A 72,089-nucleotide genomic window follows, 5' to 3' on the forward strand; every position below is an offset into this window, starting at 1 on the left:
TGGTATTTGAGAGCTGTCCTGAGACTGACTTCATTTTCGAGTAGTTTGGACTGGGGAGCCTGTGGTGAAGTACTTACTGTACTGACATAGTGACTCCAAATGTCTCGGATTACTCATTTGCTGAGGGCACACTCATTCGTTTTTGGTTTACCAGTCTCGACGTTTGGTATCCTTGTGCGCCCTGTCAAATAAGTAAGTCAAAGTGGTCCTTGGTATGACCAGCGAATGGGTGTCTCACACACTGAAATCTACCGTGATATGAGGGCTCTTGCAGAGACTAATTGCGATCTGTCTGTCTGATCGCTAGACCGTGAGATTTTGGCATTTCTTTCGTGGCCGCGATCGATTCACAGGTGCTGCCCCCACGTCTCACCTCAGCTGCACACATGTCACAGCTACAAGTTACTTTGCAGCATGAAGCAAACAGCTGCAGCATTGTCATGGCATCCAGTTCTCAATCACCACTTGCTCTCACCTGCAACTATGTAGAGAAACTTCAGTAGGTTAGATCAGTCAAGGTCTCTTCTGCGCCAGATCAATGCCGATTGCGTTATCCACATTTTTAGGGCCGGAGTACTTGACTCACTCCACTAGTTAAGCTGTCTGTGCCACTCAGGGTCTCTGTCCAGTGTAGTCTTAATCACCTTCTGCCTTTAAAAGATTATTGTAACATATTTTAAAATTTTGAAATTTAATTGTGGCCCTCAGCCATTTGTATTGCACTTTGCATATGTTTGCTGTTTTTTTAATTATTTTATTGCTGCCTCAATTGGATTTTTATCTTGTTGATTTGTTAAGATTTCTGGTTTGGCTGCCTTCAGCAGTGAAAGAGTTGCATTCGGTAAAGGTCCGGCTATGTGCTGCTTTAGTTCTAAAGGTTATTAAATTACAGTATTTAGAATATATTGCCTAGACTTTTAAAGGCCGAAGGCCAGAATGTTTAACAACAAGAAATCGTAAAAACCAACAAGATTAAAATGCGATTAAAGAGGCAAATAAAATAAAATAAAAAACGTATCAACGGCTACGTGGAGAGCCTTAAGGCTAAGCAGATAGAACAAACATATGCAAGGTGAAATACCAATGTGTGAAGACCACAATTAAGTTTCAAAATTTTATAATATATTATAATAATCTTTTAAAGGCAGTAGGCCCCAACGTTTAAGCTTGGAAGATAAATTAAAAATTAATTTTGTAAAATTTTTCAGAAAATAAAAACAAAAAACCATGAGACTTAAATTAAAAGTAGCTGACAACAGATAATTAAATGCTGGTGGCAGAGGTGTCGTGTCTGTTTCATGCACACAGTTTCAATCTGCCAGGAAGTTTCCGTTTTAATAATTGTTTACTACGAAACTGGATTACCTACAGTAATAGATCTGCTAGCACCAGCAAGAGTACTGGGACAATTTATTGCCGAACATATTTAGTCCTTAATAGTAGGAAAAATGATTTACTATATCGGTGGAAAATTCACAAAACATTCAAATGTTATCGTTCACATAACAGCCCTCTTCTTCGCCAGTCCTTCCCCCACGAGTTAAATTTAATTTTGACTGTAAACAATCTTTAAAAGTTATTTATTAGACTCTATTCCTGTTCGTTTTCTGCTATGTCTACATACACTCCTGGAAATGGAAAAAAGAACACATTGACACCGGTGTGTCAGACCCACCATACTTGCTCCGGACACTGCGAGAGGGCTGTACAAGCAATGATCACACGCACGGCACAGCGGACACACCAGGAACCGCGGTGTTGGCCGTCGAATGGCGCTAGCTGCGCAGCATTTGTGCACCGCCGCCGTCAGTGTCAGCCAGTTTGCCGTGGCATACGGAGCTCCATCGCAGTCTTTAACACTGGTAGCATGCCGCGACAGCGTGGACGTGAACCGTATGTGCAGTTGACGGACTTTGAGCGAGGGCGTATAGTGGGCATGCGGGAGGCCGGGTGGACGTACCGCCGAATTGCTCAACACGTGGGGCGTGAGGTCTCCACAGTACATCGATGTTGTCGCCAGTGGTCGGCGGAAGGTGCACGTGCCCGTCGACCTGGGACCGGACCGCAGCGACGCACGGATGCACGCCAAGACCGTAGGATCCTACGCAGTGCCGTAGGGGACCGCACCACCACTTCCCAGCAAATTAGGGACACTGTTGCTCCTGGGGTATCGGCGAGGACCATTCGCAACCGTCTCCATGAAGCTGGGCTACGGTCCCGCACACCGTTAGGCCGTCTTCCGCTCACGCCCCAACATCGTGCAGCCCGCCTCCAGTGGTGTCGCGACAGGCGTGAATGGAGGGACGAATGGAGACGTGTCGTCTTCAGCGATGAGAGTCGCTTCTGCCTTGGTGACAATGATGGTCGTATGCGTGTTTGGCGCCGTGCAGGTGAGCGCCACAATCAGGACTGCATACGACCGAGGCACACAGGGCCAACACCCGGCATCATGGTGTGGGGAGCGATCTCCTACACTGGCCGTACACCACTGGTGATCGTCGAGGGGACACTGAAAAGTGCACGGTACTTCCAAACCGTCATCGAACCCATCGTTCTACCATTCCTAGACCGGCAAGGGAACTTGCTGTTCCAACAGGACAATGCACGTCCGCATGTATCCTGTGCCACCCAACGTGCTCTAGAAGGTGTAAGTCAACTACCCTGGCCAGCAAGATCTCCGGATCTGTCCCCCATTGAGCATGTTTGGGACTGGATGAAGCGTCGTCTCACGCGGTCTGCACGTCCAGCACGAACGCTGGTCCAACTGAGGCGCCAGGTGGAAATGGCATGGCAAGCCGTTCCACAGGACTACATCCAGCATCTCTACGATCGTCTCCATGGGAGAATAGCAGCCTGCATTGCTGCGAAAGGTGGATATATACTGTACTAGTGCCGACATTGCGCATGCTCTGTTGCCTGTGTCTATGTGTCTGTGGTTCTGTCAGTGTGATCATGTGATGTATCTGACCCCAGGAATGTGTCAATAAAGTTTCCCCTTCCTGGGACAATGAATTCACGGTGTTCTTATTTCAATTTCCAGGAGTGTATTATACCTTCATATTCACATCACAACCGTACTGTAGTTAAGAGACCCCCTTCATGTATTTTTAAATTTATTCTGTTAATAAAATTTCAATCAAGTTTCGTAAACGAGTCATTGAATTAGCGCGTTATATCAATTTAACAGATTGATGTCCCATAAAACCATGTGACTACAACCACGCTGAGCTTTATCTCCTGTAATTATAGACAACTATATCGTCACCCGCTTGCAAATCTGAGTTGATGTACTTATTATTAAGGATACCACTTGGTATGAATACCCTTTAACACTCCGTTACTCTCGAGAAAACTCGTGACATTGTCATTCGCGTGGGTGACAGGTGTCATTCACAAAGCAAGCGGTGTATTTGTATACTTTGAACGGTCTTTATGATTGATTTTATGATTTTTTATTAAATATAAATATAATACATTTAATATTCGTACACAGTATAATACATTCTAAGGTTTGAAACAGTTCAACCATTCGAAAAACAATACCTTAAGCTGAATTACTGGCATTACATGGTCCCTCTGGTTGCTTACCGACGTATGGTTCTAAATATAAAGTGTGAGCTGTTTTTACATCAACCAAGGCATACATTTTTAACCCATAGTTTGCTGGTTAGCTAGGGATATATTGCTTGAACGGAATGGGCAGTTTCCTCTAAATGCCAAAAGCTGTTCGTCAACAGTAAGATATTCACTAGGTGAAAAATATTTTTGGCAATTTTTCGTGAAAGGTTCCAGTAGCTCTCTGATAGGAGCCAACTTGTCAGTCTCTCTACGAACACCTCTATCACGGATATTATCAAACCTAAGACATCTCAACAGAAAACTGAGTCGCTTTTCACTTACGCATAAATAACATGATTCAAGTCCTTTTCGCCTTATCCTACAATTCGGATATCTCTTCCCATAACATCTCAAAGATCCACACAGATATAACAAACCAATGAAAGCTCTGATACCTATCCCATCTGTTTATTTAGCATCCCTTTTCCTAGAGAAGTTACCATGAAATTTACTGATTGATATATTAGTGCATGTTGCGATAGTTCTTGTTGTGTTTTCATTCAAGAACAAATTAAGAATTTCCATTTCTGTGTTTTTTATACGAGCTTGATTTTTGGTCCAAGCAAATGCGTAATAATATTACAAGAACTGCTTCTGACAATGGTAGGATATTTAATTTTCCTCCGTTTAGTTATTCTAACTTTCCCTAAAAGAAATGCATCCTCTTCAGTAACTTCTTCCTGTGACTCATATTCATCATTCTCTGGCACTTCTTGTTGTGTTCCTGAATCATGACCACTTTCATGAACACAGTCCTCAGTCTCTGAGTCAGCGCTATCACTGTGAGCATCTTTATCACTCAGCTCATTAAACCATTCCAACTATACACTAGGATCTCTACTAAACTCTGTCCGAGGATTTTTTGCTTTTGATATTTCTACCACAATCTAAAAATACGGAGAATACTAGGTAGGACGGAAGATAGCTGCAGTCAGTTTCAATAAGTCCAAATTTACGCACATGAAAGGTCGATTGAATCTAGGAAAGACATAAAGTAATACAGAATAATTTTTGTTTCAGATTGAGGCAGCATAGCTCGCGTGGATGACTGGTGATCTCCAGACTATAATAATATTTCATAAACAATGTATCTTCCGTAACTGAAAGCCAAAAATGATTGGAGATAACTGCTGGAGAGTTAACAGAAAGGTACTGAAAATGGTGCGATCTCAATCCTGCCTCGTCAGACAAAATTGAGTGGGAAAGTCGTGTGGATGACGAGTGTCATCCGCGCGAGCGACAGAGAGTTAAGTACCTTCTCTTCAGTATTTCGAGTGTGTAGGCAACTATAGCGAATTGTATGGTTACTGTCAAAGCTTGGCTGGAAGATTTTAGGAATTGCCTTCCATGCTTCGGTTTGTTTACGCTTAAGTGTTTTGATTTATTTCGGAGTCGTTAAGCACCTAGAAGTTCAGTTAACTATAATGAATGTTGGCTATAAACCGGTTGCAAAGTGAATATTTATAAAAGTAAACACCGGACCATCAAGTACGTCGAATTAAATCAGCGCTTCTTCAATTAACATATAAGAAACAGAAAGTAGTAAATGTGTGTTGCTATTTGAGAAGGAAGGGAGAGCCAAGTGTGGGTGGGTGGAGGGGGAAGGGGAGGTAAGATCTTTAGACGGGAAAGTGCAGTGCTGTTATTAGACAGCGCTGAAGGGACTTGTGGAAGGAGGACTAGCATAAATATCTGGATCAAGCCAATATTTGGATCTGTTTCCTCAGCCACTAGTGTCAGTGGTAAGCCTTATTAGGGGAAGACGGGGCAAGATGGGGAAGCTAACTTTAAACCCTTACAAAAGGGTCAAAAATAAACCAATTCAAGTAGGTTTGATATTCATTTGTTTACTTAACCATTAAATTACAATAGCATGCAAAGAAACCTGCAAACTTGTTACATTTAGTTAGAAATGTCTCGATTTGAAACATAAACTACCAATTCCCCGTCTTGCCCCATATGCGGGGTAAGATAGGTAACTAGCGTGAATTCATCTCTAAAGCTTAAATAAGGACTGGAATAACGATATCACGTGACGATAAGGTTTTGAAACATGGTTCTGCGAGTTGTAGTATAAGGTATTACGTCCGCATCTCGTGGTCGTGCGGTAGCGTTCTCGCTTCCCACGCCCGGGTTCCCGAGTTCGATTCCCGGCGGGGTCAGGGATTTTCTCTGCCTCGTGATGACTATGTGTTGTGTGCTGTCCTTAGGTTAGTTAGGTTTAAGTAGTTCTAAGTTCTAGGGGACTCTTGACCATAGATGTTAAGTCCCATAGTGCTCAGAGCCATTTGAACCATTTGAAGGTATTACGTTTTATTTAGGCCTCTTACTTTCACATAGTACACAAGTGTGGACAGCCTCGTCATCATCACTTTCTATCCCTGCACAAGTGTCGTGGGCCCAGCGTCCGCAGCTAATACACCGTATCCAGCCTCCTTCAGAGAAATCATACCAATATAAATATTCTTCACTCTCTTCCTCCTTGTCATTCGACCTCAGTTTATTATCCCTTGAGCATGAAGGGGTGGTTAAGACGTCAGTAACGTTCGTCACTTTTTCGTTGTCATTATGTCCTTTTGGTGGTATACCAGGTTTATTAAACGTCTTTGACAAGAGTTTTCGTTTTACATGCAGCACGTTTGGGGACTCCTTTTCGTTTAATTTCTTCAGATAGTTCACTCCTATAAGGAGATTCGGTTAAAACAATGGGTTTTTCACGTCTGTTAGATTGTTTCCTTTTAGTTTCTTTTATCCACCTTTGGAATAGCTATCACCGTTTCAGGGCTGGTAACCTGAAAGATAGACGAAACAGAGGCTTGATCGTCAGTTGTTAATTGTTCATGTGTTTTACGTCTTGACAACATCTCTGGTATTTGGTCTTCCGTTTCTGTAACTTCAGATGTGTGAGCTTGATGAATGTCTGTGGTTGAGCAGGGAAGGTAATCACCTCCCTGAAACACATTTCTGTTTAGAGGCCAAATGCCTGTTTTCCGAAATCCGTTCACTACTGTGAATGTTGTAGCTGAATGAGTGAAGGCTTTGCCGGATAAACTTCAACGTACAATGTACGTGTTCAAAACCCGCAGCGAGGTAAACTCATGAGACGATAAGAACCTAATGGTGGGACAAATAGTAGGGTCAAGGCGGGGAAGCTACCCATCTTGCCCCCTACCATGCTGTCAGGTTATGTTACGCCTACATGAACACTATTTAGTGAACATTGACTACTGACACAGCGGTTTACTGTTAATAAGACGTACTATTCAGTGCTATATATAGAGTCTGGACAAATGTTCACGAAACACATGTTTTAGGACCTCGAAAGGTGTAAAACATTGCAAATCAGTATAACAATTGTACGTACCTTGCAAAGCTCACAGAAACCGCCGCGAAACTAAGGTTCAGCAATGTCAACACACTGAGACTTGTGTATTAATGATGTTGACGTAGCTATCCACAGATGGCAGCACTCTAACTGCAGCTTATAGCCCTTCCCCGTCTTACCCCACCTCCCCGTCTTGCCACGCCTTCCCCTACTAGAGTGGAAACGTAAAATTACTCTGATAGTTCTGACTTTATCCGTAGCCTAGAGGGCTATATCACTCAGTAAATGCGCGAGGAATATTAGGGTATCAGTTTCTTTATATTACATGTTTCCGATTTTTCTCACAAATTACACATCTTGAAACATGTGAGCAGTGTGACTATGCAGTATGAACAGTGCATATAATCCAGTTTTATCAGGAAGCTGGAATGCTGGAAGGCTACTGGCAGCATCCCAGGCGCTGCTGGTAGCCGGCCATTCAGCGCCCTCCCTCCGCCTTGTAGCTGCGCGCAGTGCCGCCCTGACAGATTTGTCTCGCTGTTGGGCCCCCGCCGTTGCGACCTTCGTCCTGACCTAGCTCCCGTAACGAGATTGGCCCTGGCTGGCGGCGCCGCTTTCGATATATCTCCCCTTCCTTCCCCTCGTAAACCCTTCCTCCTTCCCCCACCCTGTCCGCCCACGAGCCCTGTACCACTCTAGTCGTTGTCCCGTTTCATTTCTCTTCCGCTGAATCACGACGGCCCGAAGCTATTACGAGACAGCGCAGTGTCGACATGCTGTCTCTCCTCCAGGAGATCAACGCACTACATAAAGTAGTATCTACAAGGCTATCAGACTATATATAATTCATGAATGTCCGATCCTATTATGTGTGTGTGTGTGTGTGTGTGTGTGTGTGTGCGTGTGTGCAATCGCGCTCGAGTGTCCGAATGTCAGCATGCCTTCTCTAATCTCAAGAAATTCCAACAAAGTTCGTGTGGTGCTATAGCACAAGCTTAATTCTTCAACCCAACCTTACGATCCGTAAAAAGCCAATGTACGTGCAAATACGTAGGTTGCAACTTAAACAGTGGCTACACTGCTGTAGAGACACTATGCAATGGAACCTACTATTGTCGTTGATAGCGCAGTTTTTGACATACCTACCTTACCTCAGAGCAAATGGACTCGCCCGTCCCACGTCACCGGCGTGCGCACAATCGAGGGAAACACAGTCACTTTTGAGCGAGTGGTCTAACGTAACGGTTTCACTACGTTTTCGAAACAGGAACAACGGAGATGGATCTAGATTGAATGTGCCAGGGGTCGTAAAGCACGACAGTGTCATCAAGGCCTTCAAGAGGCGTGCAGAAAATCGGCATCGCCGTACGGAACAGGGGCACTTTGGGTAGAAGCCTCCAACGAAGGCCGGGAAACTGTGGCAGACATGCATCGGGTAGGTCATCCCAGCGTCTCTGAAGAAAACGTGCACGCTGTTGCAGCGTTATTGGAAAGTGGGCTCGCCCACGAAACCGTATTAGCGCATACGACTGTGTTTCGGATCCTGAAGGAACGCCTGGGCATGCGAAAAATTGCTTCACGATTGTTTCCACATGCTTTAAAGGAAATGCAGAAATGGATGCGTTACGACGCTGCTCAGGCGCACTTGGAGCGCAATGAGTGCGAAGTAGAGGCTTTCTTACACCGTATCCTACCACTGAATAAGACATGGGCCACATCGTACGAGGAAAAACTGAAACCCCAATCCAACGAATGGCGTCATTATGGGTCGCCGCGAAAGTCGAAAGTGCGTCGGAGCTACAGAATGGTGAAAGTTATGGTGATTCTCATGTACGACTGTGATGCTGTTATCCTAACGCATTACGTTCCTCCACGGCAGACCATCAATGCACAGTATTACTGTTCGTTTTTGGAGAAACACCTGCGACCAGCTTTGCGAAAGAAGAAGGGACACTTTCTGCGCAACCCACCCATCATTTTGCACGACAATACGCGGTCGCATACAGCGCAAGCTGTGGCTGCTCTTTCGGTCGATGGGAATGGGAAGTACTGTACAATCCACCATACTGCCCGGACGTAAGACCTTGTGACATTGATTTGATTCTGGGGATAAAGGAACCACTTCGTGGCATTCACTTCAGAACTGTTTCAGGGATTCGACAGTCAGCAGACCGCTCCATTCGCGCCATCAACAGAACAGGCTCTGCTAACGGTATACTACACCTTCCATATTGCAACGGTTTCTACATAACGCTGCTGACTACTTTGAAGGGTAGTAACAGGTGCAGACAAGCAACACTTTTGTATCGGTTGTGCTCAAATGTGTGTGAAATCTTATGGGACTTAACTGCTAAGGTCATCAGTCCCCACGCTTACACACTACTTAACCTAAATTCTCCTAAGTACCAAAGCACACACCCATGCCCGAGGGAAGACCCGGATCACCGCCGGGACCAGCCGCACAGTCCATGACTGCAGTGCCTTAGACCGCTCGGCTAATGCCGTACGGCTTTCGGTTGTGAATAAATAGTTTCCACTATTTAGGTTTCAACCCTCGTACATGGAACGAACACATCATACACTACCATGTTTAATAAAGCGTGGGCAAGCATTGGCACTAAAAACAGCATTTTAAAACGGCTTCCACTCGTCTCGGAGTCGATAAATACAGGTCCTCTATTGTTTTCAAGGGACCATTCTTCTTGCAAAACATGGCAAGTTGAGGCAATGATGGTGGAGGTGGAGAGCGATCAGACACCCTTCTTTCGAGACAGACCAAGAACGGCTCTGAAGACTGTGGCACTCAGGTGGGATAAAACTCTTCATCCTCACACTGCAAAAACCAGCCCTTGGAACACAGCATCATTGCTGGCGAACAAACGTTGTACCACGGGATGGAATGACGAGTCACGTAATTCATGGCAGTAATCTAAACAGATACTGCGCAAGACATCGTACCATGCATGGCAGAGGAAACCCTATGCCACTTGTGATGAGTCTACTGTAAGACCTTCAGTACACACACCATCAGATTATTTGACTTGTCGCTCTAACGAAGTAGGCGAGTGTCACCAATATGTCTCGTGGTCTTATCGTGGCGTGTTTATCTTCCGCCGTTAGGTCAGACGATAGTAATGACACTTGCACGCTTAGAGTAGCAGATTGACGGTGACCAACTTTAAACAGAACTTGATTAATTTTCACACACATTTTTAAAATAATAACAAGCATAAAAATTGCTTAACTTGCTTCTGGAGCCGGCCGCGGTGGTCTAGCGGTTCTAGGCGCTCAGTCCAGAACCGCGCGACTGCTACGGTCACAGGTTCGAATCCTGCCTCGGGCATGGATGTGTGTGATGTCCTTAGGTTAGTTAGGTTTAAGTAGTTCTAGGTTCTAGGGGACTGATGACCTCAGATGTTAAGTCCCATAGTGCTCAGAGCCATTTGGTTCTGGATGCTATTTACAATTGACAATCCGAAGTTCCTTTGGTAGTGGTACGTTAATGTTATTCTCACATATATCTCTGATACTTGGCAAAAGTGTCTATAAATTTATCTTCATGGCTAAGTACAGGTTTATGGTAATCTTATTAGGCGCAGACTGAAGCTTGACTATAGACGCACAGACAAATGTAGAACTCATACAGACTGGTACAAACAAATGCAGACTGACTTATCTGAGGCCTGTACGCTCGTAATAATACCTCACATGTTCATGTATCACTGCACGAGTGTGATCTGTGAGGAGAAATGGTTCTACGTTAGCAGCAATCTCATCGGCTAAGTTACATATTAATACGCAGATCGGCGGAAGCAGAATTTGGTCCGTCTCTATGGCAGCGCCATCTCGTAGTGCGGAGATGGACGAGCGCTGCGCCTGCGCTTTTGTGCTTCGTGGGGCGCGCTCTAGTGGGAAGTTGTGTGCATGCTGACTACGTGGAACTATGTACATAACACCACTACTTGTCATAATAGAGCGAGGGAAAGACAACGATCTATATACCTCCATATGGGTCCTAATTTCTAGTTATCTTATCTTTGTGGTCCTTATAGGCAATGTGTGTTGGCAGCAGTAGGATCATTCGACAGTCTCCTTGAAACGCCAGTTCCCTAAATTTCTCAATTTTCTTTCTCTAAAAGAACGCCGCTTTCCCTCCAGGGATTCCCATTTCACTTCCCGAGCATCTCCGTAACTCTCACATGTTGTTCATGCCTACCAGTAACAAATTTAGCAGCCTGAATCTGAATTGCTTCGATGGCTCCTCCACACCGACCTGGTATGGATCCCAAACACTTGAGCAGTACCAGCATCCTTTGCAGGTAAACCACTCTTTCCTAAAAAGTAATGAGATCTTTCTCCCAGAATAAGGGAATAATGCGAGAAATGCATGCCTAAATATAAATGCAGATGCTAGCCTAAGCTGTAGTTGCGCTACTGTAACTGACCACGAGCGGCAACTGAGTGATGTCCTCTTTACGTTCTACCTGCTGGCTTTGGCACCACGTTTTCCTGTTACCAGGATTTGCATTGCTGACGAGTAGCTTACGAGGACCAGTTGGTCCTCCAGTTCCCTGCCGTTGGAGCTCCCTTCTGCTGTTTCGGTGCTGACATGGTTCGCCAGTGTGAGATTCAGTTCTACAGTGACCTTTGCATCTATCGTCCTCCACAATCGTCTTCAATGAGCGTCCGTCATCATCCCTCACACACACTTTCGTGCGTGTTTTTAGTTGGCCGAAGATGTTCTTTCGCTTTATCTCTATGCGGTAGAAACATTCTATACGGTGCCTCTTGAAACTCCAAACACCGCGTCCACCTTGGTTAAGGAACGAGCGCGGTAAGAGCACTACGAGTTTGCCCGCGTTAAAATTCAATTAGCTCCGACAAGACGTACTCGTGTACGACAGAACGCTGTTCTGATTACGAACAACTGGTACAACGTAAAGAGGGCAATTCTCAGGTGCCGCTCGTGGTCAATTACAAGAGCGCTACTACAGGCTTGCCTAGCCTCTGCATTAATGTTTAGGCATGCATTTCTCTCATTATTCCCACATTCTGTTCAAATCCTGCATATTATACATACTCCTGGAAATGGAAAAAAGATCACATTGACACCGGTGTGTCAGACCCACCATACTTGCTCCGGACACTGCGAGAGGGCTGTACAAACAATGATCACACGCACGGCACAGCGGACACACCAGGAACCGCGGTGTTGGCCGTCGAATGGCGCTAGCTGCGCAGCATTTGTGCACCGCCGCCGTCAGTGTCAGCCAGTTTGCCGTGGCATACGGAGCTCCATCGCAATCTTTAACACTGGTACCATGCCGCGACAGCGTGGACGTGAACCGTATGTGCAGATGACGGACTTTGAGCGAGGGCATATAGTGGGCATGTGGGAGGCCAGGTGGACGTACCGCCGAATTGCTCAACACGTGGGGCATGAGGTCTCCACAGTACATCGATGTTGTCACCAGTGGTCGGCGAAAGTGCACGTGCCCGTCGACCTGGGACCGGATTGCAGCGACGCACGGATGCACGCCAAGACCGTAGGATCCTACGCAGTGCCGTAGGGGACCGCACCGCCACTTCCCAGCAAATTAGGGACACTGTTGCTCCTGGGGTATCGGCGAGGACCATTCGCAACCGTCTCCATGAAGCTGGGATACGGTCCCGCACACCGTTAGGCCGTCTTCCGCTCACGCCCCAACATCGTGCAGCCCGCCTCCAGTGGTATCGCGACAGGCGTGAATGGAGGGACGAATGGAGACGTGTCTTCTTCAGCGATGAGAGTCGCTTCTGCCTTGGTGCCAATGATGGTCGTATGCGTGTTTGGCGCCGTGCAGGTGAGCGCCACAATCAGGACTGCATACGACCGAGGCACACAGGGCCAACACCCGGCATCATGGTGTGGGGAGCGATCTCCTACACTGGCTGTACACCACTGGTGATCGTCGAGGGGACACTGAATAGTGCAGGGTACATCCAAACCGTCATCGAACCCATCGTTCTACCATTCCTAGACCAGCAAGGAAACTTGCTGTCCCAACAGGACAATGCACGTCCGCATGTATCCCGTGCCACCCAACGTGCTCTAGAAGGTGTAAGTCAACTACCCTGGCCAGCAAGATCTCCGGATCTGTCCCCCATTGAGGATGTTTGGGACTGGATGAAGCGTCGTCTCACGCGGTCTGCGTCCAGCACGAACGCTGGTCCAACTGAGGCGCCAGGTGGAAATGGCATGGCAAGCCGTTCCACAGGACTACATCCAGCATCTCTACGATCGTCTCCATGGGAGAATAGCAGCCTGCATTGCTGCGAAAGGTGGATATACACTGTACTAGTGCCGACATTGTGCATGCTCTGTTGCCTCTGTCTATGTGCCTGTGGTTCTGTCAGTGTGATCATGTGATGTATCTGACCCCAGGAATGTGTCAATAAAGTTTCCCCTTCCTGGGACAATGAATTCACGGTGTTCTTATTTCAATTTCCAGGAGTGTAGAAGAAAGAAAACCCCATCACATGTCTGGTTACCGTTGTCGATACCGTTACTAACATTCGATATTAGCAACTCATTTCCGTCGGCTGCCATATCACTGACATTCTAAATGATTCTGGACGTTAGAGTTCTCGCACCATCTGTAAGGGGCTCCCATGTAGACAGCAGCCACTTTGAATCGATTGAGTGTGATCTGTCGTTGCGGATGAAGTAATCTGGAAAAAAAAAACTTTGTGTGGGCCTGTATAAATATTGCATGTTGTCGAAGACGTCCCTCGGCTGCATTCCAGTAAGTTGTCTGAATACATAAGATTAATTTTACGAATAGTTGGTACTAGACTGAGATTCACTGGAGGTAACACAAGAAAATACAACGAGTTCAGGCAATATGTGATTTGAAAAATGCCCACTAGACCAGTTTTTGAGGGTTTCTGTCTGTCTAGGAATTGATTAACTAATGACATAAAAAAGATACAAGTAAGTGCGACTAGGTTCTGTACTGATTCATCGAGTAAGAGAGTCAGCGTTATTGACACTTTCATAAGACTCCAGTGGCAGGCACTACAAGAGATGTCTTCCGCATTTCTGAAAGATTTGCAGACAAAATGTCTAAAAACAATCACACAAAATATTACTCCACCCCACGAACATTTCACGATGTGACCCCGACAGCTATATACGACAAACTACACCTCATTCAAATACTTAACGATTGTTGTTGTTCACGTACAACATTCATGAATGAAAAGGAAAGTTGGTGGCGATAAATAGTGATAGTATCACAACTAGTCTCCTCTGTATTCTGTCAAGTAGGACGTAGGTTTTAGATATTACTGCAGATGTACGTCTGACTTCGAACGTTGCCCTGCTTCATACAGAGACAGCGAATTGTCGCTTGGTTGGCTTGCACGCCTTAATGTTACGGAAGCCGTAAACTCAGTAAAAACACACTGGAGAGGTAGTTTTCATGAAGAGGGGCAACTGTCGGACAGTCTTTTCATAAATTGTCGAGATAACGGTCTGGATGATTTGTTGATCCGACGTTTTAACATCGGCAGACATGAATTTCATATTTTGGCACTTCATTTGCCTTAAACCAACGGCAAAATAGGGCCATCACATACACATGAAAAAAAGTTTTGCAACACCTCGCTTCCGAGAGTTCCGGAACCTGTAGACAAATGGAACAGAGATCAACATAAACATCATATCTGCGATTTTTATTGCTCAGGAAAACACGCATTGCATGTTGTACAATCATACAGTGAGACCTTCAGAGATGGTGGTCCAGATTTTAGTAGACATCGGTACCTCCAATACCCACTAGCAAGTCCTCTTGCATTGAGGCATGTCTATATTCGTCATTGCATACTATCCACAAGTTCATCAAGGCACTGTTGGTCCACATTGTCCCACTCCTCAACGGCAATGCGGTGTAGATCCCTCAGTATGGTTGGTGGACCACTTTTATTTTATTTATTTATTTACACGTCAAGTTCAGTAGGACCTAATTGAGGAGCGAATCTCTAAGATCATGGAACGTGTCAGTACATGAAATTACAACACAAAAGTAATAACACAAAAATGAAATGTTTCTGAACCCAAAAAAAGTCTATCAATAACTTTAAGTAAACGCAATCAGCAACGCAACGAGTATCAGCTTATTCTTTCAAGGAACTCCTTGACAGAATAGAGGGAGTTACCCATAAGGAAACTCTTCAGTTTCGATATTAAAGCGCGTGAATTACTGCTTAAATTTTTGAATTCGAGCGATAGCTTACTGAAAATAGATGCAGCAGTATACTGCACACCTTTCTGCACAACAATTAAGGAAGACCTATTCAAAGGCAGGTTTCATTTATGCCGTGTATTAACTGAGTGAAAGCTGCTTATTCTTAGGAATAAGCTGATATTGTTAACAAGAAATGATAGTAAAGAATATATATATTGAGAAGCCAACAAAGTACCCAGACTTGTGAACAGGAGTCGACAAGAGATTCGTGAATTGACACCACTTATTTCCCGAACCGCCCGTTTCTGAGCCAAAAGTATCCTTTTAGAACGAGAAGAGCTGCCCAAAATATAATACCATTTGACATTAGCCAATGAAAATTAGCAATGTACAATAATTTTCGTGTCGAATGGTCACTCACTTCAGATACCGTTCGAATAGTAAAAGTGGCACATTAAGTCTTTGAACAAGGTCCTGAATGTAAACTTTCCACGACAGTTTACTATCTACCTGAACTCCTATAAATTTGAACTGTTCACATACACTAAACATATGCCCATTCTGTGAAATGAAAACGTCAGGTTTCGTTGAATTGCATGATAGAAACTGTAAAAACGGAGTCTTGCTGTGATTTAGCGTCACTCTATTTTCTACAAGCCTTGAAATTGTGTCAGGAACTGCAGTATTTGGAACCGTGCAAATGTTGCACACATCATCCTTTACGACCAAACAAGTATCATTAGCAATCAGAAATATTTTAGAGTTACCATAACACCTGAGAGCACAACATTTATATAAATAAGGAACAGGAATGGCCTCAACACTGATCCCTGGGACACCCCGCACTTGACTGCACCCCACTAAGACCCCAAATCACAGCCATTCTCCACACTGTGAATAATTTCCTTCCGCTGCCTGTTGCTAAAGTAAGAGGTGAACCAATTGTGAGCTACTCCCAGTATTCCGTAATGGTCCAACTTCTGGAGCAATATTTTGAGATCAGCACAATCAAACGGCTTAGTTAACTCAAAAAAATATGCCTAGCGTTCGAAACCTTTTGTTCAAGAAATCCTCTATTTCACATAGAAAAGATAATATAATTGTTAATGACTTCTGAAGCCGAGCTGTACGTTTGATAGCAAATCGTGTGGTATAAAGTGATCAATTATTTTTACATATACAGGCTTTTCAATAATTTTAGCAAACACTGACGACATAGAAATCGGTCTCAAATTGTCTACATTATCCTTTTCTCCCTTTTTGTAAAGCGGCTTTACAACTGAGTACTTCAATCGTTCAGGAAACTGACCATTCCTAAAGGAAAAACTCCAAATACGGCTAAGTACAGGGCTAACATGTGTAGCACAGTAGTTTGAAACTCTGCTAGGCACTCCATCATATCCATGGGAGTCTTTAGTCTTCAGTAATTTAATTATTGACTGAATCTCCCGCGAGTCTGTATCACAAAGGTGTATTTCAGACATCAGTCTCGGAAAGTCATTTGCCTGAAAGTTATATGACTTCCTGTTGAAAACAAATTTTTGTTTAATTCATCAGCAATGCTCAGAAAATGGCTGTAAAATACTGTACATATATCCGATTTATCAGTAACAGAAATATTCTTACAACGAACTGGCTTTATATCGTCGACCTTGTGCTGCTGAAGAGTCACTTCCACTACAACTGACCATGTGGTTTTACTTTTAACCTGTGGATTAGCTATTATATTTGCATACCACATACTCTATACCTTCCTCATAACATTTTTAAGCACCTTACAATACTGTTTGTAATGGGCTATTGTAGCTTGATAGTGACTACTAACATTTCGATATAATTCCCACTTTCTCCTATATGATATCCTCATCCCACTAGTTGGCTACCCGGCCAGCCTGGGTGGCCGAGCGGTTCTAGGCACTACAGTCTTGAACCGCGCGATCACTAAGGTCGCAGGTTCGAATTCTGCCTCGGGCATGGATGTGTGTGATGTGCTTAGGTTAGTTAGGTTTAATTAGTTCTAAGTTTTTGGGGACTGATGACTTTAGAAGTTAAGTCCCATAGTGCTCAGAGCCATTCAGCCAACTGGGCTGCCTCTTACTGCTAGTACCCTGTTTAGAGCGTCCTAATGGAAAGCAACTCTCAAAGAGCATGAGAAATGTGTTAAGGAAAACATTTTATTTATCATCTATGTTATCGGCACTATAAATATCCTATCACTCATGTTCCTTAACAAGGTTTACAAAAATTCTCTATCGCTGTTGGATTAACATTCCTACATTGTTGGTAACTACATGTCACTTATGTTTGAGAACAAAGGCCTTTTAGTAATAAAATTTGTGTATCATTGTCTGAAAGGCCATTAACACTTTTTCTAACTGAATGGTCGTCTAGTAATGAAGAATGCATAAAAACTTTGTCTATGGCTGTACTACTGTTCCCCTGCACCCGAGTTGGAAAAGACACTGCATCGGATCATACGACTTTAGATGATCTACCAACATCATCTTCCTTACAGCGTCATACACAAAATTTGTATTGAAGTCACGACATGTAACTAATTTCTCGTACGTCCTACAATGTGAATTAGGAACCCTCGCTAGCTTGAGCAGAACTGCTCTGAAATCAGTGTTAGGGGACCTAAAAACAACAATAATTAGAAGTTTAGTTTCACTAAATTCATCAGCCCCCGCACAAAATCAAATATCTGTTCAGTACAGTGCCGTGATACGTCTACGCACTCAAACGGAATACTGTTTCCTACGTTTATAGCCACACTCCCACGCTGGGCTCAGTGGCCGAGCGGTTTTAGGCGCTTCAGTCCGGAACCGTGCGACTACTACGGTCGCAGGTTCGAATCCTGCCTCGGGCTTGGACGTGTGTGATGTCCATAGATTAGTTAGGTTTAGGTAGTTCTGAATTCTAGGGGACTGATGACCTCAAATGTTAAGTCCCATAGTGCTCAGAGCCATTTGAACCACTCTCCCACCCACCAAGGAACTCCTAGAAAAACAGCCAGATAATCTGTATCCTGGTGAAGGAAGGCTCTGAATTGTCAAATTATTTAAGTGGTGCTCGTCCATAAACAGCCCTTTTCAATCTTTCCCAGACATGTTCGAGAGGGTTCATGACTGGAGAACATGCTGGCCTTCTAGTCAGGCGATGTCGCTATCCTGAAGGAAGTCATTCACAAGATGTGCTAGATTCGGGGGCGAATGGTCGTCCATGAAGACGAATGCCTCGCCAATATGCTGCCGATATGGTTGCACTATGGGTCGGAGGATGGCATCTATTTATCGTACAGCCGTTGCAGTGCCTTTCATGACCACTAGCGGCGTACGTGCACCCCACATTATGCCACCACAAAACATCAGGGAACCTCCACCTTGCTGCACTCGCTGAACAGTGTGTCTAAGGCGTTCAGCCTGATCGGGTTGCCTGGAAACACGTCTGTGACGATTGCCTGGTTGAAAGCATGTGCGACACTCATAGGTGAAGAGAACGTGATGCCAATCCTGAGCGGCCCATTAGACAAGTTGATGGGCCCATCTGTCCCGAGCTACATGGTGTCGTGGTTGCAAAGATGTATCTCGACATGGACGTCAGGAGTGAAGCTGCGCATCATGCAGCCTATGGCGCACAGTTTGAGACGTAACACGACTTCCTGTGGCTGCACGAAAAGCATTATTCAACATGGTGGCGTTGATGTCAGGGTTTCTCCGGCATGTCATCGGGAGTTCATGTCTCTCTGTAGCTTCTCCGCGTCCAAACAACATCGCTTTGCTTCACTCTGAGACGCCTGGACACTTCCCCTGTTGAGAGCCCTTCCTGGCACAAAGTAACAATGCGGACGTAATTGAATCGTGGTAATGACCGTCTAGGCATGGTTGATCTACAGACAATATGAGCCGTCGGCCTCCTTTCTAGAGTGACTGTAACTGATTGGCTGTCCGACCCCCTCCGTCTAATTGGCGCTGCTGGTGCATGGTTGTTTATATGTTTGGGCGGTTTCAGTGGTATCTCTGAGCAGTCAGAGGGACTGTTTCTGTGACACAATATCCGCAGTCAACGTCTATCTTCAGGAGTTCTGAGAACCGGGGTGATGCAAAACTTTTCTGGACGCGTGTACTCGTATTTCCCGATGATACCAAGCTTTGCTGAATGGCTTTTGGCGATGACTTATTAATGGGTAAGATATTCCAGAGGTGGACGGATCTCTGGATGAATATTACTCAGGGGGGTGTGATGAACGGGAAAAGAAATATGTCTTTGTGAGGGGAACTTATAATGCTAGCTCTCCTATTCGGGTGCGTAGGTTAGCGATCCTGAAATAAGAAATGAATAGGCTCTGAATAAATATTGTGAGAATTAGTGAAATACAGTGGCAGAAAGTAAAGAGGTTTCTCGTCAGGTAAATTCTTGCTTGTCACCACAAAAACAGAATTTACCCCAAGTTTACAAGCGTACTTGGCTAATTTCTTGCTCAGATAATAAAGAGGCTGAGTGTATGTCTGATGATAAAATGAATCACTCGACAAGTAAAGCGAGACGATTTTTTTTGTTTTTGTTTGGGGCTGTAATTCGCCACAAGAGATAGAAATGTGGTTGGTGTGCATGACCTTGGGGAAAAAAATAGTAAGGGAAGGCATGATGTTGAATTTTGCTCATTACACGATTTACTCAATAGTTAATGAAGTGATGGCATATGCGTAGAAATGACCTGCTGACACCGAAATGTTTCAAACACATTATATAATCGTACGCAAAAGATTAATTAACAATTCTTAAACAATAAAATATTTGCAGCAGTGAGACGCTCTGCTAAACTCGCAGGACAGGACAGGTACTTTAAATTGTGGGAAGGGGCCAAAGTAAAGAGCTGTAAGTTACACTCGAACATAAGTTATTATTATTTGATCGAACATTACAAGAGCCCTCAAAAAAAAAAAAAATAAACACACAGCTTTAATCTTTTGGACTTAATTACTGGCTGAAATCAACTTTAATTTAAAAACGGCTGAAGGCCAATAACTTGAAACGCAAGCACAATTACATATTTAAAAGCAATTCTTATCTTGCAACAGTTCCTTATTTAGGCTGAAGGCCCAAAGAATCTGAAATTTTAAGAGCATAAGAAATTGAACCCAAAAATCGGCTGAAAGCCCTACACTAAGGCTAAATAACATTAAATTTAAAAAAAAACTATAGCCTTACATAAAACAGTTCTTAATTGGGCAAAACTCAACAGAACATAAATTTTAGAGCAAAAGCCTTATCTTAAAACAGTTCCTTAGTTAGGCTGAATGCATAAACTTAAAATTCTAAAACATTCAAATTTTTAAAATTCCAAAGGTCTTTCATGAAACAGCCCTTTAAATTCGGCTGAAGGCCTAACGAATCTTACGCCTTAAGAGGAAAACAACCTTCATTAAAAAAAAAAATATCGGCAACAAGCCATACAAGTGGAAACAACAAGAATAAATTTAAAAAAAAAGGCAGCACACCAAAGGGCCCTCAAATATTCGAGTGTCGGCCTGGAATTCAAACACCAACGTGCGCTTAGGTCAGACAGGCAGGCGAGCCAACTATTCACGATCCGACGACAACCCAGCCGACCGACAGTTAACCGACCCACCGACAACATAACTCATACTTCACCTCACCAGTTCACAACATGGAGTTCAACGGAACAACGTGGAAGATATTGGCGCCCACAACCAATCATACATGGAGCTGTGAAACTACACACCGTGCTGGACAGCAACAACACATTGAGGAAACTACACTGCCGGAAATTTACATCAACGGCCAGGGCAGGTAACCGGAACGTTAACGGACACAAGACAGAATATTCCGCTGGTGCATTTCATTTCAAACAACCAAATACAGTGAAACTCCACCGGAGGGTGGCTAGAATTTTCCAACTTGAAAACCACGTTGTTGCTCGCCGGAATATCCCAGCAGCCGTCAACGAACTCTAAACGACACAATGTGAACAGTTTTGACTTCCTGGTAGATTAAATCAAAACTGAACCTTCGTGTCCAGGGTCGGTGAGCCACGGACCTCGGGGCAATGGGAACAGCACCGCACTCACCATCGCCGCCTAGAGACCGGCAGCGGTCCCGGCCAAACTAGGTCAAGCGGAGAATTGCTCGCTGCTCCACGCCAACCGACCGACTCCCGGGCCCGGACACGGTGAAAGGACCAAATATACGTCGGCCGATGAGACGGCCAACCGAACGACCAACCAACGGCCGCCCCTCTCCATTCTCCCTCCGTCGGACAGTTTATGTGCGTCGCCAGCGGTCGGCGAGCACTGGCTGTCGATGCCTCACCGGCGCTCCGTCGCCGACATCACTGCCGGTGCGTCACGACTGCACTGTTTGTGCGTCCCGAACTGACTGCAGCACACACGATGACTCAGAAATATTATCGGCCGCTCCAGAGATGGTACGACAGTGAATTTATCGATAGGCGCTGCTGTTGCCGCTCACGGGAAAGCAAGGCAGGAAGTTAGTGACGCCAGTAAATGGAATAAGAAACCGAGGCGGCAGTACCGTAATTGAAGATGTCAAACGATAAATGGCCTGGACACGAGCCGACAACGGCTCAAGCAGCATATGTGCGAACTGATCATCATCTATTGATTAAAACAAAGTAAAATGTAGAAAGTATGGAAATTAAAGTGCTGAGACCTGGAAAAATTGAACCAGTGTTTTTGGGGCGTTTCTGTTGGAGCATTGGGTATGGATTCATTTAAACAGGTGAAGGAATGCAAATATAGTACGGCAGTTTTGATGGATGAAACACTGAACGCAGCAGAGGACCAAATAGGTCAAGAGAGTGTAAACGGCAGAAAATCTTTCATAACACACTAGATACTGAGTCTAATTAACGAAGGGGAGATGTATAATTATGTAGCAAATCCAGCAAGCAAAAGAGAATACAGAGTCTAAATATGAGATCCAAAAAACGTGAAAAATGGCAGGGCAGGATCACCTGTTCGAGATACGCAAAGTCTTTCAATCTTTCATGTTTATAGACATAGATGGCGTCCACACTAAAGCAAAGAAACATTTGGAAAAAAAAGAAACGCAGCTATATGATTAACAAGTACTCAAATGAGAAGCAAGAAAGGGAAGCTAGAAAGGTGGAAATACATTGATTGGCGAAACAAAGAACCTGAAGAGGATGGTGTAGAAATGGAAGAGGATGTAGATGAAAATGACATGTGAAATGCGGCACCGTGGAAGGATTTGACGGGGTTCTACAAACAACAACCCGAAAGAAAGCGTTTAAGTAGATGACATTGTCACAGAGTTATTAAGAATCATGGAACAACTAACCATGAGAAAACTAATAGATTAAGGTTGTAAGCTACTAACACAAATTATTTACAGCAAAATAGGAACCGAACTTGGCGAAGTTCAGTTGTGGTTTTGAAGGAGCACTAGAGGCCGTCATGATTCCAATTATATGTAATATAAGGCAAACATTTTTATAGCTGTTGTAGATTCAGCGAAAGCTGTCCTTAACAACGACTGTCACTCAAGGTAATGAACGTTTGACATAGCTGCCATTGTTCTAATGCAGTAGACATTTTTCACTGAAACACTTCCGATGGAAAGTTAGCAATAAGTGAACAGCAATACCAAACAACAGGTGGAAGGGATAAGAGTAAGAAAGTTAACAAAGGAATCAGGAAGACGCGGTAGTAGGAAAGGTCTAAATGAGAAAACAAGCTTTCTGGAAGCCATACAGAACATGATTATAGATATTGTCGCTGTAGCTAAATTTATACAGATGGAGAGTATTGTTGCGGCATACGATACGAAGGAGGAATTTATACAAAATAAATTTCATTTCACAATTTGAGTCCAACAGGTCGATTCGATCCAGTAATATTTATAAGACACTTAAATATAGTACTGTGCCCAATATGTTGCTCGAAGCACAGAATATATGCTACGTCGTAAAATCTTGGCCATGCTGCCTGACATAGATTATTTAAAATTTGATGATAAGAGGGATAAATTGTTGGGAACAAATGTGATTACAGCTAGTACAGAAACGAGATTGCAGCTATAAGAATTCAAGACGGGAGGCAAGGAAGATAGTAATTGAGAAGACGGTGTACCCCGTCTCTCATGCTATTAATATCTAGTTTAGCAAAGAGTAAAGGAAACACGACAGAAGTCTGGAAAAAAATTAAAACTTTGAATGAAGAAATAAAAATTATAAATCTTCCCGATGACCCGAGAATCTTAGTAGGCTCGTTGATATGAATGGTTAATACTGTACAAGCAGGCTATAAGATGAATATGAACAAAACAACAAAGGTAATGGAGTGTAGTGGAATGAAATCGGACGATGTTGAAGTATTAGATTAGAAAACGAGGCACTAAAAGTAGTTGATGAATTGTGTTATGTGGGCTGCAAAATAACTGACAGTGATCCAAGCAGAAAGCATATTAGAAGTAAACAAGAAAGAGCAAGAAAAGCGTTTCTGAAAAAGAACTTCTTTAAAATATAATGTAAATTTAAGTCACAGGAAGAGAAAGTATTTGTATACTGAAGTGGAAGTTGGACGATAAATGGAACACACTAGAGGAGATTGCCAGCTTCAGAAATGTGGTGCTGCGGAAAAATATTAGGGATTAGACAGATAGATCGGATAACTAAAGAAGAGATACTGAAACGAATTTGGGAGAATTCTATGCCATTTATCACCGAAAAACAGGAACAGGTTCACAGGGCAATGCTGCTGCATAAAGCTACATTCCAGTTCGTCTCATGAGGGAAATGTGAGGAGTGAAAATTGTAGGAGTGTATCCAAGGCTTAAGACGGTTCAAATAGATACATGCGGTTTTACTTGAGCAGGGGTGAAGTAGCTTACACAGTGTAGACTAGCGTGGAAAATTGCATCATTGTAGTTTTCGGTCTGAAACCCACAACAGCAACAAACGTTGACTTTTCCCGTAATGATCGGTTTCTTACGAAGACGAATGAAGTTACTTTGATATTGACTTTTGGCTCGAAAGTGAAACATGCTTATTTATTTGTGCAAATGTCCAGTGCTGATGTCGCTTTTGCGTACGTTACACATTGGAATTCCCCAATATTGATCCGTTAATAGGACATGAGGTTGTACTAGGTAATTAGTGGGCTTAGCATACTCCATTGTCCTGCGTAAATAGCATTAGTACACCGAATCGATATTCCCCTGTATTCTCTTAAGATGGCCGTTCAAATGGAAAATGTGGTTAACAATGTATGCAAGTTGATAAGAACTTATGCTATAGTGTTGGGTTTCTAATATTCATTATAACGGTTAACAGAGAGAAGTTTCGAATATGAAATGCAACGGGACTGTAACAATTGTTATTCTCCTTGCTGTATGACAATAATTTTACGGGAGTTAATTCAGATTGTACAGTTTGCTTGAGATTTGTAGGTGATGTTTTTTGATATAAGTGGTTTCACTGGATAACAAAGTGCTTCATTAAATTTACATTACTGCTGGACATATGACGTGCACGTTGAGGCACAAATAACATTAAACTGAATGACACGTACCTAGCTAAGGAAATGTCTGAGATGCCGTGACAGATCTAAATATAGCGCTCTCTAAGGCAAAGTTAAGGACGACGCTCTATATAGTTACCACTGTCCTCAGCTCATGGTCCAGAAACTGAGGACACAACACGTCTCATAAATGTAGCTCATCAAGTCACGTAAACAAAAAATTTCATGTTACAAAAACTGCTGTTATTACTCCCTTTGTTAGGGTAATGTCTCGCTTATACTTTAAAGTAAGGAGGTTGTGGCTTAGTTTATCGAGTTCAGCACGTCGTAAGTATTATTACTTTAATGTAATTTACATATATCCGTGACTACTAGGCCGATTTTCAGTTAGTTGTGGCACTTGCAACAGCTCCAATACTAGTTCCAAGTGATTTAAAACTTCTATATGTTTGCTTATACTCGCTGATGCTACCAGAGCTTCAGTGGTCTTTTTTCCCTTGATAAGGGGTGAAAATCTTATCTGATACGTATTATCAATGATTTTACACTTTTGATGAAAGAAATACTGACACACATCACTGCAGTCGCTAAGAAAAAATGTAAAGTTCGCGTAGTTCATACGTACATCATGTAACTACGTTAGTAGAACGTAAAACGAGGAAATTTACGTAGCTCGCGACTTATTTGGCTCGTCAAGAGGAGACTTAGTGTAAGCATTATTCATTACATTTTCTCCGTTTCCGTTGGCACCATTGAGGTTATTTCTTGCAGGTAAACTTCCAAATTCTTCTATTATACAGGTTTTATGCTGCGTGTCCGCTACTGCTTTTGAGAAAAGCATGTAGATGAGCGGGAATGAAAAACGAGTGGAAACAAGTTCTGGGTCCCTATTCCCAAGGATTAAAGCCGAAGTATTTAGAGGAACATACAGACATTTTTCTTTAGTAGGAGAGAGCAATGTAGATGACCGCGAATGAAAAACGAGTGGAAACGCATTCTGAGTCCTATTCCCGAGAATTAAAGCTGAAGTATCTACAAGAACTACCCTTGATATAAGAGGCAGTTTTTATCGTTGTAGGTTTTAGGATGTTAATTGTTTCTGTTATGTTTCTGGTGTGTACATATATCTTTGACTTTAGTTTCGCTTTTTCTGGTTTCATACTTCCAGTTGTTCGTACGGGTGCGTAGATATAGCGGTAAGCTGTGTGTGGCAACTGTAGGCTATGCAAACGTGGAACTGTCCCACCTACATACCTCAATAATTTACTAGGTTTGGGACACACTCGTAAATTTATTATTTTTTCTTCCTCAGAATGCATGGTGGGGCTATTATCGTTAGGACTATTGGAAATATTAACGCTATACACACGCATTTTTTCCCTCAGTCAGACTAATGGTGTATGTGAATTCATATTCATCTCTTTTTGTTTTTACATTTGTGATTGTATGAAGATTATAATCGTGTGCTCCGCATTTGAGTTGCTCGAGTGTAACGATGCTACAGGTGATACATCGTTCTCTTATTTCATTGTAGATATAGCTGTTGAGGAGAACTGTACAATTTCATTTAGCTGTTATGACTACTGAAGTTGTGGAATCCCTACCAACCGAAATCTCGAAAGGAGACAATCCTACCGCTGACGAATATGAGGCACGTGCTGTAGAAGTATGTCCTCCTTTCAAGATACATAACACTATTTTATCACAAACAAAGAACAATCGAATGAGGATTTTGACTGATAAATCCTCTGCATTGCCATTACTTAATCACGGATATATGTGGCGTTATTTTGTGCCTGCGCTCTAAAGCTAATCTCTAGGACATCCAAGCATTAACAGCACTTCATTCTATTTTGAAGTTTATAGCAAGACACCTTCACGGTGTCGCATATCTAATGAACAACACTGTTACCCATTCTGCCATTTCCCTCAGTCTCGCTTCTGACCTGTAGTCACGCGAAGAGGCGTCAGAATTGCCTGTAACATAATGTATGCTTACGAACCTTTCACGTATGTCGAAAACGGAATATCCCCCCTATAATTAATTAATTTCTATATCCAATAGTGCTGTCACATTTAATGGGACATTTTATTGTAAACTGATTGTTCTGTAGCTACTTGGAAGAACAACAAATGGTAAATGAAAAACACATCACTGGCTATGTTACTTTATTAAGTTAACGCGTTTTCGGCTCACAGGGCAGACGTGCATCAGTCTTTAGCTGACTATCACCATCAAAGAAGTTACAATGTTTCTAAACAACATTAAAAAATTATCATTGATTTTGAGTGAGGCACGAACACAGAGTAAATGGAGTGATGATCCAATTGAAAAGTTGAATAGTAAACAAATATGAAGAAGGTAAACCAAGATAAACATTTAAACTAAAATTGTAAAACAGTACATACACAACAATTTAACTAACACTTCCAACAAATTAAGATTCGTAATTGACGAGAGTCTTAAGAAATAAACTGATGAGGTATTGCACTTGCAAAGTGATACAGAGTCAGAGTAAAAGTTACAAATGATAATTGTAACAACAGGATATAAGGAATACACAGTAAATCACAAAACAATAAGTAAATACAGGAAAAAGAAGGAAGAGAAAGTAAATAACAATCTGGGATAATTGGAAAACTCTAGGGATTAAGTGAAGTTTAAAATAGGAGCAGGATTGAGCTGTGTTTCATTTTTTAATGTTAAACCAGAACTGTGGACCTGATATTTGTTGACTTTCACGGATTTCAGGATGAGAGTTATTGGCCATTGTTTGCTGTGTGGAGGACATGAGTCTGTTGCGGGAAGCTGTGGCTGTCATTCAATAAATGCTCATGAAATGTTAAGTCTTAATTCTGCAACCTCCACTTGCGCTCATGTTCAGCCAAAGTAGTTGCGACGTCTTTGCCTGACTAACCAAAATAAAACTTGTCAAATCATGGCCAGCAATATCGCATATCCCACTGCTGACAAGAAATTGTGTCTTGTATCCAGAATGAGATTTTCACTCTGCAGCGGAGTGTGTCCTGATATGATACTTCCTGGCAGATTAAAACTGTTTGCCCGACCGAGATTCGAACTCGGGACCTTTGCCTTTCGCGGGCAAGTGCTCTACCATCTGAGCTACCGAAGCACGACTCACGCCCGGTACTCACAGCTTTACTTCTACCAGTACCTCGTTTCCTACCTTCCAAACCTTACAGAAGGTCTCCTGCGAAACTTGCAGAACTAGCACTCCTGAAAGAAGGAGTGCTAGTTCTGCAAGTTTCGCAGGAGAGCTTCTGTAAAGTTTGGAAGGTAGGAGACGAGGTACTGGTAGAAGTAAAGCTGTGGGTACCGGGCGTGAGTCGTGCTTCGGTAGCTCAGATGGTAGAGCACTTGCCCGCGAAAGGCAAAGGTCCCGAGTTCGAGTCTCGGTCGGGCACACAGTTTTAATCTGCCAGGAAGTTTCAATTGTGTCTTGTGTTTGCCTTTCCAGACCCACTGTGCTGTAAAGATTCTTGTATTTCCCGCAACCCTATAGCTTCGCTATTTCATTGTTTTTGCCCCTTTTTTGGTATAGTCTGTGTATAAAAAGAAAACAAAAAAGACTAAACCCTGCAAATTCAATATATGTAGGGTGCTGAGATAGGCTACTAACAGACAGTTGTTTCATTCATGTAAAAAAGTGCTCTTACTTTATACACCCCCCATGAACCATGGCCCTTGCCGTTGGTGGGGAGGCTGGCGTGCCTCAACGATACAGATGGCCGTACCGTTGGTGCAACCACAACAGAGGGGTACCTGTTGAGAGGCCAGCCAAACGTGTGGTTCCTGAAGAGGGGCAGCAGCCTTTTAAGTAGTTGCAGGGGCAACAGTCTGGATGATTGACTGATCTGGCCCTGTAACACTAACCAAAACGTCCTTGCTGTGCTGGTACTGCGAACGGCTGAAAGCAAGGGGAAACTACGGCCGTAATTTTTCCCAAGGGCATGCAGCTTTACTGTATGGTTAAATGATGATGGCGTCCTCTTGGGTAAAATATTCCGGAGGTAAAATAGTCCCCCATTCGGATATCCTGGTGGGGACTACTCAGGAGGACGTCATTATCAGGAGAAAGAAAACTGGCGTTCTACGGATCGGAGCGTGGAATGTCAGATCCCTTAATCGGGCAGGTAGGTTAGAAAATTTAAAAAGGGAAATGAATAGGTTAAAGTTAGATATAGTGGGAATTAGTGAAGTTCGATGGCAGGAGGAACAAGACTTGTGGTCAGGCGACTACAGGGTTATAAATACAAAATCAAATCGGTGTAATGCAGGAGTAGGTTTAATTATGAATAAAAAAAATTGGAGTGCGGGTAAGCTACTACAAACAGCATAGTGAACGCTTTATTGTGGTTAAGATAGACACAAAGCCAACGCCAACCACAGTAGTACAAGTTTATATCCCAACTAGCTCCGCAGATGACGAAGAAATTGAAGAAATGTGTGACGAAATAAAATAAATTATTCAGAGAGTGAAGGGAGACGAAAATTTTATAGTCATTTGTGACTGGAATTCGGTAGTAGGAAAAGGGAGAGAAGGAAAAGTAGTAGGTGAATATGGATTGGGGGACAGAAATGAAAGAGGAAGCCGCCTGGTAGAATTTTGCACAGAGCACAACTTAATCATAGCTAACACTCGGTTCAAGAATCATAAAAGAAGGTTGTATACTTGGGAGAAGCCTGGAGATACTGACAGGTTTCAGAGAGATCATATAATGGTAAGACAGAGATTTAGGAACCAGGTTTTAAATTGTAAGACATTTCCAGGGGCAGATGTGGACTCTGACCACAATCTATTGGTTAAGAACTGTAGATTAAAACTGAAGAAACTGCAAAAAGGTGGGAATTTAAGGAGATGGGACCTGGATAAACTGAAAGAACCAGAGATTGTACAGAGTTTCAAGGAGGGCATAAGGGGACAATTGTCAGGAATAGAGGAAAGAAATACAGTAGAAGATGAATGGGTAGCTTCGAGGCATGAGGTAGTGAAGGCAGCAGAGAATAAAGTAGGTAAAAAGACGATGGCTGCTAGAAATCCTTGGATAACACAAGAAATATTGAACTTAATTGATGAAAGGAGAAAATATTGAAATGCAGTAAATAAAGCAGGTAAAAAGGAATAAAAACGTCTCAAAAATGATATCGACAGGAAGTGCAAAATGCTAAGCAGGGATGGATAGAGGACAAAAGTAAGGATGTAGAGGCTTGTCTCACCGGGTGTATGATAGATACCGCCTACAGGAAAATTAAAGAGACCTTTGGAGAAAAGAGAACCACTTGTATGAATATCAAGAGCTCAGATGGAAACCCAGATCTAAGCAAAGAAGGGAAAGCAGAAAGGTGGAACGAGTATATAGAGGGTCTATACAAGGGCGATGTACTTGACGACAATATTATGGAAATGGAAGAGGATGTAGATGAAGATGAAATGGGAGATATGATACTGCATGAAGAGTTTGACAGAGCACTGAAAGACCTGAGTCGAAACAAAGCCCCGGGAGTAGATAACATTCCATTAGAACTACTGACAGCGTGGGAGAGACAGTCCTGACAAAACTCTACCATCTGGTGAGCAAGAATATAATAATTACAATCCCAAAGAAAGCAGGTGTTGACAGATGTGAACATTATCGAACTATCAGTTTAATAAGTCAAAGATGCAAAATACTAACGCGAATTCTTAACAGACGGATGGAAAAAATAGTAGAAGCCGAGCTCGGGGAAGATCGGTTTGGATTCTGTAGAAATATTGGAACACGTGACGCAATACTGACCCTACGACTTATCTTAGAAGCTAGAGTAAGGAAAGGCAAACCTACGTTTTTAGCATTTGTAGACTTAGAGAAAGCTTTTGAAAATGTTGACTGGAATACTCTCTTTAAAATATTGAAGGTGGCAGGGGTAAAATACTGAGAGCGAAAGGCTATTTACAATTTGTACAGAAACCAGATGGCAGTTGTAAGGGTCGAGGGACATTAAAGGGAAGCAGTGGTTGGGAAGTGAGTGAGACATGGTTGCAGCCTCTCCCCGATGTTATTCAATCTGTATATTGAGCAAGCAGTGAAGGAAACAAAAGAAAAATTCTGAGTAGGTATTAAAATCCATGGAGAAGACACAAATACTTTGAGGTTTGCCGATGACTTGGAAGAGCAGTTGAACGGAATGGATAGTGTCTTGAAGGGAGGATATAATATGAAAATCAACAATAGCAAAACGAGGATAATGGAATGTGGCCGAATTAAGTCGGGTGATGCTGAGGGAATTAGATTAGGAAATGAGACACTTAATGTAGTAAAGGAGTCTTGCTATTTGGGGAGCAAAATGACTGATGATGGTCGAAGTAGAGAGGATATAAAATGTAGACTGGCAATGGCAAGGAAAGCGTTTCTGAAGAAGAGAAATTTGCTAACATCGAGTATAGATTTAACTGTCAGTAAGTCGTTTCTGAAAGTATTTGTATGGAGGTAGCCACGTATGGAAGTGAAACATGAACAGTAAATAGTTTGGACAAGAAGAAAAGAGAAGCTTTCGAAATGTTGTGCTACAGAAAAATGTTGAAGATTAGGTGGGTAGATCACGTAACTAATGAGGAGGTATTGAATAGGATTTGGTAGAAGAGAAGTTTGTGGCACAACTTGACTAGAAGAAGGGATCGGTTGGTAGGACATGTCCTGAGGCACCAAGGAATCACAAATTTAGCATTGGAGGGCAACGTGGAGGGTAAAAATCGTAGAGGGAGACCAAGAGATGAATACTCTAAGCAGATTCAGAAGGATGTAGGTTGCAGTAGGCACTGGGAGATGAAGGAGCTTGCACAGGATAGATTAGCATGGAGAACTGCATCAAACCAGTCTCAGGACTGAAGACCGCAACAACATCAACATGGTATAAATGAAAGAAAAAAAAAGAAGCAATTAATCGAAGAATACTCCATCATAGCCTCTCATAAAACAGGGTAATTTCAGTCCCTTTGGCCAGAACGTAGCGTATGGTCCTCTTATTGTGAGTTTACAAATTACTAGTTCCTTAATTTTGATATGAACTAAAACACAACCCTTCCGAAGATATGAAAATTTTGTCGTCTAAACCGCCATACCCAAGTCGTGCAACATCCCAAGTGGACCATCCAATGATCCGACAGAACGGCATGAGATCAGAAAAGCGGCTTTCGTGAAGAAAAGCCACGCCTATCCAATTCCGAGATAAAAATGCAGCCAGTAGCCTAAGAGAAAGGAAAAACAACGCAGTCTGGGACTTTGCTTGGCTCTACTCGGCCTAGCGTTTGTGAGCCGCGTTGAAGGTATCTCTCTGGCTTCCTGCATAATTGAGGCACTAATGGCGCTGGAATTTTGCGAAGTGGCCCCGCGCTGTGCGAATTACTCTCTGGTAATTAAAATCCGACGCGACGCCGCCACAAAGTGTCACTCCGGAGTAGCCTGACAACGCTCCGGCTTGCTGTGCGCCTTTGAAGGCCTCGGCAAGCTGAGAGGTGTAATTCATCACCACGGGGCGGTCTTTCATCCGCCACCCTGCAGTCGCTGTGACTTTATAAATATTTTTTGTTACTGGCTGGTCAAAGCGTACTATGGACGCTGGGCTCCAGTTACATATTTCATGCTCTCATCACAAACAGGTGCGGCTCTGCAAACGGGAGCTACTGACCCTATCTAAAACTTGGTTCCAGTTCGGAGTCCAGTAATGGTTCACGCCATAAACTCGGCGAGCGGCATTCTGTTTAACACAGTTTTTGCTAAAAGACTTATTTGCAAATAAATTATTTGGTGCACAGATTATGCTGCTCAACAAGAGGTTCTTTATGTAATATGTGCAAGCAGTGAAACACTCAACTTATAATGTTTTAACACGGTTCTGTGTCCTAGAAGATCATGTGGTGTCACCGCCAGACACCACACTTGCTAGGTGGTAGCCTTTAAATCGGCCGCGGTCCGTTAGTATACGTCGGACCCGCGTGTCGCCACTATCAGTGATTGGAGACAGAGTGCCGCCACACAGCAACTCTAGAGACACTCCCTAGCACTCGCCCCAGTTGTACAGCCGACTTTGCTAGTAATGGTTCACTGACAAATTACGCTCTCATTTGCCGAGACGATAGTTAGCATAGCCTTCAGCTACGTCATTTGCTACGACCTAGCAAGGCGCCATTATCAACTGCTGTTTATCTTGTGATGCATGTACCGTCAGACCGATGTTCACCAATTATGGATTAAAGTTAAGTATTCCCGCAGCTACGTACTTTATTTGCTAGTCTCAATTACTTTACCTGTTCCAGACCTCACGCCAGCTTGCGTAAGTTTAAATGCGTGTCCTTCGGCCTCCCGTCCTAGTGGATTGGCTGTCTTGCCAGTCCACAACAGATCAAATCTATCGAAATCAGAATTTCGGGTAATAATAGTACCCAGAGTTTATGATAATTCCATATTATCAACTCCAGCATTATACGAAATAATGAAGCAAATTTAAATTTTATTTTTAATGGAAACTTTCATTTCATATGGCATTTGAAAGCTCTTGAAAAGGCAAGTATGTTGCCAGTGAAACTTTTCACAAACGCGTATGTGATATCTCCTATAGAGAGGCAAGGCGTCAAATATAAAATTTCTCCTTGTCTTTGGTGAATAATGATACGTGCTTTGACTCATCTGATTACCGGGCATAAAAGATGGAATTATCTTAAAGACATAAATTTCAAAATTTTTCGTTTCAGTGTAGTGTTTATGTGACTGATACAGGTAAATAACTATACGATTTGGTTTGATGACGTGTAAATACTGGTATCACCGACTATTTAGAGTGCACTTGTAATAGTTTGGTTGTAACATTTTCTACATTCGACGACGTGGTATCAGGGACAGGTGACAGGTGACGTCAGTGGTCGCCGGATATTGCAGTCAAAATGATAGGACCCAGGCGATGAGTAGCATCGTTGGACCGGGATGAAACATCAGAAATCAACGGATTGTCACTCGTACATTCAATACGTCTCCAGCACGGCCAGCTCTCATGGAACAATTGTACCTGTGGAATTAGAAATGTCTTTGCACATATCACGATGGTGGTACACAATACAATTATTTCCTCGTAGACGACACTTAGATAATATAAGAAATACACTACTGGCCATTAAAATGGCTACACCACGAAGATGACGTGCTACAGACGCTAAAGTTAACCGACAGGAAGAAGATGCTGTGGTATGCAAATGACTACCTTTTCAGAGTATTCACACATGGTTGGCGCCGGTGCCGACACCTACAACGTGCTGACATGAGGAAAGTTTCCACCCTATTTCTCATGCACAAACAGCAGTTGACCGGCGTTGCCTGGTTAAACGTTGTTGTGATGCCTCGTGCTTGGAGGAGAAATGCGTACCATCACGTTTCCGACTTTGATAAAGGTCGGATTGTAGCCTATCGCGATTGCGGTTTATCTTATCGCGAGATTGCTGCTCGCGTTGATCGAGATCCAATGACTGTTAGCAGAATACGGGATCGGTGGTTTCAGGAGGTTAATACGGAACGCCGTGCTGAATCCCAACGGCCTCGTATGGCTAGAAGTCGAGATGACAGGCATCTTATCCGCATGGCTGTAACGGATCGTGCAGCCACGTCTCAATCCCTGAGTCAACAGATGGGGACGTTTACAAGACAACAACCATCTGCACGAACAGTTCGACGAGGTTTGTAGCAGCATGGAATTTCAGCTCGGAGACCGTGGCTGCGGTTACCCTTGACGCTGCATCACAGACAGGAGCACCTGCGATGATGCACTCAACGACGAACCTGGCTGCGCGAATGGCAGAACGTAAGTTTTTCGGATGAATCCAGGTTCTGTTTACAGCATCATGATGGTCTCATCCGTGTTTGGCGACATCGCGATGAACGCACATTGGGAGCGTGAATTGGTCATCGAAATACTGGCGTATCACCCGCCGTGGTGGTATGGGGTGCCATTGGTTACACGTCTCGGTCACCTCTTGTTGGCATTGACGGCTCTCTAAACAGTGGAAATTACATTTCAGATGTGTTACGACCCGCGGCTCTACCCTTCATTCGATCCCTGTGAAACCCTACAATTCTGCAGGATAATGCACGACCGCATGTTGCAGTTTCTGTATGGGCCTTTCTGGATACAGAAAATCTTCGACAGCTGCCCTGGGGAGCACATTCTCCAGATCTGTCACCAATTGAGAACGTCTGGTCAATGGTGGCCGAGCAACTGGATCGTCACAATACGCCAGTCACTACTCTTGATGAACTGTGGTATCGTGTTGGAGCTGCATGGGCAGATGTACCTGTACACGCCATCCAAGCTCTGTTTTGATCAATGCCCAGGCGTATCAAAGCCGCTAATAGGGCCAGAGGTGGTTGTTCTGAATGTCCGATGGATACCCGTTTATCATCTGCATTTCTTCTTGGTGTCTCAATTTTAAAGGCCAGTAGTGTAGAATTAACAGAGCCACAAGCTATGAGGATATGGTTTTAGAATTCATTTTCCATAAAAACCTTATATTATGTAACGGAATTCATTAGTTCCTTGTTTATGAAGCACCACAACTTAGGTTCCATTAGTCTTATATTTCACTAAGATACGTATCAGGTACTATAAGCGTCTTCGTTAGACCTATTTTCTTATTAACTCTGATCGTTGTCATACTAGTACCTTTTAACGGTGCCACCTGTGCGAAACTGCACCGGCATTTAAACTTCTCTTCTCTTAATGGGTAAGTGCGCGGGTAACAAGGAGCCCCATGAGTGCTACGGCACAATGCAGTCATCAATGAAGTCCATTTGAATGTGTTGTGTTAACGGAAAAATGTTAGCAGTGAATGGCTCACCATGTTCATCGCAAGAGTGATAGAAAGTGAGTGTCCACGAGGTGTAGATATAAAACTTCAATGGGATTTTATCTGTTACACTTCGCAAAATCCCCCCCCCCCCCCATGAACCATGGACCTTGCCGTTAGTGGGGAGGCTTGCGTGCCTCAGCGATACAGATAGCCGTACCGTAGGTACAACCATAACGGAGGGGTATCTGTTGAGAGGCCAGACAAACCTGTGGTTCCTGAAGACGGGCAGCAGCCTATTCAGTAGTTGCAAGGGCAACAGTCTGGATGATTGACTGATCTGGCCTTGTAACAATAACCAAAACGGCCTTGCTGTGCTGGTACTGCGAACGGCTGAAAGCAAGGGGAAACTACGGCCGTAATTTTTCCCGAGGGCATGCAGCTTTACTGTATGATTAAATGATGATGGCGTTCTCTTGGGTAAAATATTCCGGAGGTAAAATAGTCCCCCATTCGGATCTCCGGGCGAGGACTACTCAAGAGGATGTCGTTATCAGGAGAAAGAAAACTGGCGTTCTACGGATCGGAGCGTGGAGTGTCAGATCCCTTAATACGGCAGGTAGGTTAGAAAATTTGAAAAGGGAAATGGATAGGTTAAAGTAAGATATAGTTGGAATTAGTGAAGTTCGGTGGGAGGAGGAACAAGACTTCTGGTCAGGTGACTTCATGGTTATAAACACAAAGTCAAATAGGGGTAATGCAGGAGTAGGTTTAATAATGAATAGGAAAATAGGAATGCGGGTAAGCTACTACAAACAGCATAGTGAACGCATTATTGTGGCCAAGATAGATACGAAGCCCACACCTACTACAGTAGTACAAGTTTATATGCCAACTAGCTCTGCAGATGACGAAGAAATTGAAGAAATGTATGATGAAATAAAAGAAATTATTCAGATAGTGAAGGGAGACGAAAATTTAATAGTCGTGGGTGACTGGAATTCTAGTGTAGGAAAAGGGCGAGAAGGAAACGTAGTAGATGAATATGGATTGGGGCTAAGAAATGAAAGAGGAAGCCGCCTGATAGAATTTTGCACAGAGCACAACATAATCATAGCTAACACTTGGTTTAAGAATCATGATAGCAGGTTGTATACATGGAAGAACCCTGGAGATACTAAAAGGTATCAGATAGATTATATAATGGTAAGACAGAGATTTAGGAACCAGGTTTTAAATTGTAAGACATTTCCAGGGGCAGATGTGGACTCTGACCACAATCAATTGGTTATGACCTGTAGATTAAAACTGAAGAAACTGCAAGAAGGTGGGAATTTAAGGAGATAAGACCTGGATAAACTGAAAGAACCAGAGGTTGTACAGAGTTTCAGGGAGTGCATAAGGGAACAATTGAAAGGAATGGGGGCAAGAAATACAGTAGAAGAAGAATGGGTAGTTCTGAGGGATGAAGTAGTGAAGGCAGCAGACGATCAAGTAGGTAAAGAGAAGAGGGTTAGTAGAAATCCTTGGGTAACAGAAGAAATATTGAATTTAATTGATGAAAGGAGAAAATATAAAAATGCAGTAAATGAAGCAGGCAAAAAGGAATATGAACGTCTCAAAAATGAGATCGACAGGAAGCGCAAAATGGCTAAGCAGGGATGGCTAGAGGACAAATGTAAGGATGTAGAGGCTTATCTCACTAGGGGTAAGATAGATAATGCCTACAGGAAAATTAAAGAGACCTTTGGAGATAAGAGAACCACATGTATGAACATCAAGAGCTCAGATGGAAACCCAGTTCTAAGCAAAGAAGGGAAAGCAGAAAGGTGGAAGGAGTATATAGAGGGTCTATACAAGGGCGATGCACTTTAGGACAATATTATGGAACTGGAAGAGGATGTAGATGAAGATGAAATGGGAGATACGATACTGCGTGAAGAGTTTGACAGAGCACTGAACGACCTGAGTCGAAACAAGGCCCCCGGACTAGACAACATTCCATTGGAACTACTGACGGCCTTGGAAGAGCCAGTCCTGACAAAACTCTACCATCTGGTGAGCAAGATGTATGAAACAGGCGAAATACCCTCAGACTTCAAGAAGAATATAATAATTCCAATCCCAAAGAAAGCAGGTGTTGACAGATGTGAAAATTACCGAACAATCAGTTTAATAAGCCACAGCTGCAAAGTACTAACACGAATTCTTTACAGACGAATGGAAAAACTAGTAGAAGCCGACCTCAGGGAAGATCAGTTTGGATTCCGTAGATATACTGGAACACGTGAGGCAATACTGACCTTACGACTTATCTTAGAAGAAAGATTAAGGAAAGGCAAACCTACGTTTCTAGCATTTGTAGACTTAGAGAAAGCTTTTGACAATGTTGACTGGAATACTCTCTTTCAAATTCTAAAGGTGGCAGGGGTAAAATCCAGGGAGCGAAAGGCTATTTACAACTTGTACAGAAACCAGATGGCAGTTATAAGAGTTGAGGGGCATGAAAGGGAAGCAGTGGTTGGGAAGGGAGTAAGACAGGGTTGTAGCCTCTCCCCGATGTTATTCAATCTGTATATTGAGCAAGCAGTAAAGGAAACAAAAGAAAAATTTGGAGTAGGTACTAAAATCCATGGAGAAGAAATAAAAACTTTGAGGTCCGCCGATGACATTGTAATTCTGTCAGAGACAGCAAAGGACTTGAAGATCAGTTGAACGGAATGGATGGTGTCTTGAAGGGAGGATATAAGATGAACATCAACAAAAGCAAAACGAGGATAATGGAATGTAGTCAAATTAAATCGGTTCATGCTGAGGGGATTAGATTAGGAAATGAGACACTTAAAGTAGTAAAGGAGTTTTGCTATGTGGGGAGCAAAATAACTGATGATGGACGAAGTAGAGAGGATATAAAATGTAGACTGGCAATGGCAAGGAAAGCGTTTCTGGAGAAGAGAAATTTGTTAACATCGAGTATAGATTTAAGTGTCAGGAAGTTATTTCTGAAAGTATTCGTATGGAGTGTAGCCATGTATGGAAGTGAAACATGGACGGTAAATAGTTTGGACAAGAAGAGAATAGAAACTTTTGAAATGTGGTGCTACAGAAGAATGCTAAAGATTAGATGGGTAGATCACATAACTAATGAGGAAGTATTGAATAGGATTGGGGAGAAGAGAAGTTTGTGGCACAACTTGACCAGAAGAAGGGATCGGTTGGTAGGACATGTTCTGAGGCATCAAGGGATCACCAATTTAGTATTGGAGGGCAGCGTGGAGGGTAAAAATCATAGGGGGAGACCAAGAGATGAATACACTAAGCAGATTCAGAAGGATGTAGGCTGCAGTAGGTACTGGGAGATGAAGAAGCTTGCACAGGATAGAGTAGCATGGAGAGCTGCATCAAACCAGTCTCAGGACTGAAGACCACAACAACAACAACAACAACTGCGCAAAATGGACATCGTCAGTATTTAAGAAACAATCAAAAGAAGCCAGTAACCTCCGCCATCAACGCCGAATGAGAAATGGCTCTACACTGTGATCAGAAACGTTTGCACCTTCAAAATCGAAGGCGAATTCCTTGAGAGTTACAAACTGTGCAAGACGTTCAACTAGGCATCCACTCTTAAGGAATGCATATAGAACAATATTGGTATAACAGGGTGAGGGGAACTGATGATATGTGGTGGCATGCAGTCTCTTGTGGATCTTACCGTGAAACTGGTTATCCTTGAAGGAATAGATACATTTAGTGAGATATGTTTTACATATACGGAAATAGCAAAAGATCAGAAAGTGAATTTGTGCAGTGGTTCCTCGAGGCATGAACTGCTACGTTACGCTCATTTCAGGAGTGATAGTTTGCTCTAAAAGATCCTGATACGCAAACTTGGAATCAAGTAAAAGAAAGTTAATTTGACCAGATATTTTCCAAAGCAGTGCTCACGTCATAGTTGTAGTTCTCTTACGCCATTCTCCTACTGTTGCTTGGTGTGACGTAAATATTCCTTTCTGTCCTCGAATAATCACGCAGACGAAAAAGAATCGTCGAGAGCATGGCACCATCAATCTCTCGGAGTGCAACAAAAAACTTTCCAGCGTATTTACTATTTAGATTAACAGTCGCCATAATTCCATACAAAGTATTCAGGCGCTGCTTTTAGTTGATCTTGATCTCTCTCTAGGTATCTATTTTCCAGGGCTACTTTCATACAGATTTCCTCTTCAGATACCAGCTGCCTGGAGTTGTAAATAAATTCCTAGGCTTCTAAAAATCATTTTGTAAGAATTCTCGAAACAATAAATTGGTAGATATTCTTGGTTTACTCTTTCAAGAAGCAAGAAATGAAAAGAAAAAGAATGATTTGACCTTTTGTTTCGAATAGCGTGGAAGTACAGTGTACCTAAAATAAAAATTTCACATAGTTCAATACATAAGGTAAGATGTCCGAAAGAATACACACCATACATTCATATAACTAAGTCGCCTCGATGTTTTACGAATCAACCACCATCAGGGCAAATGCACAATCAAGTTTGATCCCTTGAGATAATTTCAAAGTAGTGAGAGTGGAGGACATGGAAAGGAATGCGGATAGGTGGCACTAGGTTGGAATATAGGTTGGCTGCTTTGCGTACCAAGACATTCTGCGCAGTTTTTATGAACACTTTGTCTGGGTGGTGCTGTAATTAACACAACTGCCCAGCAGTAGATACGGGATCGAACCAAACCTTGCAGACATTTTCACTTGGCGCCACTGGCTCTTTCTCTTTCAGTCATATCTGAAAGAACAGACACCACCCATCCATGTAAAATACTGGATGAATACAATCTGGCGATTTGCCCTTTCAGAGCTTCTCTTCGTGTTCACCCCCATCACTGCCGCTTTTAGAGGTTAGTCGTTTTTATTCTCACAGTGGTTCCTTCCAGACCACATGGATAGGTGCGAGATTGACACATACGTGAATAAAACGGCAAACGGTCCCTCTGAGACATCAAATTTGGCACCACCATTGGTGTCATCTGCCCACACTCACTAAGAATTTTAAAAAGTCAATTTATATAGCAAACCTGTGAAATAGACTTAGACGTCTGCCAGCAGACTACTCTCATCGGAAAAGTGTTAAGTGGTGCCTGTCTTCTGTTATCCAGGGCCACTTTGCAGGTTTCCTCCGAAAACGTATATTTTTTTAAAACCTCAGTGCATGTAGGAGGGTGCCACCGACGGTATTACAGAACTAGGAGTCGCAGAGGAAGCGTCTTTGTTTTTTTATATTCATGCACGTGTCGCTATCGCATCCCTCCATGACCACTTCACAGAACGACGCGAAGCAGGAGCTCTACGAAATCGTGAGCACCAATTGCTACTTAGGATCACATTCGAATTTCGTCGAATGGTATTGAATTGCCCCTAATGTTAGCCACCCCCATGCAGATGTAAGATAGCCCCATTCTGTTCTTAGAGAGATCCGTGGTGTCAGCAGCGTCAAATGTGGACAACTGCGTCGTTCGTTTGTTCCTTGCTTTGAGAACTGTCGTTTTCGACCTCGAAATGTGCGGGAATCAACTCCCTAAGCAAACGGGTGGTTCCATTGACGCTATTTATATCACACCCTGAGGCCTTTCCTTGTCGGTTCTGCGCGTCAGTGAATCTGAAATCATTCCCTCGGCCGCCTACAGGAAGACTGCGTGATTTCATCGGTGGGTGTTGCCGTTCTCACGTCTTTGGCATAGGCCTCAAAAGAGGCGCTAAGATGTTAGAGCGAGCGGTTGACCTACAAATCGTCTGACAAGTCCATGGTGGCGCTGGGTATAATTGTTGTGAATTTTGGTGCCAGTGTAAAATTATTAACTCACACGTTACACGAATTTTTGAGCTCTTCGCCACCTTGCTGTCTAAAGTATTGTCCAACCTGAGGATGACAATGCACCACGCTTTTGCGCCTTTAGTCAGCTTGGAGCCAAATTGCAAAGTTACGCATTGCAACGGGTGACAGTAGGGGATTTCGAAAATTGGTTCAAAAATTGTTCAAATGTGTGTGAAATCTTACGGGACTTAACTGCTAAGGTCATCAGTCCCTAAGCTTACACACTACTTAACCTAAATTATTCTAAGGACAAACACACACACTCATTCCCGAGGGAAGACTCGAACCTCCACCTGGGCCAGCCGCACAGCCTATGACTGCAGCGCCTTAGACCGCTCGTCTAATCCCGCGCTGCGAACATTTGGTCCTTCAATTACCACTGGATAACAGTCAGACATCACACTTAAGTTTTCCTCTTCCTTAACTGTTTGAATAATTTATTTTATCTCATCATACATTCTTTCAGTGTCTTCATCACCTGGGGAGCTAGTTGGCATATAAACTTGTGCTACTGTGGTGGGCGTTTGCTTTGTGTATAATTTGGCTACGATAATGCGTTCGCTGTGCAGGTCATAGTAGCATGTTCGCATTTCTTTTCTCTTATTCTTTATTACATATACTAGACTTGACGAGTTTACAGGTTTTTATAATACCTTCCAAAAAAACAATAAAGACCAACTAATGCCTTTGGGGGATCTAAATGTTGGTGTGGGAGATTTACCAATCTCAGGAGTGGTACGAGCAATGCGGGATTAAACTTTGAACGTAAACAGAAAGCCATTAAGAAATTTACAATCTTTGCAACAGATTAAAAATAACAAAAAAAAAATTCGCCAAGAAAGTATTTACAAATTTTCATGCTCAACAAGGAGATTCAGATATATCACAGACTATGTAATAATCAACGACCAATTAGAGATAATCGTGGGAGATACCAGAGTTTCTTGATCAGATCATTTTATAATAATATCTGATACAGTCACGTTCATAAAATGAAAGAGGAATAAGAAGTTACCCAAAATACAAATTAATGAAAAAGTTTTTAAGCTACATTTACTGAACGAAAATAGTGTCAGTGACCTGTGTGATAGACGACTAAACAATATCAGCAGTTGACAGAAGCAGTAGAAGATTCCGAGCAGGAATGGAGCAATAGAAAAGAAGCAATAACGAAGTTTTCTGATGAAGCACGACAAGAAGGGAAAGATACGACCGGAGGGACACTTCAAAATCTGGGCACTAGAACTTGAAGCGATCGTAGAGCTCAAACAAGAAGTCTGCCTCGGTTATCTCAACAATCCGACAGAAGGATATCATCTGCATTACCGACAGAAGGCGAACATTATCTAAAACGTGGCTGAAGAGGCTGACCAATAACTTTTGGGATAATTTGTAAGTATAACGGAGAGTAACATCCACCGGAGAAAAGCTTTAGGCTGTAACACAATGAAAATCTTTAACAAAACAATGAAATAATGCAGATAAATAACACTGAACAACGGCAGCGTATCGAACAGTGCAAATCCCATAGTCTTGCAGACCAGTTGACAGAAAATGGAGATACGAAATACATGAACTTGTGAAGTGTGGACGGTCTATGTACGGAAAAGTTGACGGATACTACAATGGTTTTGAAAAACGGGGAAACTGCGGGTGTAGGCGCACTAGCAATGAACTAATAAAATATAGTTGAATCTTTCTCTACATGACAGCCACCCCTCCTAAACATATTCTACATGTGTTGGAAGAGAAACTGTTACACCAAGAGCATGGCAACAGGCTAATGTAAAACCTCTGTTGAAAAAGGAAGATAGGACTAACCGCCAGAATTATAGAGGAATTAAATATAGGACACAGGACACAGGACATGCCTTAGAAAACTGATATTAAAAGTAATATCTGAGTGCTTATTACTTGAAGGATAAATGGGTTTCCACGGATTAAGATCGACAACAGATGCAGTACTTGTGACTTAATCGAATTAATCGATTCTCCCACTTAGTGTTTATTGATCTCGAAAATTCTTGTGATGAGGGTTGATAGGTATAAAGAGGGGGGCATATTGAAGATAACATGACACCCACATCATTTAACAAATGCATTTATAAACCTATAGCTAAGCACAACCAATGGCATTACATGTAACTAAACAGCTAGCAGCACATTACCCACATAGATCGGAATATGCAAATAGTTCAGATTGTGCGCATATGAAGGTCGTTTTAGTGTTGCAGCTTACAATTAGTGCATTGGAGATGGGGACACAGAGATCGAAAACTAGATATGCATGAAACATCATTTGTGACTGATTGCTATACCGTTCCCCACTTAAAATGGATACAATTACTGTGCGTAGCTATTTCCCTATAGAATCATACCTGGTACTCTGAACTGTGTTAAACATATGCACAACGTCAAAATGTTTGCAGAAAATGTGGTAGTGGAACCGGCCAGTCATTTTAATTGTCTGTGATGGGACATGAGTTACGAGTATGATAAAAATATGTTCGAGAAAGTAACAAAATTTGGAAACACATGTGGAGCATAGCTACTTCAGAAACAAGTAACTGTGAAAAAGAGAAACATGAATTAATTAACCCCATTTCCACATTATTTTACGGAAATGTGTCGTGACATTCATACAATTGACAAAAAAAGTAAGATCCAGAGAGCTGAAATGAAATTGCTAAGGGCTGTGAACAGTACAAAGTATATACATCAGGAAACCGCGACACTGGGAAAGAATGAAACGTATTTGATATAATGAACAGAAGGGAATACGGCAGAAGAAAGTTGAGCGAAGTTTTTGACAGAATGAAAACTAGCACACTACTTACAAAATCAGAAATTATAGTCCGATACGACGTAGAACTCTGGAAAAGACAGAGGCATAGACAGACGCTTAATGTCTGAAATGCAGAAGACTATCAACATGTCAAGAGAACATGATACAAGTTATCTGTTCAATAAATACCAGTTTCTTGATCTACCACCTTAATGCAATATTTCCATACTTGGAAATACGCATGCTCATGAGATATTCCCGCTACATACACAGCATCAAAGATACGACCAAGTACGTATTGGTTAAGAGCATAACTTGATACTTCTCATGTTTTAATCTGAAACTAAGACTTTATTGCTCAGTTACCAAACACACGGGTCTCGTCCGTTTGTTTTGGTATAGTCCGCAACTTTCCCACTCTGAATGCTTTGCTGTCGTTCGTCTATTTTTCTAACTTCACTCACTGAGACTCCGGCTATGAAATTGCACTGTTCATCCATCTCCGCTTTAGCATTGCGCCATTCTACCCTTATCTTCGTGGTACCTTTATAGATTTCACACTCTAAATTATTACTACAATTTTCCAATGGGCTTCCTCAAGATTTTTTCCTAAACTTGCTAGCTTTTATGAAATATTGAATGGTGCAAGTCAGTTTTTTCTTTGAGTATCAGCGTTTTTTCCTAAGAAATTTCATATAACTACAGTAGAAGTAAAGTTATATGACTATGTTGTCAGGGAGACCCCGAAGGGCGTGTTTAGTAGCCTAACTGGAAAGGCATTTTCCGTCCTTCACTCACAGTGCTACGTTTCCTTTCCGAAGTGTTAAAGTTGGGTGTATATGTGTTATTTGGCAATTGTAGGTGACTGTAAGGGGTGTGCGCGGCTTGGTGTTATTTTTGTGTTGGTTGGTGGTGGGAGAAGGGAGGGAGTGAAACTCAGTGCTCTTCTCGAATGGCACCAAGGAGAAATTTGATCCCAAACATTTGCACAAAGTCTTATGATCAGGAACCTTACACCACCGATCCGTCCTTCCCTTTGCCGTAAGAGTACAGGGAAAGCTACAAACAGCATGTGGTGTACTCAATCGGTTACCCACCCAAGTACTGGCCACACCCGACGTTGCTGAATTGCGATGGTGCAACGTCAACCGGCGTTTACAACGAGACCTGGCCATTGGCATAACTGCAATGTGCCCTGTTAGCAGCTGTACGACATGTAATGTTTTTGTGGATTTATTCTTAATGAAGGGACTTCCTAAGTTCTTAAACTAATTAACTTCACCAAAGGTTTATCTGTCTACAGCCAAAGCTGTAGAATTCAGTTTGTAGTTAAAATGATGAGCTGAAAATGGTAAGTGATCAACGTGGTCAGTGACGTGCGTACCTGGAAAACAAAGAGTTGCAGGAGACTAGAACCGAATACACTCGTGGGAATGAATGGGATCAACTGTTACCGCCGATAAAGCTAAATAAATCCATAGGTAGTAAAGCTGGAGGGAAAGGGGAATTGTAAGAGAAAAATCTCCTCACTCTATGCGGAGAAAAATCCCGTTGCACTGTAAGCGACACTGGGAAAAACGTTAATGAGAGCATAATATGATTCATTTTCGCATTAAATACAATGTTAAGCCAGCTGTTAGGGTGTTCATTCCAAAGGCAGATCGTAGTAAAAGATAATATGGTATTAGCTGCGTGTCTAATTAGTTTCCATATCACTAACTTAGTTTAACGAACTGGCCCTAGCTTGTAATTCATATGTAGAGGAAGCTTACATCTAAATGAGGAATGCAGAATTCGTTTTGAAATTTAGAATCGACCGTTCAGTAAAAAGCGTAGATAAGAGCCGAATTAATTTGTCGATTGTATTCGCTCATTACTACACACTGGGAAAGTCATTTCTGTAATGTATCATCGTCATCTAAATACTTCAGATTTATATTCATAAGCCTAACTCATGTATTTACTTAAACAGCAATAAACCATAAACTACGCAAAATTATATTTTAAGAGATTTCAGCAGTACTGAAATAAAAATTCCTATCAGAGTTATTCAGATTATCCTAAAGATATAAAAACTCGCAGTAATATCTGTGATAGACATTAATGAAATTTTGTAGAGCTCTGAGGCGTGAATCGAGTATTGAGACGGCTTACTGCGTGTAATCGAATTATAGGGCAAAAATGGCTTAGTGATGATGTTTCGGTGGAGTTTTGCGTCAAAAGCCGCCTTTAGTCGTCTGATATGTAAGCAGGAGGACACATGAATAATGGAAAAAGATTTTGCGAATGGCGAAGCTGAAGACTTAGATCAGCGGTTACCGGAATATATTTGAATCACCAAAGGCTTGAAGGCGTCCAATAAGACGAATGCTTCTCGTTGGCTGAAGAAATGGGGCTCAACACCTCTCCAGCTGAACTAATGCTGCAATGAGAGACATACCTTTTCTGTTGAACTGAAGAATCGCAAGATAAATTTCTTCCACAAAGATGTATTTTTAATGTATAAGCATGTAACGGTTGAAAGACATTTTTGTGAAAAGGCAACAATTACAGTCAAGCGGCAATGAACTTCTTGTGGGAAAGTCCTTGATTACTGCCCACACTTACTGGCCATTTCGTTAAGGCCACGAACACAAATAATACATTTTTCATTCATTCTCCCTTATGTTCTCTTCACTTATACTTCACGCTCCATGGGGAAGTACGACTAATTTTCTGTTTATATTCTTCTGATATTAAGTTAAGCAGCTCATTTCTTTCACATGCAGTGACTTAGTGGCATTCCAGTCTCATCAGAGAGAATGATATCGTCAGGATTGCTCCTGAGAGTTGTGATAGGTGCACTCCTTTTCTGTATATACATAAATTATCTGAGAGACAGGTTGGGCTGAAATCTGGTGCTGTTTACTGATCATGGTGTGGTGCACGGGAAGAACAAACCTCGTAATGTGTGAACACGATATTAGTAGTGTCCTACTTGACGCAAGTACATCGATTAAATATCAAACCGTAATGTTCCAAAGCATTTTGAAATGGAATGAGCAGGCAAGGACCGTAGAAGTGAAGGCGAATGGTCGATGCAGTATACTGGGATAATTTGAGGGAAGTGTGAGTCATCAGCAAAGGAGATTTGCTCGAGGGTTTGGGATGCCAAGCACGTCAAATAGGAGAAAGACATCGAAACCGTTCAAAGGTGAACAGTTCGATTCGTTACTAATAGGCTAGATCAACACTCAAGTATTACAGACATGTTTTGAGAACTCAAATAAGAATCCCTGCAGGAAAGGTGACGTTCATTTTGAGGAACACTGTTGAGAAAATTCAGTGAACTGACATTTGAACCTAATTACAGCAAGGTTCTAGTGACGACAGCGTACATTTCCATTAACGACGACAAAGGTAAGTGAAGAGAAATTAGGCCCCGTGCGAGGAATGTAGACGGCCGTTTCTGCACGTGGAAACCTAAAATGACTTAAATACAATGTAATTCCTAAACTGCCAGATAAAGATGTTGCAGAAAATATGATTTTAGATCTTAAAATAGGCGCCAATAGCGTCAATGTAGAAGCTTTTCGACAAACGAAAGTATCTCCTGATGTATGTAGCATTTTTGAGAAACATGTAATTTATGGCTCCTGTCAATATGATTGTGAAAAGAAATTGCTTAAAAAATATTGATGACAAAGCTAACAGAAAGCTATGTCCTTATAACGAAGGCTGACAAAAGCAATGCTGCAATCACTGCTACTCAGAACGCATATGTGTCTAAAAATTCAAACTTTTTTGAGGTTTCAGAGCTAGATGATGATCTGACACGCATGATAAAATATGAAATTAGGCTTGACGTTAACAGCGCTACTCATCTGCTAAAATCGTTTCATAAGAAGCAGCTTTAAAGTACATACACGTAAAAGTCACCGTCCTATACGTACGATTTCGAACGAAAAAATAAAATACGTGCTATGTTTTTCGAAACAAATACTCTGTCTTCAATAGTCAAAGTCTAGTCAAAAAAATCAAAGATCTGTACTGTGATCAGTAACGTACCTGTTCAAACAACCATTGACATCGTTGAGAAAGAACTTAGGTGCCGATTTCAGATGAGCAAATCACTGACCTAATTCGTTTGCTAAGAGTAGTGGTAAAATACAACTGTTCTGTTTTCAATGGCAAATTACATCATCAGCCCGACAGCTTGGGAATCGGTAATCCCTTGGCAGGTACCTCTGGCGATATTTTCATTAATTTTCTGGAAGAGAAATTCTTCAATGGTTTTTCAGCTTCTGATCTTGGTAGTTTGGCTTATGCTCGGTACGTAGATGACATGTCGATAATGTACAGCTGTTCCCGGGAAGGAATTCAGCATTTGTTTGATATTTTTAGCGGTTCTCGTGAAAAAATCAGACTCACTTCTGAGTTAGGAAATAGCGATCGTCAGCTTAATTACTTGGATCTCAATATTACTATTGACAACGACAGATCTCCTTTCGCTATTTTTTCAAATAGCCATTAGTACAGATCTAATCATCCCCGCTAGCATTTTTCCATTCAGCCATTCATCGTACACTCTCTGTACCTTTGTCACCTAACAACCTTAATGGAGAGATGAACATAATAAAAATTATTGCAGTTAACAACTGCTATGGTCCCGCCTTAGTTGATCAGACCAAAAAACTTAAAGCTTACACTAAAGTGACCAATTTAGGCAGCAGTGCTATTCCTGACAGTAACGAGTCCAAAAATGTTTTTAGATTCCATTATTAGGCAATATTTAGTGTAAAATTCGTCGCATTCTGATTTAAAAATATGGATTCAAAGTTGCCTTTTCCACGAACAGTAACATGTAAAAAAATCTCATTCACAAACTGAAGGTCGCAGTCGCTCTGCTACACAATTCTGGAGTGTATAAAATCTATTGCGACACATTCCCCATTTATTATATAGGAAGAAGTGGAAGGTACAATACTTACTTGTTGGGAAAACGAGGCACTAATGTACACAATTCCACTTTTGCTGATCATCTGCTAATTGTCGGACGTAAACCGAGTCTCGTTCAAGAAATTTCTATTTTACGTAGAGAAGAGAAAGGCCATAGGCTCGATGTACTCGAAGAGCTGGAATTTTCAAGCACATTTCTAAGAACGATGGCCTCATCTCCAATGAACAGTTACAGCTACTTAAAAAAAAATTCCAAAGATTTCAATCCACTGCTCGCGAACTTTGATTCCTCTATTCCTTAGTGGTTCCGAAAGATCATTTTCTTCTAATCTCACAGATACTTGCTGCTGAAATTACCTTCATGCAAATGTTTTCAGGATCGTAGAGCAGTTTGCAGAATTTTTTCTACATCATTCCGTTGCTTACTCATTAGTTATTGATTAGCAGTAACAGCTTTTTCCTTACAGAATCTGTAAAGCCTAAAAGATGGCTCTATTACACTTAATCTGCTTGACTCCTGTGTATTTTCCAAAAGATATTTAGCTCTATTTCTTTACACTTTATTTTGAAAATTAACTGTCGCTTTTTTTAATTATTTCTGTTATAATGTTTCAAATGGGCACATGTTACTGCCCGCACCTGATAGGCGGCGTAACTCGTATTGTTTACGTGGCAGCAATGTAACCCACTGAGCCGAAGAAAAGAAAATGAGTCTGATGTTGTTCCCAGCTGAGCACACATTTCAAGGCATACAACGTTTTATTTCACTTTTGACTTGAGCATAGCTGCTCTAAATTCTGACCATTGCTTTTCAGCGAAGTACTTTTTCGATTTATAAAATTTAATTCTGATGAAGACACCCCTAGTAGGTGTCGAACCATGGTTCCATGTACCTATCACTTATGTGCAACCGGTTGGTTGTGTGATTCAGTGTTGAAACGAGTATACAGTTCCTGAGTAACAGCTATGTTCATAACGGAAAGGAAAAGACTATTGGCAGTACGAAGTACACTCCGCCACTCACCATACGGTAGCTTGATGAGTATGTATGATTATGTGGATGTACTTAGACTAGTATAAGTACATCTTCATCTACACACAGTGTACGAAAGTGGAAGATACTTCTCCTAGTACTACAATTTCCGCACTACCATCTTTCCGCGACCAATGCAGGGAAGAACGAGTGTCGGTAAAACTCAATTATTTTCCCATAGCGATCATTTGTATGTAAGAGAACCCCATTTGTTGAATGACTGTTATAGGAACGTACGCTTTCGGATCTTCCATCGTATATTCCACCTTGATTCTCTTATAGTACATGCATCTGGAGTTGCCCACAGGGAGTTCCGAAGCTTCGTGTAAGGTGGATAGATGGTCGGCGAGTCCCCACAGCCTACCGTAGCTGTGGACGTCCGCCGAGGACTCGTCACTCTCGTTGAGCGTGGTTACGATCAGGGCAGTGTCAACCCCCCTCACCCTCCCCCCCCCCCCCCCCCCCCCGACACCCCATTTCAGCAGCATACTGATACTGCTGATGACGGTTGTCATGATGACGAGAAAATGGAAGTCCAAAAACTGCCACGCAAGATAGCCCAAAGGGTGGTACCAGCGTAGCGTACAAACGGTAAGGCGGTACAAGCACTGCCAAGCAGTCACGGCAATAGGCGCGATGCTCCAAAGCCGAACAGTTTTCAGTCAGACACATCAGTTCTTCATCCACTTACCGATGTGAGTGGCAGGAGTAGTTGCTAGCACAGTTGGAAAGTTTCCCTCCACAGCTGGATGGCTACAACTCGGATTATTTGATTCCAAGCTGACAGCGGCTGGCAACTGTACGTAGTATCTCACCAGGTCATCCCGCAACTATAGAAGCTGTCCTTACGTCGGTACCACTGATGCAGATTGGGCCCTGAGTGGAAGAGCTTAGGTGTCAAAAGTTGTGGGAAACCAGCTAATATCGTTTCGGACCACCTTTTTCCCAGCGTAGTGCACCAACACGACAAGGCAAGTGTGGTGTCACCGCCAGGCACCACACTTGCTAGGTGGTAGCCTTTAAATCGGCCGCGGACCGGTAGTATACGTCGGACCCGCGTGTCGCCACTGTCTCTGATTGCAGACCGAGCGCCGCCACACGGCAGGTCTAGAGAGAATTCCTAGCACTCGCCCCAGTTGTACAGCCGACTTTGCTAGCGATGCTACACTGACAAATACGCTCTCATTTGCCGAGAAGATAGTTAGCATAGCATTCAGCTACGTCATTTTCTACGACCTAGCAAGGCGCCATTACCAGTTTATATTGAGATTGTTATTAATGTATCAACAAGAGCGATGTTCTCCAATTATGGATTAAAGTTAAGTATTACATCAACTACGTACTTTATTTGCTACTATAAATTCCCTTAACTGTTCCAGACCTCACGCCAGTCTGCGTGAGCTTAACGCGTGCCTTGCAGCATCCTCGCATAGTGACTTGGTTGTCATGCCAAGTCACAACAGCAAGGACACAACAAGTATCTCAAGTCCTATGCAAAAGAACTGAGCCATTCTGCCTGCCGGCCGGAGTGGCCCAGCGGTTCTAGGCGCTACAGTCTGGAACCGCGTGACCGCTACGGTCGCTGGTTCGAATCCTGCCTAGGGCATGGATGTGTGTTATGTCCTTAGGTTAGTAAGGTTTAAGTAGTTCTAAGTTCTAGGGGACTGATGACCTCAGTAGTTAAGTCCCATAGTGCTCAGAGACATTTGAACCATTTGAACGATACTGCCTACATAGCCCTCTAAAATTGCGATATTGTTACTGGTGAAGGATTTTGTGCCTAAGTGATCTCTCGATTATGTCTCATAAATGTTCGGTGGGCTCAATTCGGGCAATATGGACGGCCATATTATTCTCGAATGTTCTTCAAGCCAGTCGCGAAAAGTTGTGGCCCAGTGACATTGTTTTGGAAGATGAAGTTCATGAATAACTGCAGTTGGTCTCCAAGTAACCTAACGTAAGCGTTTCCAGTCATTGATCTTCTCCATTCCATGTAATCACAACGAGCACCATTATGGAGCCACTCCTAGCTTGCACAGTTCGTTGTTGACAATCTTGACCCATGGCTGGGGGGGGGGGTTTGGACCACACTTGAACCCTACCATCAGCTGTTACCAAGTGAAATCGGGACGTGTCTGACAAGACCACGGGTTTCCAGTCGTGTAGGGTCTACGATAAATAGTTTGGACAAGAAGAGAATTGAAACTTTCGAAATGTGGTGCTACGGAAGAATGCTGAAGATTAGATGGGTAGATCACATAACTAATGAGGAGCTATTGAACAGAATTGGGGAGAAGAGGAGTTTGTGGCACAACTTGACTAGAAGAAGGGACTGGTTGGTAGGACATGTTCTGAGGCATCAAGGGATCACAGATTTAGCATTGGAGGGCAGCGTGGAGGGTAAATATCGTAGAGGGAGACCAACAGATGAATACACTAAGCGGATTCAGAAGGATGTAGGTTCCAGTAAGTACTGGGAGATGAAGCAGCTTGCACAGGATAGAGTAGAATGGAGAGCTCCACCAAACCAGTTTCAGGAATGAAGACCACAACAACAACAACAGGGTCGAACCGATATGGTCACGAGCTCAGGAGAGGAGCTGCAGGCGATGTCGTACTGTCAGCAAACCCACTCGTGTCGGTCGTCTGCTGCCATACCATGTTAACATGAAACTGATAAGTTCGCCCTTTGTCTTACATAGATGTCGGTTTTTTCAAAGCATTGTTGCTTGTTTGTAAGCATTGGAAATTCTATGCAAGCATGGTAGCCTCTGCTTATCTTGGAATATTGAATTCTATAATACACTCCTGGACATTGAGATAAGAACACCGTGATTTCATTGTCCCAGGAAGGGGAAACTTTATTGACACATTCCTGGGGTCAAATACATCACATGATCACACTGACAGAACCACAGGCACATAGACACCGGCAACAGAACATGCACAATGTCGGCACTAGTACAGTGTATATCCACCTTTCGCAGCAATGCAGGCTGCTATTCTCCCATGGAGACGATCGTAGAGATGCTGGATGTAGTCCTGTGGAACGGCTTGCCATGCCATTTCCACCTAGCGCCTCAGTTGGACCAGCGTTCGTGCTGGACGTGCAGACCGCGTGAGACGACGCTTCATCCAGTCCCAAACATGCTCAATGGGGGACAGATCCGGAGATCTTGCTGGCCAGGGTAGTTGACTTACACCTTCTAGAGCACGTTGGGTGGCACGGGATACATGCGGACGTGCATTGTCCTGTTGGAACAGCAAGTTCCCTTGCCGGTCTAGGAATGGTAGAACGATGGGTTCGATGACGGTTTGGATGTACCGTGCACTATTCAGTGTCTCCTCGACGATCACCAGTGGTGTACGGCCAGTGTAGGAGATCGCTCCCCACACCTTGATGCAGAGTGTTGGCCCTGTGTGCCTCGGTCGTATGCAGTCCTGATTGTAGCGCTCACCTGCACGGCGCCAAACACGCATACGACCATCATTGGCACCAAGGCAGAAGCGACTCTCATCGCTGAAGACGACACGTCTCCATTCGTCCCTCCATTCACGCCTGTCGCGACACCACTGGAGGCGGGCTGCACGATGTTGGGGCGTGAGCGGAAGACGGCCTAACGGTGTGCGGGACCGTAGCCCAGCTTCATGGAGACGGTTGCGAATGGTCCTCGCCGATACCCCAGGAGCAACAGTGCCGCTAATTTGCTGGGAAGTGGCGGTGCGGTCCCCTACGGCACTGCGTAGGATCCTACGGTCTTGGCGTGCATCCGTGCGTCGCTGCGGTCCGGTCTCAGGTCTACGGGCACGTGCACCTTTCGCCGACCACTGGCGACACCATTGATGTACTATGGAGACCTCACGCCCCACGTGTTGAGCAATTCGGCGGTACGTCCACACGGCCTCCCGCATGCCCACTATACGCCCTCGCTCAAAGTCCGTCAACTGCACATACGGTTCACGTCCAAGCTGTCGCGGCATGCTACCAGTGTCAAAGACTGCGATGGAGCTCCGTATGCCACGGCAAACTGGCTGACACTGACGGCGGCGGTGCACAAATGCTGCGCAGCTAGCGCCATTCGACTGCCAACACCGCGGTTCCTGGTGTGCCCGCTGTGCCGTGCGTGTGATCATTGCTTGTACAGCCCTCTAACAGTGTCCGGAGCAAGTATGGTGGGTCTGACACACCGGTGTCAATGTGTTCTTTTTTCCATTTCCAGGAGTGTAATTTCCGAAATGGGATGACCCATACGTCTAGCTGCAGCAACCATACTGCGTTCAGAGTCTGTTAGTTCAGTCGTGAGGCCTTAGTGACGTAGCAAGCCTTTTAATATAAATCGTCCGAGCTTCGCCAATGCACTGTCATTTTAAGCCATGTGTACGTGACAGTACCGCTATCTGTATACGTACACATCTCCATCTAGTTACTTTTGTTACCTCGGTGGATAGTGGTTCGCCGGCCGGAGTGGCCGTGGGGTTCTAGGCGCTACAGTCTGGAGCCGATCAACCGCTACGGTCGCAGGTTCGAGTCCTGCCTCGGGCATGGATGTGTGTGATGTCCTTAGGTTAGTTAGGTTTAATTAGTTGTAAGTTCTAGGCGACTTATGACCTCAGTAGTCAAGTCGCATAGTGCTCAGAGCCATTTGAACCATTCTTTGTATAGTGGTTGATGATGTGATGCTCACTCTACGGGTGACTGAATGTGCTGTGTCTTTTGGAGCGTGTCAACATTGTCTGCTGGATCAATGTTTAGTTTCATAGTTTCAGAGCAGTACTATGCAAGGTCTGCGACCTGAAAGGCATTCATACTCAGTCTTTCCCTTCACTGTTCCTTCAACAGAATGTCATTAAGTCTCTTTTGCCATTATGTCATACTGCTGAATTAGGCGCTCCTTAGGGCAACTCTCGCACTGTCAGTGCAATGTACTTCCTTGTTTGTGTTCCAGTCCCCCATGTATTTACTCTCGTTACGCAACCGATTCAAAATGTGCTACACCTGGACGTCATTCCAGAGACGTCAAAAATACACTCCTGGAAATGGAAAAAAAAACACATTGACACCGGTGTGTCAGACCCACCATACTTGCTCCGGACACTGCGAGAGGGCTGTACAAGCAATGATCACACGCACGGCACAGCGGACACACCAGGATCCGCGGTGTTGGCCGTCGAATGGCGCTAGCAGCGCAGCATTTGTGCACCGCCGCCGTCAGTGTCAGCCAGTTTGCCGTGGCATACGGAGCTCCATCGCAGTCTTTAACACTGGTAGCATGTCGCGACAGCGTGGACGTGAACCGTATGTGCAGTTGACGGACTTTGAGCGAGGGCGTATAGTGGGCATGCGGGAGGCCGGGTGGACGTACCGCCGAATTGCTCAACACGTGGGGCGTGAGGTCTCCACAGTACATCGATGTTGTCGCCAGTGGTCGGCGGAAGGTGCACGTGCCCGTCGACCTGGGACCGGACCGCAGCGACGCACGGATGCACGCCAAGACCGTAGGATCCTACGCAGTGCCGTAGGGGACCGCACCGCCACTTCCCAGCAAATTAGGGACACTGTTGCTCCTGGGGTATCGGCGAGGACCATTCGCAACCGTCTCCATGAAGCTGGGCTACGGTCCCGCGCACCGTTAGGCCGTCTTCCGCTCACGCCCCAACATCGTGCAGCCCGCCTCCAGTGGTGTCGCGACAGGCGTGAATGGAGGGACGAATGGAGACGTGTCGTCTTCAGCGATGAGAGTCGCTTCTGCCTTGGTGCCAATGATGGTCGTATGCGTGTTTGGCGCCGTGCAGGTGAGCGCCACAATCAGGACTGCATACGACCGAGGCACACAGGGCCAACACCCGGCATCATGGTGTGGGGAGCGATCTTCTACACTGGCCGTACACCACTGGTGATCGTCGAGGGGACACTGAATAGTGCACGGTACATCCAAACCGTCATCGAACCCATTGTTCTACCATTCCTAGACCGGCAAGGGAACTTGCTGTTCCAACAGGACAATGCACGTCCGCATGTATCCCGTGCCACCCAACGTGCTCTAGAAGGTGTAAGTCAACTACCCTGGCCAGCAAGATCTCCGGATCTGTGCCCCATTGAGCATGTTTGGGACTGGATGAAGCGTCGTCTCACGCGGTCTGCACGTCCAGCACGAACGCTGGTCCAACTGAGGCGCCAGGTGGAAATGGCATGGCAAGCCGTTCCACAGGACTACATCCAGCATCTCTACGATCGTCTCCATGGGAGAATAGCAGCCTGCATTGCTGCGAAAGGTGGATATACACTGTACTAGTGCCGACATTGTGCATGCTCTGTTGCCTGTGTCTATGTGCCTGTGGTTCTGTCAGTGTGATCATGTGATGTATCTGACCCCAGGAATGTGTCGATAAAGTTTCCCCTTCCTGGGACAATGAATTCACGGTGTTCTTATTTCAATTTCCAGGAGTGTATTATTCTTCACTCTAATGTTATTTTGCTATGCAACACTACACGTTTCCTAAACTTGGCATCTACTACTCGTTCTTCCCTTTCCAGGTTGTTAATCCTCCAACTGTGTTGCCCTTATATCAGTACCTGTTCAAAGCTGTACACTTACACACCTGACACTTGCATATCTGATGTAAAAGTCTAGCATTGTTCCATATTTAAAAGAAAATTACATCCTCTCTATCGATATATATGTGCTCCCCTTTTTTCTTAACTTCTCCCTAATTTCCCAACACCTTTATTTGGGATCTTAATCCTGAGCATCTCCAAACAACATTCTTCCTAAACTGTCTCTGACAATATACATTTGTCACCTTGTGACATATATCTGTAACAAAAATTTCCAGTTCTTAGATTCCCCCCACGAACCATGGACCTTGCCTTTGGTGGGGAGGCTTGCGTGCCTCAATGATACAGATGGGAGTACCGTAGGTGCAACCACAACGGAGGGGTATCTGTTGAGAGGTCAGACAAACGTGTGGTTCCAGAAGAGGAGCAGCAGCATTTTCAGTAGTTGCAGCGGCAACAGTCTGGATGATTGACTGATCTGGCCTTGTAACATTAACCAAAACGGCCATGCTGTTGTGGTACTGCGAACGGCTGAAAGCAAGGGGAAACTACAGCAGTAATTTTTCCCCAGGGCATGCAGCTTTACTGTATGGTTAAATGATGATGGCGTCCTCTTGGATAAAATATTCCGGAGGTAAAATAGTCCCCCATTCGGATCTCCGGGCGGGGGCTACTCAAGAGGACATCGTTATCAGGAGAAGGAAAACTGTCATTCTACGGATCGGTGCGTGGAATGTCAGATCCCTTAATCGGGCAGGTAGGTTAGAAAATTTAAAAAGGGAATTGGATAGGTTAAAGTTAGATATAGTGGGAATAAGTGAAGTTCGCTGGCAGGAGAAACAAGACTTCTGGTCAGGCGAATACAGGGTTATAAATACAAAATCAAATAGGGGTAATGCAGGAGTAGATTTAATTATGAATAAAAAAATTGGAGTGCGGGTAAGCAACTACAAACGGCATAATGAACGCATTATTGTGGCCAAGATAGACACAAAGCCCACGCCTACCGCAGTAGTACAAGTTTACATGGCAACTAGCTCCGCAGATGACGAAGAAATTGAAGATATGTGTGACGAAATAAAAGTAATTATTCAGAGGGTGAAGGGAGACGAAAATGTAATAGTCATGGGTGACTGGAATTCGGTAGTAGGAAAAGGGAGAGAAAGAAAAGTAGTAGGAGAATATGGGTTGGGGGACAGAAAAGAAAAGGGAAGCCGCTTGGTAGAATTTTGCACAGAGCACAATTAATCATAGCTAACACCTGGTTCGAGACCCATAAAAGAAGGTTGTATACAAGGAAGAATCCTGTAGATACTAAAAGGTATATAATATAATATATAATGTTAAGACAGAGATTTGGGAACCAGGATTCAAATTGTAGGACATTTCCAGGGGGCAGATGTGGACTCTGACCACAATCTATTGGTTATGAACTGTAGATTAAAAATGAAGAAATTGCAAAAAGGTGGGAATTTAAGGAGATGGGACCTGGATAAACTGACTAAACAAGAGGTTGTGCAGAGTTTCAGGGAGAGCATAAATGAACAATTGACAGGAATGGGGGAAAGAAACACAGTAGAGGAAGAATGGGTAGCTCTGAGGGATGTAGTAGTGAAGCCAGCAGACGATGAAGTAGGTAAAAAAACGAGGGCTAGTAGAAATCTTTGTGTAACAGAAGATATATTGAATTTAATTGATGAAAGGAGTAAATATAAAAATGCAGTAAATGAAGCAGGCAAAATGAAATACGAACGTCTCAAATATTAGATCGACAGGAAGTGCAAAATGGCTAAGCAGGCATGGCTAGAGGACAAATGTAAGGATATAGAGGCTTATCTCACTAGGGGTAAGATATATACAGCCTACAGGAAAATTAAAGAGACCTTTGGCGAAAAAGAGAGCCACGTGTATGAATGTCAAGAGCTCAGATGGAAACCCAGTTCCAAGCAAAGAGGGGAAAGCAGAATTGTGGAAGGAGTATATAGAGGCGATGTACTTGAGGACAATATTATGGATATGGAAGAGGATGTAGATGAACATGAAATGGGAGATACGATACTGCGTGAAGTGTTTGACAGAGCACTTAAAGACCTGAGTCGAAACAAGGCCCAGGGAGTAGACAACATTCCATTAGAACTACTGACGGCCTTGGGAGAGCCAGTCCTGACTAAACTCTACCATCTGGAGAGCAACATGTACGAGACGAGCGAAATACCCTCTGACTTCAAGAAGAATAGAATAATTCCAATCCCAAAGAAAGCAGGTGTTGACAGATGTGAAAATTAATGAACTATCAGTTTAATAAGTCACAGCTGCAAAATACTAACACGAATTATTTACAGGCGAATGGAAAAACTGATAGAAGCCGACCTCGGGGATGATCAGTTTGGATTCCGTAGAAATGTTGGAACACGTGAGGCAAAACTGACCTTACGACTTATCTTAGAAGAAAGATTGAGGAAAGGCAAACATGCGTTTCTAGCATTTGTAGACTTAGAGAAAGGTTTGGACAATGTTGACTGGAATACTCTCTTTCAAATTATAAATGTGGCAGGGGTAAAATACAGGGAGCGAAAGGCTATTTACAATCTGTACAGAAACCAGATGGCAGTTGTAAGAGTCGAGGGGCATGAAGGGGAAGCAGTGGTTGGGAAGGGAGTGAGACAGGGTTGTAGCCTCTCCTCGATGTTTTTCAATCTGTATATTGAGCAAGCAGTAAAGGAAACAAAAGAAAAATTTGGAGTAGGTATTAATATCCAGGGAGAAGAAATAAAACCTTTGAGGTTCGCTGATGACATTGTAATTCTGTCGGAGACAGCAAAGGACTTGGAAGAACAGTTGAATGGGCTGAACAGTGTTTTGAAAGGAGGATATAAGATGAACATCAACAAAAGCAAAACAAGGATAATGGAACGTAGTCGAATAAAGTCGGTTGATGCTGAGGGAATTAGATTAGGAAATGAGACACTTAAAGTAGTAAAGGAGTTTAGTTATTTGGGGAGCAAAATAACTGATGATGTTCGAAGTAGAGAGGATATAAAATGTAGACTGGCAATGGCAAAGAAAGCGTTTCTGAAGAAAAGAAATTTGTTAACATCGAGTATAGATTTAAGTGTCAGGAAGTCGTTTCTGAATGTATTTGTATGGAGTGTAGCCATGTATGGAGGTGAGACATGGACAATAAATAGTTTGGACAAGAAGAGAATAGAAGCTTTGAAATGTGGTGCTACAGAAGAATGTTTTAGATTAGGAGGGGAAAACACATAACTAATGAGGAGGTATTGAATAGGATTGGGGAGAAGAGAAGTTCGTGGCACAACTTCACTAGAAGAAGGGATCGGCTGGTAGGACATGTCCTGAGGCACCAAGGGATCACAAATTTAGCATTGGAGGGCAGCGTGGAGGGTAAAAATCGTAGAGGGAGACCAAGAGATAAATACACTAAGCAGATTCAGAAGGTTGTAGGTTGCAGTAGGTACTGGGAGATGAAGAATCTTGCACAGGATAGATTAGCATGGAGAGATGCGTCAAACCAGTCTCAGGACTGAAGACCACAACAACAACAACAGTCAATTTATTGAATTATTTACGTGTCAATTACATAGCGTCGGATGCTGACATGTATTGCTCTGTGTCTGGTCTGTACAAGGGGCGACGTTTTGCTCGTGTTAGCGGTGTGTGGATGTTGTGTAGAAGCATGTCTGAGCGCAACTCGCTGTACGTCCCTGAAAAGCCACTGTGGAGTGACGTGTTTATTGTGTAGCATGATCTGCAGTACGCACTGCAGGGCAGTGCGTATGGCAGTAGAACATGATCATTCAACGAACTACTTGCGGTCTTGAAGAATATTTGTGGAACTGAATAAAAAAAGAAAGAAAAACTTCAACTATGTTCCGTATTCAATGACTTACGTGTTAATTTTCAACCGACACCGACCTTACTGCGCCTTGTAGAATAGGTTCCGACCCGACTCGCACATCAGGACGAGACCAAAATGATACCTAGCGAGGGCAGAATAGGAGACAAGCTCACAACCTACTGCTAACCTATTTTTCAAAATAAATATATCACATTTGTCATAAATTCCTACTCTCTAACACCGTTATCAGCAATGCTAAACACTACATTTTTATGTTATTCTCAATCAACTTATTCTCTCTTCGAATAATAACTCAACAGAATGTCCCAGCTACAAATTTCGATAGTATCAACTATAAGCGTTGTAGAGTGTCGGTTCAAGATCACACTTAAAGAGTTAGATATGCGCTTTCGCGAGAACTCCTATGATGTTTTCCCGTTGCAGCGCCGCATACACGCCACACGCATAATGGCGGCTCCTGAATATAGCGCTTTATCTTATCCAGTTTGCTAACTGTGAATCTGTAATTTCAGTTCGACGAGCGTTTCGTTTATATTTTAATTGAGATCGCCACAGGGCAACCCACCAACCCCGGGCAACCCACCCACCCTGTTGGTGTAGTCAGTTCTAAACTACCAGATGTGTGTGTCATGGGAAAAACAAGAGAAAACGAAAACTGTCTGAAGCAGATGTTGACCATGTCACAGAATCTTACAATCGCAGTCATAATAAGTCTGTTTGGAAAGCAAGTCTTGAAATTCAGTTGTGAAAGACGACTGTGTAGAAGGTACTAAGGAAACGTTTACACTTTGTCCATACCACTTAGAGATAGTGGTACATGTTTTAAGACCAGATGACATTGGCGTACGTTATAACTCTGAAAGTGAAGTATTGCAGCAGGAAGAGGACTATCCTGCTCGTGTACTGTTCAATGAAGAAGCAACCTTTATCTAAATCGTAAAGTAAATATCCATAATCGTCGTATATGTAGGTCAGAACATACTCATGAACTGGTAGAATATGAAATAGATTCTCCAAAATTAAACCTTTTTTCTTCGATGTGCCCCGGCATGAACTGTTTGGACATTTCTTCTTTCGATGCAGTTACCGAAAAGTGGGAGAGGGGAGGGGGGGTGATAGGTTGCAGGAACGGCTCTTTCCAATTAGAAGGTGAACCTGGAAGCTTTGTTTGGGAACGAATAAAGTTCCTTCCTTCTGGTATCTTTTTATACGAGAAGTGCTGAAAGTCCTAAATTCCTGACAGTTGGACTAGTCGTAATGGTCTATACGACAGTGGTATTTTCCGCTGGCCTCCACGTTTGGACTCACACCATGCGATTCGGGACTTCATAAAAGATTGTGTTTACATTCGGCCACTACCTAATGATCATCACACGAGTGTTACGGAAATGCTTCAGGGACTCGGGTGGGAGTCTCTAGAGGAAAGGAGGCGTTCTTTTCGTGAATCGCCACTGAGGAAATTTAGAGAACCAGCATTTGAGGCTGACTGCAGTACAATTTTACTGCCGCCAATTAACATTTCGCGGAAAGACCACAAAGATAAGATAAGAGAGATTAGGGCTCGTACATAGGCATATAGGCAGTCATTTTTCCCTCGTTCTGTTTGGGAGTGGAACAGGGAGAGAAGATGCTAGTTGTGGTACGAGGTACCCTCGGCCACGCACCGTCTGGTGGATTGCGGAGTATGTATGTAGATGTAGGTTTGCCAGAGTTGAGACAAAGGACTGTAGAGGGTATTATTTCTATTACTCCATACCTGTTAATCAATGTGTAAAAATTATTGGTTGTAATTAACGGTGTGCATTTTGAACATTAGCAATAAAAAAGCTGGGTTAGTTTACCTCCAATTTGATTTTCGAATTGTTGTAACTAACCTCAATTAAAACGTTATAATGTACCATCGAAACTGGAACATTCATTAATGGACACACGATATTTTGCCTTCACATAATACAACACTTTTTAATGTTGTAAAATGTCTTTTTGAAACTGTTATCGTATCTTGTGAGAAACGAGGATGTAATACCGAAAACGAAAGAGGAACGGTACGTTTCAGAAGGCATTGAATGTATCACTCTGGCGATAAATCTGCTCCGCTCCGTGCTGACCGCCTTCTTCAACTGCCGAATGCACAGCTCAGCCTGTCTTTCTGCTAGCCTGTTCCGGAGAAGCCACCTGGAAGATATTCCTGCCCATTCCACAGCCGCAGTTCCCCTCACCTCCCAACGCCATTCACACCGCCGGCTATCCGGACAGCTCAGGCGAGGAACGAGTCAAGACACGAGGTGAAAAACGCAAATCCGGCTAAGAGGAAAATCCAGCGCGGCCTGAAAGAAAAGTTTACCTCGCACCGGCGCAAAGCCCTCGCAAAGTGCCGCGCGCGAGACAGCCCCTGCGCCGTTGCCATACTTCTCGTGAGGATTTCTTCGGCGCGTGCACCTCTATAGTTGCTGGAGCGTCGTGTATAGAACTGTGACGGGTTCCGCGCATTTGCGAAATTCCCTTTGCTACTGTTCCCTCGCAAGCTTTCAGGCCGCAGTTTTAGTTCCTTTTCTTTTCAGGCGTTCGACCGTTAACACCTCGTAATCAACTGGAATACACTGACGGAATCTAAAATACCACTAGAGCACCGTTTCCCATCAAGATGTTTCGCCCATTCTGACGATGTATACCCGTAGCATTTATGTGTGCAGCCATATTTGATCTCTTTATAATGTCCCTTCGCGAATGTATCAGTCAATAGTGCATTCGGGATTTCCACAATTTAGACGTACTCGTAAGATTACATAGCTGCAACGGACGACACTCCAAAAAAATCTGTTTTTGAATCGAGAGAAAAAATAGAACCTGTCGTGCAGCTTAATTCGCTCTCTCTCATTCGCATTGACAAGAACGTATCGGTCTGCACTGGTAGCCGTTGTATCGCAGAATAGTACCGAAACAAATAAGATGGCTAATGAAAAAATATTGCGTCTAACAGAAACAACACAGCAATATGCATGTGACTGAGCTGCAAAAAATGAAATAAAGAAATGTTTCTTAGCGGTGGTGATAGGCCTCAGAAGGGACACTGCACGTTTAAAGAAGAATGAACTGATTTACTTTTCCCTTCAAGATAAGTTCACATCAACAGATCATCTTAAAATGATGAGTGTTATCGTTATAAAGAAATGCTTACATGGAGGGTTCCATGGAGCCAAATTACGCATGTTAATGAGTTTTTACTGCAAGATATCTCGTTTCTTATCGTTTCTCTAACGATATCTTTCGTCGAGTGAAGATGGTTCTTTGTTGATATGAGTTTTGAAAATAAGGAACATAGCCTTGGAACTGAATTGTTATTGTTGTTAATAACGTACATCGATTATTAATGACTGTTAGATAATGGCTAAGGACATATTTCAAATATGGGAGAATTACTTCAACTATACCATACTAACGCTATTACACATTTCTTGTTTGAACAAAGTAAGTTAAACCCATTATAATGAAGCTTCGTCATTTTAAGTGCAGGTTAGTCACAAATCTCTTGTGGTTAAATATTATGGGAGCATGCTCTGCATATTCTTCTACATTTTTCTGTGGTTGTTTTCGTAATATGCCTGCGAAGTCTTTAAATTTAGCTTTTTCTGAAGCCCAAAAATTAAACGTAAGACACAGGCAGATACTTCCTCGAAATTTGCAATTAACTGACGCTCATAAAAGACCTTTTGTATCACAGGTAACACTTTTATTCAACTTGTTTCAAGAACTATCTTGGTCTATTTCTCCAAACTGACACTGTTTAGTGTAGTATGGAAGTACGTTTTTGTACATTTTAGTTTACCATTTATACATAGACACCAGTAAAAAAATTATTTTCGTCTCACTTTTCCCGTTAACTCCCAGTAGGAGAATGTAATTGATGGTGTAAGATGGCTCGATTGCTTTGTGCTTTGTTCTTCAAACATATGAAGTACAGAAGTAGAAGTATGACAAGCTTCAGTATCCGTTGAAACTTCACTTCTTCCTAGACACGTTCTGTGCCAATGATTAATCAGTACAAGATTCTTCACCCATTTCTAAACAGTCCAACAGAGAGACTGGACTAAACCAGTTTGCAGAAGTTACGGAAGAAAGTAAGTATCGCACGGTGTGTCTTTGCCAAGTAACATAGCTCTATGGAACCTCAACCATACACAGGAAGAACCACTACAATGTAGTACAGAAGGTAAATGAAAGACATAAGAAGTGAGACGAACAGATGCATCAAAAAAAAAAAAAAAAATGGTTCAAATGGCTCTGAGCACTATGGGACTCAACTGCTGAGGTCATTAGTCCCCTAGAACTTAAAACTAGTTAAACCTAACTAACCTAAGGACATCACACACATCCATGCCAGAGGCAGGATTCGAACCTGCGACCGTAGCGGTCTCGCGGTTCCAGACTGCAGCGCCTAGAACCGCGCGGCCACATCGGCCGGCACAGAAGCATCAATTTCATTCCATGAAGATGATTACTCTGAAGTCATCGAGACCTATCATGGTCCGTAGACGTTACAAAATGGGAGGCGTGGTTCTGAATAAGATGTGACATGACCACAGGCGTCAGTGCATGCTCCTCTGCTGGCCACAAAGTTGGTAATGAGTGATATAAGAGGAAAAGTACCACCTCAGCTGTATCTTGAGACTTTCTTTATTCTACCACGCGAGTAGTTTCGGCGGCACATTGCCGCCATCCTCAGGCCCTATCATTGCCAAAAGAGCATTTGATTCCCTTGGCACATTTACTGTGGGATTCTTGTTACTAGCACATGTGCACAAGCTTTCATCAAGAATCTGTAATCGGTACCGTGCAGCCTCGAGTCTCCCACGATGTCGAGTATAGACTCCTGATGAAAGCGAGTAACAATGATCCCACAGAAAATGTGCCAAGGAAACTAAGAAATATTCTCGCACTGGTGGGGCCTGAGGATGGTGTAAATGTGCCGCCCAAACTAGTACTGTGACAGTCTCAAGATACAGCTGTGGTGGTACTTCTCATATATACCGTAAGCTTAAGTCCCTCGTCTATGCAACAAGATGAAATCCATAAATTCGTAAGTAGTTCTCGTGGTATGCCGTTCCGTTCTTCTACTAGTGCGGCTGACAACTGATGGATGGTCGTTCGTACATGTGTACTTCCTGCAGTTCGTTTCCCCTATACGTATCACGCTTGCTCGATGGGGTTTAAGTCGGCTGAATGGGCAGACCAGTCCATTCGACGAATATCCTCCCGTTGCAAGGGCTCCTCCACCTGCTGTCTTCGAAGCTGTCGCACATTGCCACCTGATACGCCGTCACTTAACGGCTGTTTTGTTTAACCTTTAAATACAAAGGGGGTTTAAGGGCTGACCAAATAAAGTGAACATTTCAATTCCAATGGCTTTATTAACTACCCAAAGGAATCTCAGATACAATTTGACTGGCACCACTCGGGCAAGATTATTTAAGAACGTTAATAAATCACCTCTCGTAAACATTGAGAACCGCCAGTCAGCAAAATATTTAACAAACTCTCACTGCATACAATCATAAACAAGTTAAGAAATCAATGCCCACGATCGCTCACCAAAATCGACAAAACCCACTAAGGCTGAATTTAATCATAACTTTAAGAAACAACTGTAGTTAATACACGTTATATAAGACCATTTCAATTTCAACTTCGTACAATGATAAATGTATGGTCCAACATTGTGCCGGCCGTGGTGGCCGTGCGGTTCTAGCGCTGCAGTCCGAAACCGCGGGGTTGCTACGGTCGCAGGTTCGAATCCTGCCTCGGGCATGGATCTGTGTGATGTCCTTAGGCAAGTTAGGTTTAAGTAGTTCAGAGCCATTCGAGCCATTCCAACACTGTAAGGCCGAAGTTTAACCACGGACGGTGGAACCTACTGCGAGAAGTAATAGACACCTGGAAATGGAAAAAAGAACACATTGACACCGGTGTGTCAGACCCACCATACTTGCTCCGGACACTGCGAGAGGGCTGCACAAGCAATGATCACACGCACGGCACAGCGGACACACCAGGAACCGCGGTGTTGGCCGTCGAATGGCGCTAGCTGCGCAGCATTTGTGCACCGCCGCCGTCAGTGTCAGCCAGTTTGCCGTGGCATACGGAGCTCCATCGCAGTCTTTAACACTGGTAGCATGCCGCGACGGCGTGGACGTGAACCGTATGTGCAGTTGACGGACTTTGAGCGAGGGCGTATGGTGGGCATGCGGGAGGCCGGGTGGACGTACCGCCGAATTGCTCAACACGTGGGGCGTGAGGTCTCCACAGTACATCGATGTTGTCGCCAGTGGTCGGCGGAAGGTGCACGTGCCCGTCGACCTGGGACCGGACCGCAGCGACGCACGGATGCACGCCAAGACCGTAGGATCCTACGCAGTGCCGTAGGGTACCGCACCGCCACTTCCCAGCAAATTAGGGACACTGTTGCTCCTGGGGTATCGGCGAGGACCATTGGCAACCGTCTCCATGAAGCTGGGCTACGGTCCCGCACACCGTTAGGCCGTCTTCCGCTCACGCCCCAACATCGTGCAGCCCGCCTCCAGTGGAGTCGCGACAGGCGTGAATGAAGGGACGAATGGAGACGTGTCGTCTTCAGCGATGAGAGTCGCTTCTGCCTAGATGCCAATGATGGTCGTATGCGTGTTTGGCGCCGTGCAGGTGAGCGCCACAATCAGGACTGCATACGACCGAGGCACACAGGGCCAACACCCGGCATCATGGTGTTGGGAGCGATCTCCTACACTGGCCGTACACCACTGGTGATCATCGAGGGGACACTGAATAGTGCACGGTACATCCAAACCGTCATCGAACCCATCGTTCTACCATTCCTAGACCGGCAAGGGAACTTGCTGTTCCAACAGGACAATGCACGTCCGCATGTATCCCGTGCCACCCAACGTGCTCTAGAAGGTGTAAGTCAACTACCCTGGCCAGCAAGATCTCCGGATCTGTCCCCCATTGAGCATGTTTGGGACTGGATGAAGCGTCGTCTCACGCGGTCTGCACGTCCAGCACGAACGCTGGTCCAACTGAGGCGCCAGGTGGAAATGGCATGGCAAGCCGTTCCACAGGACTACATCCAGCATCTCTACGATCGTCCCCATGGGAGAATAGCAGCCTGCATTGCTGCGAAAGGTGGATATACACTGTACTAGTGCCGACATTGTGCATGCTCTGTTGCCTGTGTCTATGTGCCTGTGGTTCTGTCAGTGTGATCATGTGATGTATCTGACCCCAGGAATGTGTCAATAAAGTTTCCCCTTCCTGGGACAATGAATTCACGGTGTTCTTATTTCAATTTCCAGGAGTGTAGATCGAACCAAGTCGTGGCTCCGTTTGCAACCCCACGTCGAGTAGGCCATCAAAATGTGAACCAAGCAAACGCCACCGAAGAGGAACACACGAGCTCAGGCGATGTCCACCGCCCGTAAGTCGAACTTGTGATCTTAAAGGGAAGCCCAGTGCTTCGGTTGCACACTGCGTCTGCTCACTGAAACACAAATCACACCCGACAACAGGAGGCAGAATAACTTTCCTTAAGTTTAAAATTTAAGATTGACCATATAAATTAACTCTATAAGCCGGCCAGGTGGCCGTATGGTTCTAGGCACTACAATCTGGAACTGCGCGACCACTGCGGTCGCATGTTCGAATCCTGCCTCGGGCATGGATGTGTGAGATGTCCTTATGTTAGTTAGGTTTAAGTAGTTCTAAGTTCTAGGGGTCTGATGGCCTTAGAAGTTAAGTCCCATAGTGGACAGAGCCATTTGTACCATTTAACTCTATAAAATCAAGACTAAACAACAACTAATTTCACCAGCAATTGCTTCTTTTAAGTAAAACTGTACTTGATAAACAAACACTAAGGGTGGGAAATAAACTGGCTCCTGAGAACCGACACTCACTAGAACTTAATTACACACATCTGCAAATAAATCAATATCACGCGGAAGCAGAGCACACATCTAGTTGGAGGGCTCAAATGAAATCGGACAAACATAAGATCACACGTCTTGCAATGTCTTACTGTGCCAAGAGCGATCACAATCACAGTTGACTAAGCGCTCTTAGTAATTAGCGTACTTAACTGGGGGTCTTGATGCAGGGGCGATTTTGCGAAGATGTCAGACCATCACTTCACGCGACCATAAGAGCGTGTCCCTCCAAGGAAGCGGGCACATCGACAGCTCGCGCTGTTGCCGGAGAATGTACAGCGCCGGCCAACTCCCACCGTCACCAGTACAACCGCCCAGTCTCAGGCACGCCGTCTTCGCTTCAGTCCACCCGCTAATCCCCGACTCGCGCACTGCTGTGTTCCATTCTCACAGTGTTGTCTTCTCCCTTACTCGCGGTCGGCACTCCCTCGTATCTCGAGCCGGCCCAACCCCAAAGACAAACTTCTGCACTAGAAAATCGATCGTGTTTATGTCAGAGATACTACTGGTGGCAGTCCCACTACGGCTCACCACCCACAAAATTTAAGCGAATGCCGAAGTTATCCTTGAGGAGGCGCACATGGGGAAGGAGTAAAATGCCAAAAGAATGGTAACTAGTGAGTGTATTGCGTTCAGAGATATGTAGGTGTGGTGTGCGCACTGTAAGACCTTCGCTATACACACCATCAGATAATGTGACTCGTCGCTCTAACGAAGTAGGCGAGTGTCAGCAATATGTCTCGTGGTCTTATTGTGGCGTGTTTATCTTCTGCCGTTAGGTCAGACGATAGAAAAGCTACTTGCACGCTTAGAGTAGCTGACTGATTGTGACCAACGTTAAACAGAAATTACTTAATTTTCACACACATTTATTAAAATAGTAACAAGCATAAACCTTACCTAACTTGATTCTGGACGCTATTTACAATTGTCAATCTGAAGTTCCTTTGGTCTTGGTATGTTAATCTTATTCTCACATATCTCTGATACTTCACATAGTGTCTATACATTTATCTTCATGGCAATGTACAGGAATATGATAATCTTCTTAGGTGCAGACTGAAACTTGACTATAGACTGGCACAGACTAATGCAGACTGGTACAGACTGGTGCAGACAAATGCAGACTGACTTATCGGAGGTCTGTACACTCATTATAATACCTCACATGTTCAGGAGTCACTGTGCAAGTGTGATCTGCGTGAAGAAAAGGTTCTATGTAAGCAGCAATCTCACTGGCTGCGTTACATATTAATACGTGGATCGGCAGAAGTAGAGATTGGTCCGTCTCTAAGGCAGCGCCATCTCCTAGTGCGGAGACGGACGAGCGCTGCGCCCTCGCTGTTGTGCTTAGCGGGGCGCACTCTAGTGGGAAAGTTGTGTACGCGCTGACTACGCGGAACTATGTACACAACAGTAGGTCAATTTGCCCATGCAACATTATGCCTCTGCACACCATGAAAACATGGACCACATAGACCATCGTGTTTGTCAGTGTTCCTGGGGGCTGCGCGGTGTGGCCGCAGGGTTTGAGGTGCTACGTCACGGATTGCGCCGCTGCTCCCGCTGGAGGTTCGAATTCTCCCTCGGGCATGGGTATGTGCGTTGTTCTTAGCATAGGTTACTTTAAGTTACTTTAAGTAGTGTGTAAGTCTAGGGACCGATGACCTCAGCAGTTCGGTCCCTTAGGAATTCACACAAAGAAATGTTCAAATGTGTGTGAAATCTTATTAGGCTTAACTGCTAAAGTCATCAGTCCCTAAGCTTACACACTACTTAACCTAAATTATCCTGAAGACAAACACACACACACACACACAAACACACACACACACACACACATCCATGCCCGAGGGAGGACACGAACCTCCGCCGGTTAAACTCGGATTGGAATGTATACCGCAGAGACAGGCTGGACAGTGAAGGGGGAGGCGTTTATATAGCGATAAGAAGTGCAATAGTATCGAAGGAAATTGACGGAGATCCGAAGTGTGAAATAATTTGGGCGAAGGTCGCGGTCAAAGCAGGCTCAGACTTGGTAATTGGATGTCTCTATAGGCCCCCTGGCTCAGCGGCTGTTGTGGCTGAGCACCTGAAGGACAATTTGGAAAATGTATCGAGTAGATTTCCCCACCATGTTATAGTTCTGGGTGGAAATTTTAATTTGCCGGATATAGACTGGGAGACTCAAACGTTCACTACAGGTGGTAGGGACAAAGAATCCAGTGAAATTTTTTTAAGCGCTTTATCTGAATATTACCTTGAGCAGTTAAACAGAAAACCGATTCGTGGCGATAACATATTAGACCTTCTGGTGACAAACAGACCCGAACTATTGTAAGTAGTTAAGGCAGAACAGTGAATCAGCGACCAGAAAGCGGTTACTGCATCGATGATTCCAGCCGTAAATAGAAATATTAAAAAAGGTAGGTAGATTTTTCTGCTTAGCAAAAGTGACAAAAAACAGATTACAGAGTACCTGACGGCTAAACACAAGAGTTTTGTCTCAAGTACAGATAGTGTTGAGGAACAGCGGACAAAGTTCAAAACCATCGTACGAAATGCGTTAGATGAGTATGTGCCAAGCAAGATCGTAAGAGATGGAAAAGACCCACCGTGGTACAACAATCGAGTTAGAAAACTGCTGCGGAAGCAAAGGGGATTTCACAGCAAACATAAACATAGCCAAAGCCATGCAGACAAACAAAAATCACGCGAAGCGAAATGTAGTATGAGGAGGGCTATGCGAGAGGCGTTCAATGAATTCTAAAGTAAAGTTCGATGTACTGACATCGCAGAAAATCGTAATAAATTTTGGTCTTATGTCAATGCGGCAGGTGGATCAAAACACGATGTCCAGACACTCTGTAACCAAAATGGTACTGAAACAGAGGATGACAGACTGAAGGCCGAAATACTAAATGTCTTTTTCCAAAACTGTTTCACAGAGGAAGACTGCACTGTAGATCCGTCTCTAGATTGTCGCACAGATGACAAAATGGTGGATATAGAAATAGACGACAGAGGGATAGACAAACAATTAAAATCGCTCAAAAGAGGAAAGGCCGCTGGACCTGATGGGATACCAGTTCGATTTTACACAGATTACGTGAAGGAACTTGGCCCCCTTCTTCCAGCGGTGTACCGTAGGTCTCTAGAAGAGCGTAGCGTTAAAAAGGATTAGAAAAGGGCACAGGTCATCCCCGTTTTCATGACGGGACGTCGAACAGATGTGCAGAACTAAAGACCTATATCTCTAACGTCGACCAGTTGTAGAATTTTGGAACACGTATTATGTTCGAGTATGATTATTTTTCTGGAGACTAGAAATCTACTCTGTAGGAATCAGCATGTGTTTCGAAAAAGACGGTTGTGTGAAACCCAGCTAGCGCTATTCGTCCATGAGACTCAGAGGGCCATAGACACGGGTTCACAGGTAGATGCCGTGTTTCTTGACTTCCGCTAGGCGTTCGATACAGCTCCCCACAGTCGTTTAATGAACAGAGTAAGAGAATATGGACTATCTGACC

Source organism: Schistocerca piceifrons, chromosome 5 (genome assembly GCF_021461385.2).
Source record: "Schistocerca piceifrons isolate TAMUIC-IGC-003096 chromosome 5, iqSchPice1.1, whole genome shotgun sequence".
Classification (NCBI taxonomy): domain Eukaryota; kingdom Metazoa; phylum Arthropoda; class Insecta; order Orthoptera; family Acrididae; genus Schistocerca; species Schistocerca piceifrons.